We start from the raw sequence: 72,089 nt of genomic DNA, 5'->3' as shown, positions 1-72,089 counted from the left end.
CGGTGGGTTTGGCAGTTTTGATGTACTGTGAATTTTTCAATTGCTTTTCTCCAGTTCCTAAATCCTGCACTAATGAAGGCAGCATCTGCTCTTTGGCCAAAAGATGGCTGGCTTGAAAACCCGTGGCTACAGTGAAAACACAACACTCCTTTTATTGACGGATTATAATGTAGCCAGAGGAAATCCCGAAACCATCTCTCTTGAAACATCAACACTCTGTTGGCAAGAGTTTGCGGTTCTATAAATTGTGGGTGTGACTGAAATGGTTTTGTGCCATCACTGAGGTAACTGGACAATGCTGTGCCACTGTCCCCTATACTGGTGCTGCTGGCAACAAGGTTGACACCTGGTCCTGCCGTGTCTGTGACACTGTCCTCTGAAATCTCTCTCCCTGGCTCTTTCCCTTTCACCACCCTCACTGACTCACAGTCTGTCTCCTACAAAAAAAAGCTCCTAACTACCGGCACCCAAAACCACACAATTAATCACAACAGCAATACCATTGCCTTAACTTCTCTAGGATAGGGGGCAGCATTTTCACGTTTGGATGAAAAGCATACCCAAATTCAACTGCTAGCTACTCATCCCCAGAAGATAAGATAGAAGACGTTTATTTCCCCTTTGTCGCACCTGCAGTGAAAACAACAACCAGGAAAACCCTTGTGATCACTCAGACCAAGAAAGAGCCCTGACAGGTGTATTCTCTCAGGCTCTAGAGATGGGGTATCGTGTGGCCAAAATCTTTGAAGTGTGGAACTTTTGCAGGAAATCAGACACTCTTTTTAAAGAGTACATCAAGACCTTCTTGAGATGCAAGCAAATGGCTTCAGGCTATTCTGCATCGGTCACAGATCAAGAGAGCAAAGACAAGTACATTCAAGACTATCACGACAGAGAAGGCATACTTCTTGACCCTGACAGAATAGAGGTCAACAAAACCAAAAGAAATGTGTTGAAATCGCAGAGATGCAATATGCTAACAACATCGATCATTAAAGACCCCGTTGAATGTTTGGAATTTGTTTTTTTGGACCAATACGAAATTTCACATTTTCATTCTTGAGTAAAGACATTGCCCTGGTGCAATGGAGGCGTAACAAGAAGTGGGTTCTACCCCCGGGTAATGTAAATGTGTTTCTTGCAGCATTTACCACGGCCTGTGGCCGACTTGAACTGTATACCCTCATGGAACAGCTTCAGAGGCGGGTTCTTTACCACGACACAGACTCTGTGGTCTATGTAAGCAAACAGGGTGATTGGAGCCCCCCACTTAGCAACTATCTGTGTGGTTTAACGAGTGAACTCGGAGAGGGTGACCATATCACAGAATGGTCCTCCTGTGGTCCCAAAAGCTATGCTTTTAGGACTAAAGACAATCACGTGGTGTTGAACGCCAAAGGCGTGACTCAAAACTATGAAAATGCCCCGCGTGTAAACTTGGAATCAATCACACGCTTGGTCGAGGGGTTCATAAACGACCGGAATAGTGACTTGGAGATTTTGAGCTCCTACAAAAAAATTGTTAGGGATAAAAAGGGCTTCCATCTAAGGAATGCCCCACTTACTAAAAGATTCAGGGTAGTCTATGACAAGAGACTGCTATTGCCTGACGGGACCACATTGCTCTTTGGCTACTGACTTATGCTACAAGCCCCAGTGTGTCTTAAAGCTTAAGATATAATGACTGCTGTAGAAGATTTTGACCCCCGGATGCAACTACCATTTTCGGCCTTAAAACCTGTTGGGGATGGGGGCGCTGTTTAGACTATTTATGCTAATTGGGTAATTTTTGAAACGGCTTCCCACAAAATCCTTGATCGTACAATATGCAAATTATTATTATTATTGGATAGAAAACAGTCTATAGTTTCTATAGGAGTTGAAATTTTGTCTCTAAGTGGAACAGAGCCCATTCTACAGCAATTTCCCTGACATGGAGTCAGATTTGAGAAATGTTGGCCACTGTTCTGAAGTCAGTTAAAAGGGCACTGTCATTGCTATGACTATACGGACACTTCTTACGTCTTCCCCTGGATGCCTTTACGTGATGACGATTCCAATGGGGTCGATTGCGCGTTCACAGGCCCTATAAATTAAAAAACCCTGTAGCTAGCAAGTCTTTCCTTGCTGCGTAACGCGCGTGCTGGACACCGACCCGCTCCTGTTCCAAGCGTTAGTTTAGCCTGTTATATTTCTCCGGTCATCTTTTCACTCGTTATAGGAGTTAAAAACATCATAAGGTAGTTAATTTAAAGCGTTTTATAGCAATTTATATCCGTTTAGTGCGATTTTGGGACATTTATTTTTGAAACGATGTGAATAGCTGGGCACGCTTTTCAGTTCATCCCGAACGCAGTTGGCATTTCCACATGGCAAGAGGACAGCTTTCCACCAAAAGACGATTACTCCCAAGAAAGGATCCTTTGCCCAAGATACTGATGGAAGAACAGCTCAAGGTAGGACATTTTTATTATGATAAATCGTGTTTCTGTCGAAACATTTTAGTGGCTTAGGACGCCATGTTTTTTGACGTAGCTTCGCTTGGCGCAAACTGTATTGAAAAGTAAGGATAAATTAAAAAATGTAATTCCGCAATTGTATTAAGAATTAAATTGTCTATCAATCCCTGTCCACCCTATATTTTTTTGTCACGTTTATGAGTATTTATGTATAAGAGTAGATCACTGTCTAAGTGGCGCAAGGACATTTTCTGACCAGCTTGTCTACATTTCACATTGTCTAACCATGATTTTGGTGGCTAAATATAAACATTTGCGATCAAACTCTATATGGATTGTGTAATATGATGTTACAGGAGTGTCATCGGAAGAATTCTGAGAAGGTTAGTGAAAAAATTAATATCTTTTGGCGATGTTGACTTTTATCGCTCACTTTGGCTAGAATCAATGCTGGGCTGCTATGTGCTATGTGCTATGCTAATATAACGATTTATTGTGTTTTCGCTGTAAGACACTTAGAAAATCTGAAATATTGTCTGTATTCACAGGATCTGTGTCTTTCGATTCGTGTATGCTGTGTATTTTTACGAAATGTTTGATGATTAGTAAGCAGGTAAACACGTTGCTCTAAGTAGTTTTTCTATTCCATTTGTGACGGTGGGTGCAATTGTAACCTATGCCATCTACCTGAAATATGCACTTTTTTCTAACAAAACCTATCCCATACCATAAATATGTTATCAGACTGTCATCTAATGAGTTTTTTTGTTGGTTAGGGGCTATAAATATCTTAGTTTAGCCGAATTGGTGATGGCTACTGGTGTTGGTGGACAAATAAAAGATGGTGGATTATGCTAATGTGTTTTTAGGTAATAGATGTACATCTTTACATATTGTGTCTTCCCTGTAAAACATTTTAAAAATCGGACATGTTGACTGGATTCACAAGATCTGTGTCTTTCCTTAGCTGTATTGGACTTTAATGTGTGAAAGTTAAATATTAAAAAAAAAATTTTTTTTTGAATTTCGCGGCACTGGTTTTTCAGTGGGGGGGGGGGGGGGTGTGCCGCTAGCGCCACGCTGATCCTAGACAGGTTAATTTATGGCTGCAATCCCGTTAACGGGATGATATGACAACAGCCAGTGAAAGTGCAAGGCGCCAAATTCAAAAAACAGAAATCTCAGAATTAAAATTCCTCAGACATACATGTGTATTATACCATTTTAAAAGGCATCGTGTTGTTAATGCCACCAAAGTGTCCGATTTCAAATATGCTTTTCAGCGAAAGCACTACAAACGATTATGTTAGGTCACACCAAACCACAATAAGCACAGCCATTTTTTCACCGAAAGATAGCAGTCACAAAAAGCAGAAATAGAGATAAAATGGATCACTAACCTTTGATGATCTTCATCAGATGACACTCATAGGACTTCATGTTACACAATACATGTATGTTTTGTTTGATAAAGTTCATATTTATATAAAAAAATCTGAGTTTACATTGGTGCGTTACATTCACTAGTTCCAAAAACATCAAGTGATTTTGCATAGCAACATCGTTTCAACAGAAATACTCATCATATATGTAGATGATAATATATATACACATGGAATTATAGATATACCTCTCCTTAATGCAACCACTGTGTCAGATTTAAAAAAAACTCTTTACGGAAAAAGCAAACCATGCAATAATCTGAGACAGAGCTCAGAACAATAGCCAAATTAGCCGCCATGTTGGAATCAACAGAAACCATAAATTACATGATAAATATTCCCTTACCTTTGATGATCTTCATCAGAATGCACTCCCAGGAATCCTAGTTCCACAATAAATTGTGGTTTTGTTCGATAATGTCCATTACTTATGTCCAAGTAGCTACTTTTACTAGCATGTATAGTACACGTGTCCAAACTCTCGCGCAGATGCAGGCAAACGTCGGACGAAAACTTAAAAAAGTTATATTACAAGTTGAATAAACTGGTCAAACTAAGTAGAGAATCAATCTTCAGGATGTTGTTATCATATATATCCAATAACGTTCCAACCGGAGCATTCCTTCGTGTCTGTAGAAGTTATGGAATGCAAGGCAATATCATGAGGAATGCGCGTGACCAGGAACTGGCAATCTGCCAGACCACTGACTCATTCCCCTCTCATCCGGCCCCACAACACAGTATAAACTTCATTCAACGTTCTACCGACTGTTGACATCTAGTGGAAGGCGTAGGAAGTGCAAACAGATCCATATATTACAGGGAATTGAATAGGCAATGAGTTTAACATCGACCAGCCTCAGAATTTCCACTTCCTGTTTGGATTTTTTATCAGGTTTTTGCCTGCCATATGAGTTCTGTTATACTCACAGACATAATTCAAACAGTTTTAGAAACTTCAGAGTGTTTTCTATCCAATACTAATAATAATATGCATATATTAGTAACTGGGACTGAGGAGAAGGTCGTTTACTCTGGGCACCTTTCATCCAAGCTACTCAATACTGCCCTTGCAGCCATAAGTACATCTGATTATTCAACATAAAATGTAACTGCGTTCTCCTGATCAACACGTAGGATGTGCTATCCAACCAGGACTCATTCATCCAACCGTGGCTGTTTTATCCAGCCAGGGCTCATTCATCCAACCGTGGCTGTTTTATCCAACCTTCGACCATTCATCCAACCATGACTGTTTTATCCAGCCAGGGCTCATTCATCCAACCGTGGCGGGTTTATCCAACCTTCGACCATTCATCCAACCGTGGCTGTTTTATCCAACCAGGGCTAATTTATCCAACCATGACTGTTTTATCCAGCCAGGGCTCATTCATCCAACCGTGGCTGGTTTATCCAACCTTCGACCATTCATCCAACCGTGGCTGTTTTATCCAACCAGGGCTAATTTATCCAACCATGACTGTTTTATCCAGCCAGGGCTCATTCATCCAACCGTGGCTGGTTTATCCAACCTTCGACCATTCATCCAACTGTGGCTGTTTTATCCAACCAGGGCTCATTCATCCAACCGTGGCTGGTTTATCCAACGTTGGACCATTCATCCAACCGTGGCTGGTGTATTCAACCTCGGACCATTCATCCAACCATGGCTGTTTTATCCAACCAGGGCTCATTCATCCAACCAGGGCTCATTCATCCAACCGTGGCTGTTTATCCAACCAGGGCTTATTCATCCAACCGAGTACTACAGGGAAGCAGTTTAATACCAAGGTCTGTTCTTACAACAGTTTGCATGTCTCAACACTGGGGAAGAGGTATCAACTATATTCGACATGGATCTGAGGCAAAATACGTATGGCAACTGGCCTCTATTGGACAGATCATGGCTTTCATTTGTAGAATGGCTGGGTGAGCGTGGTGGGGCTCCGTCTCTGAATAACAGATTATATCTTCCCTGAATAGACCTGAGGTTAATGTTGGAGCTATTGCCATCGCGGGATACTTTGGTGACATGCACGGAGGAGTGTGTTCAGGTATGGTGAAGACCGCTGAGAATACCATCGTCCCATTTGCTATTACAAATGCACCGACTTGGTAGAATAGGAATACAGTGATCCTGTTAGGATGACGGCAAATGTGATTGGAGCCGTCCCAGAAGGTTACTTGATGGCTAGACCCAGAGACATACCTGATGGTCCAAACGAGATTTCCTGCACACGTGTAGTGGAAGAAATGCGTGACATGATACAGTTACTAAAGGGTGCATGGTGGGGACTTTCAACTGGTAGGCCCCAGGGTCATGCGAGCACAGTGAAGTGATACAGGATCTACAACAGATGGATGCTGAATACAGCAATCCAGCTGCAGCAATCTGTCATATGGATGAAGACCGCCTTGGATACCTCTTCGAAATTGTAACAGCGAAAGGAAAGAGATAGAAGGTAAAGTTCGATAGGTCAGGGTTTCAGCTTGGGACCGGTGTACACTTCTCCACCATGGGAGGTTTGCTGCACTACATGAGCACTGTTAAGACCTTCCCTATAATGCAACAGTTATGCAGGAGAACGACTGACAAGGATGGAGCAGGATGGAGAAGGAGGGGGATACAAGTTGAGACAAGTGGAGTCTATTCCACCCCATCTCAAATGTTTCATACAGGCCAGCCCATATGCATGGAGGCGGAGGACATGAACATTGAACTCCTGCTCATCTCAATGAATATGTCAGGCAGTACAGGTGTAATTAGTGTACCGTATGTAACCCTGTTATGACTTCACATCAATAAATAAAGGTAATGACCAGTCGGTTCAGAGATGTGTTCTTTTTATTCACATACATTACAACTATCAGTAACATTGTCAGCGCGCTCATTTCACCCATAGTAGCAATCCAATCCTTTAACCTCTCTAGGGTATGTGGGACGGTAGCATCCCACCTCGTCAACAGCCAGTGAAACTGCAGGGCGCCAAATTCAAAACAACAGAAATCCCATAATTTAAATTCCTGAAATATACAAGTATTTTACACCATTTTAAAGCTACACTTGTTGTAAATCTAGCCAAAGTGTCTGATTTCAAAAAGGTTTTATGACGAAAGCACACCAAACGATTATGTTAGGTATGAGCCAAGTCACAGAAAAAGACAGCCATTTTCCAGCCAAAGAGAGGAGTAACAAAAAGCAGAAATAGAGATAAAATTTATCACTAACCTTTGATGATCTTCATCAGATGACACTCATAGGACTTCATGTTACACAATACATGTATGTTTTGTTCGGTAAAGTTCATTATTATATCCCAAAATCTGAGTTTAGGCGAGACGCTACTGTCTCACTTGGCAAAAAGCCAGAGAAAATGCAGAGCGCCAAATTCTAATTAATTACTATGAAAATTACTATAAAAATCTAACTTTCATTAAATCACACATGAAAGATACCAAATTAAAGCTACACTGGTTGTGAATCCAGCCAACATGTCAGAATTCAAATAGGCTTTTCGGTGAAAGCAAACGATGCTATTATCTGAGGATAGCACAATAGTAAACAAAGACAGAGAAGCACATTTCAACCCTGCAGGCGCGACACAAAACGCCGAAATAAAAATATAATTCATGCCTTACCTTTGACGGACTTCTGTTGTTGGCACTCCAATATGTCCCATAAACATCACAAATGGTCCTTTTGTTCGATTAATTCCATCGATATATATCCAAAATGTCCATTTATTTGGCGCGTTTGATCCAGAAAAATACCGGTTCCAACTTGCTCAAACGTGACTACAAAATATCTCAAAGGTTACCTGTAAACTTTGCCAAAAAAATTCAAAGTACTTATGTAATACAACTTTAGGTATTTTTTAATGTTAACAATCGATAAAATTGAAGATGGGATGATCTGTGTTCAATACAGGATTAAAACCAACTATAGCTAGCTTTCTGGTCACGCGCTTCTATCTAACAGGACACTTCATGTGACTCTCGTTCAAGATGGCCGTACTTCTTCATTACACAAAGGAATAACCTCAACCAATTTCTCAAGACTGTTGACATCCAGTGGAAACGGTAGGAACTGCAAGCATGTCTCTTAGAAATCTGGTTTCCCAATGAAACCTAATTGAAAAGAGTGACCTCGGGAAAAAAAAAATCTGAATGGTTTGACCTCGGGGTTTCGCCTGATAAATAAGTTATGTTATACTCACAGACATGATTCAAACCGTTTTAGAAACTTCAGAGTGTTTTCTATCCAAATCTACTAATAATATGCATATTTTATCTTCTGGGGATGAGTAGCTGGCAGTTTTTTTGGGCATGCTTTTCATCAAAAATTCCGAATGCTGCCCCTTACACTAGAGTAGTTAAGGACATATGATTATTCAACATAAAATTCAACTGCGTTCTCTTGATCAACACGTCAGTGCTCAACTGTGTGAAAGTGGCAATACTGTCGATTTGTTGTTCCTCACATCCCTCTGCATGCCGCAGGAGATGGGTGAGTTTGGTGTAAATGACAGAGAGGGTTGATCCATAGATTATGGTGAGGGACACATGCCCGGTGATTTCACCTATGTTCTCCGAGGGGCTCTCGATCAAGACTTTGATGTGAGGTGTATTTTTGTCTATGATGGCGATGTTGTCGGCGTACTCGCTCATGGTCTGGTACAGGTAGGTGATGTATTTCATAACATGGTATGGAATTACGATGCTCCCGCTGTACATGTGTCTAGGAGGGAAAGATGTGCAGTCGAGCACTTGAAAGGATAGGTTTGTGGCCATCTCCTGAATGACTCAGTTTAAAATTGGCAAGGTTGTCAAGGGAAGCCGATCGCAAAAGAGCTAGGAGATTTCTGAGAGCCTCATAGTCAGCGCAGGGTTGATGGGAAGGTATGCACACATAGCTTTCCGCACACTGAGGGAAAGAGAACAAGGGAAGTCCGCTGGGTCCTTTCATAACGCTGGCAAGGCCTATCTCCGAACACATGTCGCAGTGAATTCAAACTCCCCTCGGTTAGAGGTGACAAGGATGTCGAAAGCACCTCTCGCTCTGTCCGAGGCCCAGAGGCTGTTTGACTTCATGAACGCCAAGACATTGACGAGAGCCTGCCTGTTTTCTTCATCGTACACAGATAGGGTGCGATTAACCTGTCTAGGATCAGCGTGGCGCTAGCGGCACACCCCCCCCCCCCCCCCACTGAAAAACCAGTGCCGCGAAAATCAAAAAAAATATTTTTTTAAAATATTTAACTTTCACACATTAAAGTCCAATACAGCTAATGAAAGACACAGATCTTGTGAATCCAGTCAACATTTCCGATTTTTAAAATGTTTTACAGGGAAGACACAATATGTAAAGATGTACATCTATTACCTAAAAACACATTAGCATAATCCACCATCTTTTATTTGTCCACCAACACCAGTAGCCATCACCAATTCGGCTAAACTAAGATATTTATAGCCCCTAACCAACAAAAAAACTCATTAGATGACAGTCTGATAACATATTTATGGTATGGGATAGGTTTTGTTAGAAAAAAGTGCATATTTCAGGTATATGGCATAGTTTACAATTGCACCCACCATCACAAATGGACTAGAATAATTACAATGAGCAACGTGTTTACCTAACTACTAATCATCAAACATTTCGTAAAAATACACAGCATACACGAATCGAAAGACACAGATCCTGTGAATACAGACAATATTTCAGATTTTCTAAGTGTCTTACAGCGAAAACACAATAAATCGTTATATTAGCTTAGCACATAGCAATTAGCAGCCCAGCATTGATTCTAGCCAAAGTGAGCGATAAAAGTCAACATCGCCAAAAGATATTAATTTTTTCACTAACCTTCTCAGAATTCTTCCGATGACACTCCTGTAACATCACATTACAACATGCATATACAGTTTGATCGAAAATGTTTATATTTAGCCACCAAAATCATGGTTAGACAATGTGAAATGTAGCTCAGCTGGTCAGAAAATGTCCTTGCGCCACTTAGACAGTGATCTACTCTTATACATAAATACTCATAAACGTGACAAAAAAATATAGGGTGGACAGGGATTGATAGACAATTTAATTCTTAATACAATTGCGTTATTACATTTTTTAATTTATCCTTACTTTTCAATACAGTTTGCGCCAAGCGAAGCTACGTCAAAAAACATGGCGTCCTAAGCCACTAAAATGTTTCGACAGAAACACGATTTATCATAATAAAAATGTCCTACCTTGAGCTGTTCTTCCATCAGTATCTTGGGCAAAGGATCCTTTCTTGGGAGAAATCGTCTTTTGGTGGAAAGCTGTCCTCTTGCCATGTGGAAATGTCAACTGCGTTCGGGATGAACTGAAAAGCGTGCCCAACTTTTCACATCGTTGCAAAAATAAATGTCCCAAAATCGCACTAAACGGATATAAATTGCTATAAAACGCTTTAAATTAACTACTTTATGATGTTTGTAACTCCTATAACGAGTGAAAAGATGACCGGAGAAATATAACAGGCTAAACTAACGCTTGGAACAGGAGAGGGTCGGTGTCTTCCACGCGCGTTACGCAGCAAGAAAAGACTTGCTAGCTAAAGGTTTTTTTCATTTGTAGGGCCTGTGAACGCGCAATCGACCCCGTTGGAATCGTCATCACGTAAAGGCATCCAGGGGAAGACGTAAGAAGTGTCCGTATAGTCATAGCAACGACAGTGCCCTTTTAACTGACTTCAGAAAAGTGGCCAACATTTCTCAAATCTGACTCCATGTCAGGGAAATTGCTGTAGAATGGGCTCTGTTCCACTTAGAGACAAAATTTCAACTCCTATAGAAACTATAGACTGTTTTCTATCCAATAATAATAATAATATGCATATTGTACGATCAAGGATTTTGTGGGAAGCCGTTTAAAAAATTAGCCACATTAGCATAAATAGTCTAAACAGCGCCCCCATCCCCAACAGGTTAACTCCCATAACGAGTAGAAACATGACCAGAGTAATATTACTCCCTCCACTAATGCTTGGAACAAGTGTGGGTCGATGTCCTCCACGCGCATTACGCAGCAAGAAAAGACTTGCTAGCTACAGGTTTTTTTAATTTATAGTGCCTGTGAACGCGCAATCGACCCCATTCAAATCGTCATCACGTAAAGGCATCCAGGGGAAGACGTAAGCAGTGTCCGTATAGTCATAGCAATAATAGTGCCCTTTTAACTGACTCCAGAACAGTGGCCAAAATTTCTGAAATCTGACTCCATGTCAGGGAAATTGCTGTAGAATGGGCTCTGTTCCACTTAGAGACAAAATTTCAACTCCTATAGAAACTATAGACTGTTTTCTATCCAATAATAATAATAATATGCATATTGTACGATCAAGAACTTTGTGGGAAGCCGTTTCAAAAATTACACGATTAGCATAAATAGTCACAACAGCGCCCCCATCCTCAACAGGTTAAGAACTAGTGTATCTTTCATTTGCTGTCCAACATGTATTTTTTAGTAAAGTTTATGACGAGTTCTTTGGTCAGATTAGGTGAGTGTCCAAAATAGCTCCGGACAATTTGGTGAATCGATGCTACATATTCACAATGTATTACCACGGTTTGCAGCTCTAAATATGCACATTTTCGAACAAAACATAAGTGTATTGTATAACCTGATGTTATAAGACTGTCATCTGATGAAGTTGGTCAAGGTTAGTGATTCATTTTATATCTTTTGCTGGTTTTTGCGATCGCTACCTTTTGCTGCTAATAAATGCATTTGTGTGTTTGGCTATTGTGGTAAGCTAATATAATGCTATATTGTGTTTTCGCTGTAAAACACTTAAAAAATGGGAAATATTGGCTGGATTCACAAGATGTTTATCTTTCATTTGCTGTACACCATGTATTTTTCATAAATGTTTTATGATGAGTATTTAGGTATTTCACGTTGCTCTCTGTAATTATTGTGGCTGCTTTGGTGATATTTTTGATGGTAGCTGCAATGTAAAACTATGATTTATATCTCAAATATGCACATTTTCGAACAAAACATAAATTTATTGTATAACATGTTATAAGACTGTCATCTGATGAAGTTGTTTCTTGGTTATTGACTAATTATATCTCTATTTGGTCGGTTTTGTGATAGCTACCTATGCGTTAGAAAAATAGTGAAAATATGCGGTTGAGTCTTTTGCTATTGTGGTTAGCTAATAGAAATACATATTGTGTTTTCACTGTAAAACATTTAAAACATCGGAAATGATGGCTGGATTCATAAGATGTTTATCTTTCATTTGCTGTATTGGACTTGTGATTTCATTAAAATTATATTATATGATATCCCTGTCGCGTTAGGCTAGGCTATGCTAGTCAGCTTTTTTGATGAGGATGCTCCCGGATCCGGAATGGGTAGCAATGAAAGGTTTTGAACTAGGTTTAACCTATCTATTAACCTCAGCTATCATAGTTGTTGCATCGACTTCAAGTCTGAATGGCATTAATGAAGCCTATGGATTGACTAGAATATAATAACTTTATTCTGCCTAGGATGTAAGTCCTATATACATATATTGTAGTTATTACCACGCATGCGATCCCCACATTGTAGCCTGTACATTGAATATATTCACTGATCATGTACTCTTCCTTGGCAAATAAAGGTGCGGTTCAGGTATGAATCTCTGTGAGACATTCTTTTTCTGTCATATCCAATACCAGGTGTATCAAACTCCATTATTTGAATGATGCTGTGTCTGCATGTATATATTACAATTATACACTTCAACAGTGTTTACCACTCCTGCTCCTGGACCATCAATGATTACACATTGTAACTATGCAATAGAAACATGATTTAAATAAAAGGGTTGTTTGTAATTCATATATCCAGAAAAAAATCAGGACACTACACCTATGCATATCTAACTTTCTTCGTCTGCATTTATCTAGGCAAATTAATGGGACCTGACTGCCCTTAACCAACAGAAAAACATCCTATGGCGTTCTGCATTAGCATCGAACAGCCCCCGTGATATGCAACTTTTCAGGGAAGCTAGAAACCAATTTACACAGGCAGTTAGAAAAGCCAAGGCTAGCTTTTTCAAGCAGAAATTTGCTTCCTGCAACACAAATTCAAAAAAGTTCTGGGACACTGTAAAGTCCATGGAGAATAAGAACACCTCCTCCCAGCTTCCAACTGCACTGAAGATAGGAAACACTGTCACCACCGACAAATCCACTATAATTGAGAATTTCAATAAGCATTTTTCTACGGCTGGCCATGCTTTCCACCTGGCTACCCCTACCCCGGTCAACAGCACTGCCCTCCCCTCTGCTACTCGCCCAAGCCTTCCCCATTTCTCTTTCTCCCAAATACAGTCAGCTGATGTTCTGAAAGAGCTGCAAAATCTGGACCCTTACAAATCAGCCGGGCTAGATAATCTGGACCCTTTCTTTCTAAAACTATCTGCTGAAATTGTTGCCACCCCTATTACTAGCCTTTTCAACCTCTCTTTCGTGTCATCTGAGATTCCCAAAGATTGGAAAGCAGCTGCGGTTATCCCCCTCTTCAAAGGGGGGGACACTCTTGACCCTAACAGCTACAGACCTATATATATCCTACCCTGCCTTTCTAAGGTCTTCGAAAGCCAAGTCAACAAACAGATTACCGACCATTTCGAATCCCACCATACCTTCTCCGCTATGCAATCTGGTTTCAGAGCTGGTCATGGGTGCACCTCAGCCACGCTCAAGGTCATAAACGATATCTTAACCGCCATCGATAGGAAACAATACTGTGCAGCCGTATTCATTGACCTGGCCAAGGCTTTTGACTCTGTCAATCGCCACATCCTCATCGGCAGACTCGACAGCCTTGGTTTCTCTAATGATTGCCTCGCCTGGTTCACCAACTACTTCTCTGATCGAGTTCAGTGTGTCAAATCGGAGGGTCTGTTGTCCGGGCCTCTGGCAGTCTCTATGGGGGTGCCGCAGGGTTCAATTCTTGGACCGACTGTCTTCTCTGTATACATCAATGATGTCGCTCTTGCTGCTGGTGATTCTCTGATCCACCTCTACGCAGACGACACCATTCTGTATACTTCTGGCCCTTCTTTTGACACTGTGTTAACCTGTTGAGGCTGGGGGCGCTGTTGTCACTATTTATGCTAATCGTGTAATTTTTGAAACGGCTTCCCACAAAATTCTTGATCGTACAATATGCATATTATTATTATTATTGGATAGAAAACAGTCTATAGTTTCTATAGGAGTTGAAATTTTGTCTCTAAGTGGAACAGAACCCATTCTACAGCAATTTCCCTGACATGGAGTCAGATTTCAGAAATGTTGGCCCCTGATCTGGAGTCAGTTAAAAGGCCACAGTTATTGCTATGAGTATACGGACACTGCTTACGTCTTCCCCTGGATGCCTTTACGTGATGACGATTTGAATGGGGTCGATTGCGCGTTCACAGGCACTACAAATTAAAAAGCCCTGTAGCTAGTCACTCTTTTGGAGCTGCGTCATGCGCCTGGAGGACACCGACCCGCACCTGTTCCAAGCATTAGTGGAGGGAGTAATATTACTCTGGTCATGTTTCTACTCGTTATAGGAGTTAAAAACATCATAAGGTAGTTAATTTAAAGCGTTTTATAGCAATTTATATCCGTTTAGTGCGATTTTGGGACATTTATTTCTGAAACGCTGTGAATCGCTGGGCACGCTTCCAGTTCATGCTGAACGCAGTTGGCATTTCCACATGGCAAGAGGACAGCTTTCCACCAAAAGACGATTAGACCCAAGAAAGGATCCTTTGCCCAAGATACTGATGGAAGAACAGCTCAAAGTAGGACATTTTTATTATGATAAATCGTGTTTCTGTCGAAAAATGTTAGTGGCTTAGGACGCCATGTTTTTTGACGTAGCTTCGCTTGGCGCAAACTGTATTGAAAAGTAAGGATAATTTAAAAAATGTAATTCCGCGATTGTATTAAGAATTAAATTGTCTATCAATCCCTGTCCACCCTATATTTTTTAGTCACGTTTATGAGTATTTATGTATAAGAGTAGATCACTGTCTAATATGGCGCACGGACATTTTCTCACCAGCTGGGCTACATTTCACATTGTCTAACCATGATTTTGGTGGCTAAATATGCACATTTTCGAACAAACTGTATATGTTCGTTGTAATGTGATGTTACAGGGGTGTCATCTGAAGAATTCTGAGAAGGTTAGTGAAAAAAATAATATATTTTGGCGATGTTGACGTTATCGCTCACTTTGGCTAGAATCAATGCTGGGCTGCTATGTGCTATGTGCTATGCTAATATAACGATTTATTGTGTTTTCGCTGTAAGACACTTAGAAAATCTGAAATATTGTCTGTATTCACAGGATCTGTGTCTTTCGATTAGTGTGTGTCTTTCGATTAGTGTATTTTTACGAAATGTTTGATGATTAGTAAGTAGGTAAACACGTTGCTCTATGTAGTTATTCTAGTCCATTTGTGACGGTGGGTGCAATTGTAACCTATGCCATCTACCTGAAATATGCACATTTTTGTAACAAAACCTATCCCATACCATAAATATGTTATCAGGCTGTCATCTGATGAGTTTTTTTCTTGGTTAGGGGCTATAAATATCTTAGTTTAGCCGAATTGGTGATAGCTACTGGTGTTGGTGGACAAATAAAAGATGGTGAATTATGCTAATGTGTTTTTAGGTAATAGATGTACATCTTTACATATTGTGTCTTCCCTGTAAAACATTTTAAAAATCGGACATGTTGGCTGGATTCACAAGATCTGTGTCTTTCATTAGCTGTATTGGACTTTAATGTGTGAAAGTTAAATATTTAAAAAAAAAAATTTTTTTGAATTTCGCGGCTCTGCCTTTTCAGTGGGGGTGGGGGGGGAGTGCCGCTAGCGGCACCCTCATCCTAGACAGGTTAACAACCCTCCAGGCGAGCTTCAATGCTATACAACTCTCCTTCCGTGGCCTCCAATTGTTCTTAAATACAAGTAAAACTAAATGCATGCTCTTCAACCGATCGCTGCCTGCACCTGCCCGCCTGTCCAACATCACTACTCTGGACGGCTCTGACTTAGAATATGTGGACAACTACAAATACCTAGGTGTCTGGTTAGACTGTAAACTCTCCTTCCAGACTCACATCAAACATATCCAATCCAAAGTTAAATCTAGAATTGGCTTCCTATTCCGCAACAAAGCATCCTTCACTCATGCTGCCAAACATACCCTTGTAAAACTGACCATCCTACCAATCCTCGACTTCGGTGATGTCATTTACAAAATAGCCTCCAAAACCCTACTCAATAAATTGGATGCAGTCTATCACAGTGCCATCCGTTTTGTCACCAAAGCCCCATTTCCTACCCACCACTGCGACCTGTACACTCGTTGGCTGGCCCTCGCTTCATACTCGTCGCCAAACCCACTGGCTCCAGGTCATCTACAAGACCCTGCTAGGTAAAGTCCCCCCTTATCTCAGCTCGCTGGTCACCATAGCAGCACCTACCTGTAGCACGCGCTCCAGCAGGTATATCTCTCTGGTCACCCCCAAAACCAATTCTTCCTTTGGCCGCCTCTCCTTCAAGTTCTCTGCTGCCAATGACTGGAACGAACTACACAAATCTCTGAAACTGGAAACACTTATCTCCCTCACTAGCTTTAAGCACCAGCTGTCAGAGCAGCTCATAGATTACTGCACCTGTACATAGCCCATCTATAATTTAGCCCAAACAACTACCTCTTTACCTACTGTATTTATTTATTTAGCTCCTTTGCACCCCATTATTTCTATCTCTACTTTACACTTTCTTCCACTGCAAACCAACCATTCCAGTGGTTTTTTTTTACTTGCAATATTGTATTTACTTCGCCACCATGGCCTTTTTATATTTTTATTTATTTATATATTTTGTTTGCCTTCACCTCCCTTATCTCATCTCACTTGCTCACATTGTATATAGACTTATTTTTCACTGTATTATTGACTGTATGTTTGTTTTACTCCATGTGTAACTATGTGTTGTTGTATGTGTCGAACTGCTTTGCTTTATCTTGGCCAGGTCGCAATTGTAAATGAGAACGTGTTCTCAATTTGCCTACCTGGTTAAATAAAGGTGAAATAAATAAAATAAATTGTAGGAGTGGCAATATCAGCCTCAGTAATTTTCCATCGAGATTGTCAGACCCCGGTGGCTTGTCATTGTTGATACACAACAATAATTTTTTCACCTCTTCCACGCTCACTTTACGGAATTCAAAAGAACAATTCTTGTCTTTCATAATTTGGTCAGATATACTGTGATGTGTAGCATCAGCATTTGTTGCTGGCATGTCATGCATAAGTTTGCAAATCTTGCCTGTGAAAAAAATCTTTAAAGTAGTTGCCAATATCAGTGGGTTTCGTTATGAATGAGCCATCTGATACAATGAATGATGGAGCAAAGTTCACCTTTTTGCCCAAAATTTCATTTAAGGTGCTCCAAAGCTTTTTACTATCATTCTTTATGTCATTTATTTTTGTTTCATAGTAGTGTCTTCTTTTATTTTGTTTAGTCACATGATTTCTCAATTTGCAGTACATATGCCAATCGGTTGTACAGTCAGAACTATTTGCCATTTATTTTGCCCATCGATCTCAACCATACTTTTTTCCAATTCCTCATCAAACCACAGGGATTTAACAGTTTGTACAGTTATTTTCTTAATGGGTGCATGCTTATTTGCAACTGAGATAAGGAATTTCATAAATGTGTCACATGCAGCGTCTGGTTGCTCCTCATTACACACCACAGACCAACAAACATTTTTAACATCAACAACATAGGAATCAACAGCAGAAAATGTTTAACGCTTGATGGCTATGCGCCAGCCATCGATTGCACTTTGGATCACCACAACATGTACCGAGGTGAACAGTGAGCTTGTTAACATTAAGTTACCTGAGGTGAGCCTACAAGGTTAACGCGGCCTGGTCTCATAGCCAACAATAGCGAAGATGGAATTGTGATGCAGAACAATGGGCTGAGAATAAAATGTTCGGAAGTTGATTTGGTGCCACGGTGCTCAATATAACTAATAGTAGCTGGCAGGCCTGTTTTTTCACTATTACTTCAAACCTACAGCAAGCAGCTGGGACATACAGTTGAAGTCGGAAGTTTACATACACTTAGGTTGGAGTCATTAAAACCCATTTTTCAACCACTCCACAAATTTATTGTTAACTTCTTGCCGTAAACAACCGCTGAATCTCAGAGCGCCAAATTAAAAAAAAATACAAAAAAGATTTATAATCGTGAAATCACAAGTGAAGTATACCAAAACACAGCTTAGCTTGTTGCTAAATCATATAATAAAATGTTCATGAAATCACAAGTCCAAGACACCAAATGAAAGATACAGATCTTGTGAATCCAGCCATCATTTCTGATTTTTTAAATGTTTTACAGGGAAGACAAAATATGTATTTCTATTAGCTAACCACCATAGCAAAAGACACAACTTTTTTTTGTCCACCATTTTTCCCTGCATAGGTAGCCATCACTAATTCGACCAAATAAAGATATAAATAGCCACTAACCAAGAAAAAACTTCATCAGATGACAGTCTGATAACATATTTATTGTATAGCATATGTTTTGTTAGAAAAATGTGCATATTTCAGGTATAAATCATAGTTTACCATTGCAGCCACTATCACAAAACTCACCAAAGCGACTAGAATACCTACAGAGAGCAACGTGTATTACCTAATTACTAATCATAAAACATTTCTTAAAAATACACAGCGTACAGTAATTGAAAGACACAGATCCTGTGAATCCAGACAATATTTCAGATTTTCTAAGTGTTTTACAGCGAAAACACAATAAATCGTTATATTAGCATACCACATGTGCAAACATTATCCCAGCATTGATTCAAGGCAAAAAGAGCGATAGCGTTATCACCACCAAAATATATTAATTTTTTCACTAACCTTCTCAGAATTCTTCTGATGACACTCCTGTAACATCATATTACAACATACATATAGAGTTTGTTCGAAAATGTGCATATTTAGCCACAAAAATCGTGGTTATACAATGAGAAAAGTAGCCAAACTGGACAGAAAATGTCGGGCGCCATCTTGGAGAGTGACTTAGTCTAATCAATAAATAATCATAAACTTGACTAAAAAATACAGCATGGACAGCAATTGAAAGACAAATTAGTTCTTAATGCAATCGCTGAATTACATTTTTTAAATTAACCTTACTGCGCAATTCAGGGTGCGCCAAAGCGAAGCTACCCCAAAAAAAATGGCGGCTTATGCGTTTAACATTTTTCAACAGAACAACGATTTATCAGCATAAATAGTTCTTACTATTAGCTGAGCTTCCATCAGAATCTTGGGCAATGTGTCCTTTCTCCGGTCTAATCGTCTTTTGGTCGAAAGATGTCCTCTTGTCCTGTCGAAATGGCCACTAACGTTCGGCATGTACCGGAAAAGTGTCCAACTCTTGAAAGTGTGTCACAAAGAAATGCCAGAAAATCGCACTAAACTGATATAAACTGAAATAATTCGGTTCAAAATAACAAGATTATGATGTCTTTAAAGCCTATATCGAATAAAAACATGACCGGAATTATCTAAGGAGCTAAAACCAGAGCTTCTACAACGATATGCCAAGCTCCTCTTTGCGCCCGAGCGAAGATCCAAAAGAACGGCCACCGTGATTCCAATCAATTTATAACCTTTGGGAACTACGCAGAGACTCTATTTCAAGTCTCCCTATTCGCTGACACCCAGGGGAAGGCGTATGCAGTGCATCTCAACCAATAGAGGACAGGCAAATGAATACACAGGTCTCAGAACAGCCAGTAAAATTCAGCATTCTGACATACACATAGGAAAAGTCGAGTTCTGTTTCACCCACAGATATAATTCAAACGGTTTTAGAAACTAGAGAGTGTTTTCTATCCAATAGTAATAATAATATGCATATTGTACGAGCAAGAATTGAGTACGAGGCAGTTTAATTTGGAAACGAATTTGGACTATGTCGAAATGGCACCCCCCTAGTGGCAAGAAGTTAATCCACCTATCGTGTCAGATTTTGAAAATATGCTTTACAGCGAAAGCAATCCAAGCGTTAATGAGTTTATCAATAACTAGACAAAACAGTAAGAACAGCTAGCCTCAAATTTACTTGGTCACGAAAGTCAGAAAAGCAATCAAATTAATCGCTTACCATTGATAATCTTCGGATGTTTGCACTCACGAGACTCCCAGTTACACAATAAATGTTATTTTTGTACGATAAAGATTTGTTTTATAAACAAAAACCGCCATTTGGTTTGCGCGTTATGTTCAGAAAACCACAGTCTCGTTCCGGTCCTGAAAGGCAGACGAAAATTCCAAAAAGTATCCGTAATGTTCGTAGAAACATGTCAAACGTTTTTTATAATCAATCCTCAGGTTGTTTTTAACATACATAATCGATAATATTTAAACCGGGCGGTAACCTATTCAATACAGCAGAGAAAGAAAATGTCGAGCTACATCTCTCGCGCGCAGGAACTAATCAAAGGACACCTGACGCGTTTTGAAAAATCTCGCTCATTTTTCAAAATAAAAGCTTGAAACTATGTCTAAAGCCTGGTCACAGCCTGGGGAAGCAATTGGAAAGGGAAACTGGTTGATAACGGAACAGGGATTTTTCCAAATAAAAGTCACTTCCGGGTTGGATTTCCTCAGGTTTTCGCCTGCAAAATCAGTTCTGTTATACTCACAGACAATATTTTGACCGTTTTGGAAACTTTAGAGTGTTTTCTATCCTAATCTGTCAATTATATGCATATTGTAGCATCTGGCCCTGAGAAATAGTCTGTTTACCTTGGGAACGTTATTTTTCCAAACATAAAAATTCTGCCCCCTAGCTGAAAGAAGTTAACAAACTATAGTTTTGGCAAGTCGGTTAGGACATCTACTTTGGTGAAAAATGTATTTGTCATGCACAATTGTTTCCAGACAGATTATTTCACTAATAATTCACTGTATCACAATTCCAGTGGGTCAGACGTTTAACCTGTCTAGGATGAGAGTGCCGCTAGCGGCACTCCCCCCCCCCCCACTGAAAAGGCAGAGCCGCGAAATTCAAATTTTTTTTTTTTTTTAAATATTTAACTTTCACACATTAAAGTCCAATACAGCTAATGAAAGACACAGATCTTGTGAATCCAGCCAACATGTCCGATTTTTAAAATGTTTTACAGGGAAGACACAATATGTAAAGATGTACATCTATTACCTAAAAACACATTAGCATAATCCACCATCTTTTATTTGTCCACCAACACCAGTAGCTATCACCAATTCGGCTAAACTAAGATATTTATAGCCCCTAACCAAGAAAAAAACTCATCAGATGACAGTCTGATAACATATTTATGGTATGGGATAGGTTTTGTTAGAAAAAAGTGCATATTTCAGGTAGATGGCATAGGTTACAATTGCACCCACCGTCACAAATGGAATAGAAAAACTACTTAGAGCAACGTGTTTACCTACTTACTAATCATCAAACATTTCGTAAAAATACACAGCATACACGAATCGAAAGACACAGATCCTGTGAATACAGACAATATTTCAGATTTTCTAAGTGTCTTACAGCGAAAACACAATAAATCGTTATATTAGCATAGCACATAGCACATAGCAGCCCAGCATTGATTCTAGCCAAAGTGAGCGATAAAAGTCAACATCGCCAAAATATATTAATTTTTTCACTAACCTTCTCAGAATTCTTCAGATGACACTCCTGTAACATCATATTACACAATCCATATAGAGTTTGATCGAAAATGTTTATATTTAGCCACCAAAATCATGGTTAGACAATGTGAAATGTAGACAAGCTGGTAAAGAAAAAGTCCTTGCGCCACTTAGACAGTGATCTACTCTTATACATAAATACTCATAAACGTGACTAAAAAATATAGGGTGGACAGGGATTGATAGACAATTTAATTCTTAATACAATCGCGGAATTACATTTTTTAATTTATCCTTACTTTTCAATACAGTTTGCGCCAAGCGAAGCTACGTCAAAAAACATGGCGTCCTAAGCCACTAAAAATTTTCGACAGAAACACGATTTATCATAATAAATTGTTCCTACTTTGAGCTGTTCTTCCATCAGTATCTTGGGCAAAGGATCCTTTCTTGGGTCTAATCGTCTTTTGGTGGAAAGCTGTCCTCTTGCCATGTGGAAATGCCAACTGCGTTCGGGATGAACTGGAAGCGTGCCCAGCTATTCACAGCGTTTCAGAAATAAATGTCCCAAAATCGCACTAAACGGATATAAATTGCTATACAACGCTTTAAATTAACTACCCTATGATGTTTTTAACTCCCATAACGAGTAGAAACATGACCCGAGTAATATTACTCCCTCCACTAATGCTTGGAACAGGTGCGGGCCGGTGTCCTCTAGGCGCATGACGCAGCTCCAAAAGAGTGACTAGCCTCAGGGTTTTTTCATTTGTAGTGCCTGTGAACGCGCAATCGACCCCATTCAAATCGTCATCACGTAAAGGCATCCAGGGGAAGACGTAAGCAGTGTCCCTATACTCATAGCAATAACTGTGGCCTTTTAACTGACTCCAGATCAGGGGCCAAAATTTCTGAAATCTGACTCCATGTCAGGGAAATTGCTGTAGAATGGGCTCTGTTCCACTTAGAGACAAAATTTCAACTCCTATAGAAACTATAGACTGTTTTCTATCCAATAATAATAATAATATGCATATTGTACGATCAAGGATTTTGTGGGAAGCCGTTTCAAAAATTACACGATTAGCATAAATAGTCACAACAGCGCCCCCATCCTCAACAGGTTAACATACACTAAGTTGACTGTGCCTTTAAACAACTTGGACAATTCCAGAAAATGATGTCATGGCTTTAGAAGCTTCTGATAGGCTAATTGACATCATTTGAGTCAATTGAAGGTGTACCTGTGAATGTATTTCAAGGCCTACCTTCAAACTCAGTGCCTCTTTGCTTGACATCATTGGAAAATCAAAAGAAATCAGCCAAGATCTCAGCAAAAGAATTGTAGACCTCCACAAGTCTGGTTCATCCTTGGGAGCAATTTCCAAACGCCTGACGGTACCACATTCATCTGTACAAACAATAGTGCGCAAGTATAAACACCATGGGACCATGCAGCCATCATACCACTCAGGAAGGAGACGTGTTCTGTCTCCTAGAGATGAACGTACTTTGGTGCGAAAAGTGCAAATCTATCCCAGAACAACAGCAAAGGACCTTGTGAAGATGCTGGAGGAAACAGGTACAAAAGTATCTATATCCACAGTAAAACGAGTTCTATATGGACATAACCTGAAAGGCCGCTTAGCAAGGAAGAAGCCACTGCTCCAAAACCGCCATAAAAAAGCCAGACTGCGGTTTGCAACTAACTGCACATGGGGAGAAAGATTGTACTTTTTGGAGAAATGTCCTCTGGTCTGATGAAACAAAAATAGAACTGTTTGGCCATAACGACCATCGTTATGTTTGGAGAAAAAAGGAGGAGGCTTGCAAGCCGAAAAACACAATCCCAAATGTGAAACATAGGGGTGGCAGCATCATGTTGTGGGGGTGCTTTGCTGCAGGAGGGACTGGTGCACTTCACAAAATAGATGGCATCATGAGGCTGGAAAATTATGGGGATATATTGAAGCAACATCTCAAGACATCAGTCAGGAAGTTAAAGCTTGGTCGCAAATGGGTCATGACCCCAAGCATACTTCCAAAGTTGTGGCAAAATGGCTTAAGAACAACAAAGTCAAGGTATTGGAATGGCCATTACAAAGCCCTGACCTCAATCCTATAGAAAATGTGTGGGCAAAATTGAAAAAACATGTGCGAGCAAGAAGGCCTACAAAACTGACTTGTGGGAAGCTTGTGGAAGGCTACCTGGAACGTTTGACCCAAGTTAATCTATTTAAAGGCAATGCTACCAAATACTAATTGAGTGTATGTAAACTTCTGACCCACTGGGAATGTGATGGAAGAAATAAAAGCTGAAATAAATCACTACTATTATGACATTTGACATTCTTAAAATAAAGTGGTGATCCTAACTGACCTAAAACAGGGAATTTTTACTAGGATTAAATATCAGGAATTGAAAAAAAAAAAAAAAAAAAACTGAGTTTAGATGTATTTGGTTAAGGTGTATGTAAACTTCAGACTTCAACTGTACCTTAGCTACATAAGTATTCAGACCCTTTGCTACAAGACTCGAAATTGAGCTCAGGTGTATCCTGTTTCGATTGATCATCCTTGAGATGTTTCTACAACTTGATTGGAGTCCACCTGTGGGAAATTAAATTGATTGGACATGATTTGGAAAGGCTCACACCTTTCTATATAAAGTCCCACAGTTGACAGTGCATGTCAGAGCAAAAACCAAGCCAGGAGGTCGAAGCAAGTGTTCGTACAGCACCGAGAGAGGATTATGTCAAGGAACAGATCTGGGGAAGGGTACCAAAACATTTCTGCAGCATTGAAGGTCCCCAAGAACACAGCGGCCTCCATCATTCTTCAATGGAAGAAGTTTGTAACCACCAAGACTCTTCCTAGCGCTGGCCACCCGGCCAAACTGAGCAATCGAGGGAGAAGGGCATTGGTCAGGGAGGTGAACCGGATGGGCACTCTGACAGAGCTCTAGAGTTCCTCTGTGGTGATTGGAGAACCTTTCGGAAGAACAACCTCGGCACCACACCACAAATTAGGCCTTTATGGGAGAGTGGCCAGACAAAAGCCAGTTCTCAGTAAAAGGCACATGACAGGAGTTTGCCAAAAGGCACCTAAAGAACTCTGACCATGAAAAACAAGAGATTCTCTGGTCTGATGAAATCAAGATTTAACTCTTTGGCCTGAATGCCAAGCGTCACATATGGAGAAAACTTGGCACCATCCCTACGGTGAAGCATGGTGGTGGCAGCATCATGCTGTGGTGATGTTTATCAGCGGCAGGGACTGGGACACTAGTCAGGATCGAGGCAAAGATGAGCAGAGCAAAGTACAGAGAGATCCTTGATGAAAACGTGCTCCAGAGCGCTCAGGATCTCAGACTGGGACAAAGGTTCACCTTCCAACAGGACAACAACCCTAAGCACACAGCCAAGACAACAAAGGAGTGGCTTCGGGACAAGTCTCTGAATGTCCTTGAGTGGCCCCGCCAGAGCCCAGACTTGAAACAGATCGAACATCTCTGGGAGAGACCTGAAAAGAGCTGTGAAGTAACGCTCCCCATCCAACCTGACATAGCTTGAGAGGATCTGCAGAGAAGAATGGGAGAAACTACCAAAATACAGGTGTGCCAAGCTTGTAGCGTCATACCCAAGAAGACTTGAGGCTGTAATCGCTGCCAAAGGTGCTTCAACAAAGTACTGAGTAAAGGGTCTGAATACTTATGTAGATGTCAGTTTATATATATATATATAAATATATACAGTGGGGAGAACAAGTATTTGATACACTGCCGATTTTGCAGGTTTTCCAACTTACAAAGCATGTGGAGGTCTCTAATTTTTATCATAGGTACACTTCAACTGTGAGAGACGGAATCTAAAACAAAAATCCAGAAAATCACATTGTATGATTTTTAAGTAATTAATTTGCATTTTATTGCATGACATAAGTATTTGATCACCTACCAACCAGTAAGAATTCACCTGTTTGAACTCGTTACCTGTATAAAAAACACCTGTCCACCCACTCAATCAAACAGACTCCACAATGGCCAAGACCAGAGAAGGACATCAGGGGTAAAATTGTAGACCTGCACAAGGATGGGATGGGCTACAGGACAATAGGCAAGCAGCTTGGTGAGAAGGAAACAACTGTTGGCGCAATTATTAGAAAATGGAAGAACTTCAAGATGACGGTCAATCACCCTCGGTCTGGGGCTCCATGCAAGATCTCACCTCGTGGAGCATCAATGATCATGAGGAAGGTGAGGGATCAGCCCAGAACTACACGGCAGGACCTGGTCAATGACCTGAAGAGAGCTGGGACCACAGTCTCAAAGAAAACCATCAGTAACACACTACGCCGTCATGGATTAAAATCCTGCAGCGCACGCAGGTTCCCCTGCTCAAGCCAGCGCATGTCCAGGCCCCTCTGAAGTTTGCCAATGACCATCTGGATGATCCAGAGGAGGAATGGGAGAAGGTCATGTGGTCTGATGAGACAAAAATAGAGCTTTTTGGTCTAAACTCCACTCGCCGTGTTTGGAGGAAGAAGAAGGATGAGTACAACCCCAAGAACACCATCCCAACCGTGAAGCATGGAGGTGGAAACATCATTCTTTGGGGATGCTTTTCTGCAAAGGGGACAGGACGACTGCACCGTATTGAGGGGAGGATGGATGGGGCCATGTATTGCGAGATCTTGGCCAACAACCTCCTTCCCTCAGTAAGAGCATTGAAGATGGGTCGTGGCTGGGTCTTCCAGCATGACAACGACCCGAAACACACAGCCAGGGCAACTAAGGAGTGGCTCCGTAAGAAGCAACGCAAGGTCCTGGAGTGGCCTAGCCAGTCTCCAGACCTGAACCCAATAGAAAATCTTTGGAGGGAGCTGAAAGTCCGTATTGCCCAGCGACAGCCCCGAAACCTGAAGGATCTGGAGAAGATCTGTATGGAGGAGTGGGCCAAAATCCCTGCTGCAGTGTGTGCAAACCTGGTCAAGAACCATAGGAAACGTATGATCTCTGTAATTGCAAACAAAGGTTTCTGCACCAAATATTAAGTTCTGCTTTTCTGATATATCAAATACTTATGTCATGCAATAAAATGCAAATTAATTACTTAAAAATCATACAATGTGATTTTCTGGATTTTTGTTTTAGATTTCGTCTCTCGCAGTTGAAGTGTACCTATGATAAAAATGACAGACCTCTACATGCTTTGTAAGTAGGAAAACCTGCAACATCTGCAGTGTGTCAAATACTTGTTCTCCCCACTGTATATATATATATATAAGCAACAATTACACAAAACAGTTTTTGCTTCGTCATTATCGAGTACTGTATGTAGATTGATGAGGGAAAAACACTAATCTATTTTAGAATAAGGCTGTAACCTAACAAAATGTGGATAAAGTCCAGGGTTCTGAATACTTTCCAAAGGCACTGTAGTAAGATATCTAGGCCTACAACTCTAGAGCGCAGTAAAAAACGGATTATCATTAATAACGTTAAATTCTATAATAAATACATAGAATAAGCCATAAGAGTGAACAATAGTTACTGTATTGTAATTGTTTAGTTTTAATTACTCAACATGTAGTGCCCCAAGGTGGGACTGAACCGTGTCTCAAAAGCAGCAGAAAAGGTCAAATAAGGTCACAAAAATGTCCATTATGGCTAGACACGTCTGACCCCCGCATAGTAGTTGTAGGTTTTTATACAGTACCCAAGACAAATTTGTGAGTTCATTTGAGCAAAAAAAGTACTGCGTAAATACTGTAAATGCGGGATGGATTGAATTGAACCCCTAATCTTCATTTTCAAGGTGGTAATTTTCTTCCCAAAACAATACCACAATAAATGAGTCCACATATCAAATATATTTTTTTTATGCCACATGATGGATTCACACTTAAACATCAAGTGACAATAGATGTCAGGAACTCATAGTTTTACCACAGTGAGCAAATTGTCCAGGGCATGGATTTCCAAAGGCATTTTAAGGCCAAAGTCATTGTTAGAACCATAGGATTGAAACCCAATGTGACGCGGAGGGGAGGGGCACTTTTTGGCAAGGGGAAACTATTTGGCATGACAGGCCGAGATTCACATAATTTTATCATCAGAGCGTGCCAGTGGACTACTGTTAACAGAAATGACTGAAACAAACATTGTAGATTAGGAATTACGGGTAAATGTACAACCGGTGACGTCTACATTGGCCATGCAACATTTACGGTGTACGGCCCCAGCATTCATACTTCTTGCGCTTCGCTGAGCAGTGCTGTTGTCAAGGAAGTTAGTTTGTTTATACAAGATGTACCACCCCCACCTACTGTCAACCAATTATGTCAATGCGGAGAAGCTATACAGAGCCCTCAGCATTGGTACAAAATTTGGGATTTGGGATGCCAAACTTGTTTTGGCATCTGCATGCCTCTGGAGGCTCTGCAATTGCGTTACACCTTCCATGTGGGAACTTCTTCAAGACTGTTGGAAAAGCATTCCAGGTGACTACCTCATGGAAGCTGGTTGAGAAAATGCTAAGAGTGTGCAAAGCTGTCATCAAAGCAAAGGGTGGCTACTTTTAAGAATCTCAAATATGTGGATAAATATTTTGATTTGTTTAACACTTTTTTTGGTTACTACATGATTCCATTTGTTATTTCATACTTTTGATGTCTTCACTGTTATTTTACAGTTGTAGAAAATAGTAAAAATAAAGAAAAACCCTGGAATGAGTGTGTCAACTTTTGGCTAGTACTCTATATTTATAAATAAATTCCTTAAATTCAATAGCTCCTTGGCCATGTGCTCTAGTAGGGATGGGCATTTGACTTTGTTTTTTACTTTTCACGAACTTGCATGATTTTTTTACATTACTCAAATGAAAAAATATAGGTATTTTTTAGAACAAGGCTGTCATTTTTTTGTGCATTTATCTACACTTAACAAAAATATAAATGCAACATGTAAAGTCTTGGTAAAACAAGTAAGGCCTCAGAACTGCAGACAGGTGGGGTTATGGTACAGGCAGGCATGAGCTACGGACAATGAACGCAATTACATTTTATCAATTGCAATTTGAATGCAGAGATACCGTGACAAGATCTTGAGGTCCATTATCGTACCATTCATCCGTCGCCATCACCTCATGTTCCAGCATGATAATCCACGGCCCCATGTCACAAGGAACTGTACACAATTCCTGGAAGCTCAAAATGTCCCAGTTTTGCATATCTGCATAAGTATACTTTAGTGTGAAAGTGTTGGGATCTGGGACAATGTTTACCCAAACCCAAAATGAATATTTATGAGCAATTCCCCACACCCACAACTACCCACCTGAATGCTTTTATTTATTTAAATATGAAAGGAGGGGAAGGGGTTGGGCAAAGGCAGAAATTGTGTTTGACGGTTACCCTTTAAAGCAGTACGTAACGGTGACCATTTTCTTCAAATGGTAACCCGCCAGAGTAAGACATCTTCGTTGATTCACCATCTTTGGTGAACAAGTGCACACTGTGAGGATGGAGAGAATGACAATTGGGAAAGTATACTGTGTGTGGTGCGCATGTGAAAGTGTGATCAAAGAGGATCCAGGTCGCCTTGTTTTCAACATTGATAGTTTACTTCAGCTTTCTTTTTATTTACGGCACATTGGAAATGTATGCAAATTCTATAAAAAATCAAACCAAACATGAACAGATAGGGCGAAGAGAAACAGAATACACTCACAGTCAATGTTTAGAGAAACATTAGCTGTGAAAGACAATTTTACAGCGTTCCAATAAAATGAATTGTCGCTTTGTGTCCAGTCTGATACAGAGATTTAGTCATACATACAGATGTGTACATTTACAAAACACTGTCTCTGAAGAGTCAAACCCATTTTGTCTGCTCTCTGGAGCCAGTTAAAATACCCTTTCTGTTAAAACCAGGGAGCACAACAGGAACAAGGCTCAGCTTGGTTGCTCAAATCTATTTTTTAGTTGGTGGTGTTAATTCAGATAGCAGGATGTAGTCATGGGTTCTCGAAGTCTTACGATGTTCCGTCGAAGACAGAGAAGCGCTTCCGGAACTAGTCGTGACGGGGGCAGCCCAGGCACTCTGGTACCCCGGTGGAACAGTCTTTTGTAGGGGCCTCAGGCGGCCTGGAGCTGTGGTACTGGAGCCCCCAAACCCCCCTCTGCCAAGCCATTAGGCCGGCTGCTGCCTGGGCAAGGCACCTCTTTCCTGGGGAGGGATGCGGCGAATAGAGTATCCAACATCCCCAGAACTTCCAGGAGTTCCTGCTGGTAGTCAATCTCTCTCTCCACTATCTCCTGGAGACGCACAAGCTGTCTGTCCACTACTGAAGACTGACCCACCACTGCCTGGTAGATGTCTGAGGAAACCGAGGGCAGGAGAATGACACACACACACACACACACACACACACCTAACAAACTTAAAGAATTTTTAAGAGTACAACTTCAGTGCGGCAGCAGTACCCCTGGCCCTGCAGACCCCACAACGGCATGCATGCGACACCAACACTGCTCAAATCTTAGGCAATTTTTATTTTTTTTGCCTAATAATGATTTGGCAAATGACTGCCTCATTAGAAATGGTAGGTTACAGACTGTTATGGATACTTGGTCATTGGCTGCTCTTCAGTAGCCAACTCGAAATACATTTAAATGTACAAATCAGAGCTCTCCCTAGGATTTTCTGACAAGGTGGTGCTGATGTAGGCCTAAGGTTGGGAAGGGAAAGTCAGTCAACTTCCCCCCCAGGAAGTTGGAGCTTTTTGTATTTTTGAAAAACCTGTAACTGTCATTTCTTCAAACCTAGTCTTAAATTATATCAAATAATGTAGCTAACACAGACATCTGGTTTGATCCTAAATTAAATTGAGGGTCTTAATGACACATTTTCTAGGTTAAATTTAGGGGTAATGATTACTTTTAATAGTATTTTATACTTTGTGCATAGTCTAGTGAAAATGTAAACTGGCTTAATTTTGTTTGGGGAGAAAATTCAGAATAATTAAATTACTTGATGCAATGTAGTAGCTTAGCTTACTGTAGGCCATTTGGAATACGAAACAACTGTCTTTGTGAAGGACAGTATTAGAGGAACATCTGAGATGTCTATTTCCATTCACGTAGGGACGCGCACTAAACTACTGCAACACCTCACATTTCCTTGCTCGTCAATGCACTTGCACCTACTACCGTTGCAGAGATCAAAGCATGTGCAAGCAAAAAAGTGTCCTTGCTTAGTTGACTAAACGCTGTAGCTAACTACCTTTGAGGTCAAAGTAGCTAAGGCATCATAACAACAAACTGCGTGCATGGTACCACATTTTGTGCAGGTTGGCAGGTTTGTATACATACTCAGAATTAAGATTTGTGTCACAAACTCACCTAGAATCATCTCAGTGGCGGTGACCAGGACAGGTGTAAACCTGGGATCAACTACATTCCTGTGAAGGAGAAGATAAAACTATGTCAAGATGCATGAACAGGTGTGCCGCAGTCTGGTGTAGTGGTTGTGCTGCAGACTCCTGACCACACATTGCCCCCTCTAGCCTGTGTCTTCAAATCTGTATCCCTCTTACCTGTCTACCCGTCACTTTATCTCAAAGAGAAAATACCAATAAAAAAAATACACATTTTAAAAAACAAACACTAGGGAGTAGGTAGGCGCTGATTTGGAACTGGGTATTTGAGTGAGTGTTACCCAATCAGGAAATTGAGGAGTTGAGAGAGGTTCTGCTCGTCTCGTCCTGCCAGAGCGTTCTTCAAAGTTCCTCGGCGATCCAACTCCTTCATCACCGCCACCGTGATCTCAGGCTTTCTTTTCTTCTGCCACGACTGCAAGCACACACACACACACACTTAAAAAACGATCAAGATTGTACAAGAGAGATGTCTGAGTTGCAGAGATCAACAGGAAAGTAATTGTACCTCCAGGGCGGTATCCAAGGCCTTGGAGATGTTGAATCTCTTCAGCTGTTTGTCGTATTTGGCCAGATTGCTCTTCACTGGTTTGCTGACAAGAAAGTCATCCTAAGGAGGGAGGAGGTTCGATTTCAGGTCACTAGCTAGGTATCCATCCAATTGGTGACAGAGTTTCAGGCGAATATTCTAAAATCTGCATAAAGAAAATGTGCATTTTCCCGCCGGTGGTGTTTCCACCAAAGGGAATTGTTGCAGATAAAAAACAGTGAGTGGTGATGTACTTTTTCGCTTAAGTTCTTATGTACAGAATAAAAATATAAATGTTGAGTTTGAGTTGAGTTTATGTTTACAAGGACAGTGCACATTAATCAACATTTCAGTAAAAGTGCCGGTTTTAGCCAGCCGGCTAATTTTCAATGTGTTTCCATCACGTTTTCAATTCTACTGATAGATTTGTCACAAAAACTGTTGCGTTATTTAGCAAGTGTGCCTACTCTGATCATGGCATGTGCGCACTAGCCAACAGCTCGCAGATACAGTGTGGGTAGGCTGTGCGAGTAAGCTAGTCTATATGATGATAATATTATGAAAAAGAGCAAGAAAATTTGTCAAACAGCAGTCAAGCGTCGATCATTTCACCAGAATCAGACGATAGTTATTGGAAAGCAGCAGCAAGATCACCCTGTGAAGTTCATAAGTTATTTAATCTGTATGTAGGCTAACTGTATGCTTTCCCGAGTCGTAGTGGGAGGACCACACACCATATGTGGTCCTCCCACTTTTGACTCCAAGTTTACGGCAATAGGATGGATACAATATCAATACAGGCTATCTGCAGGTTCCATGAAGTTGAATTTAAGACCCAAGACCTTTTAATACCACTTGGAATGCAAATGAATACCAATTTTGAGATCTGGGCGCACCACACACCTGCAAATATACCTCTCCAGAAATGAGCCCGTGTTGGCAAAAAGTAGTATTTGGAACGCCGACTGCGAGCCAGTCAGCGGTTTATTTACCTCAACTTGCTCAATTTCCACATGATTCATTACGAGAGTAGTTGAGGTTTAGTGAATGATTTGCCCCAAATACAATGCTTTTAGTTTTGGAAATATTTAGGATTAACTTATTCCTTGCTACCCATTCTGAAACTAACTGCAGCTCTTCGTTAACTTCTCTAGGATAGGGGGCAGCATTTTCACGTTTGGATGAAAAGCATACCCATATTCAACTGCCAACTACTCATCCCCAGAAGATAAGATATGCATATTGTTAGTAGATTTGGATAGAAAACACTCTGAAGTTTCTAAAACTGTTTGAATCATGTCTGTATAACAGAACTTATTTAGCAGGCGAAACCCCGAGGACAAACCATTCAGATTTTTTTTTTTTTGAGGTCACTCTCTTTTCAATGAATTTTCATTGGGAAACCAGATTTCTAAGGGACCTGCGTGCAGTTCCTACCGCTTCCACTGGAAGTCAACAGTCTTGAGAAATTGGTTGAGGTTATTCCTTTGTGTAATGAAGAAGTGCGGCCATCTTGAATGAGAGTCACATGAAGTGTCCTGTTAGATAGAAGCGCGTGACCAGAAAGCTAGCTATAGTTGGTTTTAATCCTGTATTGAACACAGATCATCCCGTCTTCAATTTTATCGATTATTAACGTTAAAAAATACCTAAAGTTGTATTACAAAAGTAGTTTGACATTTTTTTGGCAAAGTTTACAGGTAACCTTTGAGATATTTTGTAGTCACGTTTGAGCAAGTTGGAACCGGTGTTTCTCTGGATCAAACGCGCCAAATAAATGGAATTAATCGAACAACAGGACCATTTGTGATGTTTATGGGACATATTGGAGTGCCAACAACAGAAGCTCGTCAAAGGTAAGGCATGAATTATATTTTTTATTTCTGTGTTTTGTGTCGCGCCTGCAGGGTTGAAATATGCTTCTCTGTCTTTGTTTACCATTGTGCTATCCTCAGATAATAGCATCGTTTGCTTTCGCCAAAAAGCCTATTTGAATTCTGACATGTTGGCTGGATTCACAACCAGTGTAGCTTTAATTCGGTATCTTTCATGTGTGATTTAATGAAAGTTTGATTTATATAGTAATTTTCATAGTAATTTATTTGAATTTGGCGCTCTGCATTTTCTCTGGCTTTTTGCCAAGTGAGACAGTAGCGTCCCGCCTAAACTCAGATTTTTGGATATAAATATGAACTTTACCTTACAAAACATACATGTATTGTGTAACATGAAGTCCTATGAGTGTCATCTGATGAAGATCATCAAAGGTTAGTGATTAATTTTATCTCTATTTCTGCTTTTTGTTACTCCTCTCTTTGGCTGGAAAAATGTCTGTGTTTTTCTGTGGCTATGTACTGACCTAACAATCGTTGTGTGCTTTCGCCGTAAATCCTTTTTGAAATCAGACATGTTGGCTGGATTCACAACAAGTGTAGCTTTAATTTGGTGCCTTTCATGTGTGATTTCATGGAAGTTTGATTTTTATAGTTATATATTTGAATTTGGCGCTCTGCATTTTTACTGGCTTTTGGCCAAGTGGGACGTTAACTTCTCTAGGATATGTGGGACGCTAAGTGTCGCAGTCATTTCAGTCGCTGTAGTAGCTGACGTGTATAGTGTTGAGTCATCCGCATACACAGACACACTGGCCTTACTCAAAGCCAACGACATGTTGTTAGTAAAGTTTGAAAAAAGCAAGGGGCCTAAACAGCTACCCTGGGACATTCCTGCTTCTACCTGCATTGTGTTTGAGATGCTTCCATTAAGAACACCTTCTGTGTTCTGTTAGACAAGTAACTCTAGATCCACATTATAGCAGGGTGTAAAGCCATAAGATCCGTCTTTCCAGCAGCAGACTATGATTGATAATGTCAAAAGCTGCACTGAAGTCTAACAAGACAGTCCCTCACAATCATTTTATCATCAATTTCTCTCAGCCAATCAGTCATTTGTGTTTAAAGTGCTTGTTGAGTGAATTAATTTTAAAGACACAAAAAGATCCCACTATGTTGAACAAACATTATCTGTTGGCATTTCTAAAACTGTACCAAAATGTCCTGTTTCCATCATAGCTGTCGTGATTTTTTTTATTTATCCCATTTTCTCCCCAATTTTTCGTGGTATCCAATCGCTAGTAATTACTATCTTGTCTCATCGCTACAACTCCCGTACGGGCTCGGGAGAGACGAAGGTCGAAAGCCATGCGTCCTCCGAAGCACAACCCAACCAAGCCGCACTGCTTCTTTAACACAGCGCGCCTCCAACCCGGAAGCCAGCCGCACCTATGTGTCGGAGGAAACACCGTGCACCTGGCCCCCTTGGTTAGCGCGCACTGCGCCCGGCCCGCCACAGGAGTCGCTGGAGCGCGATGAGACAAGGATATCCCTACCGGCCAAACCCTCCCTAACCCGGACGACGCTATGCCAATTGTGCGTCGCCCCACGGACCTCCCGGTCGCGGCCGGCTGCGACAGAGCCTGGGCGCGAACCCAGAGACTCTGGTGGCGCAGTTAGCACTGCGATGCAGTGCCCTAGACCACTGCGCCACCCGGGAGGCTCTGTCGTGATTTTTTGTTTACTTTACTCGCATATAAACTGTGGATGGAAATGTGAATGGAAACTGTGGATGGAATGGAAACTGTGGATGGAAATATAAAAACCACTACTGAATTCAGCCGGCCGTTCTACGGACTTATTTGAATTCTAAACAGTAAACTAAAAATAAGTCCTTGGACAATCCTTAATTGAAAATACATGCCATTAAACATGATCTTGTTGACTAACATATTTGTCAGAGGTTGTGATCATCATTTGTAGTTCAGTCGATGGATCACTCAAGGTATCCCTCAACATGCCTGTTGTTCATAGCATTTAGGATCCCAGCACTGAACGACTTCAAGGCTACCATCTCTGGTATCGTTAGTAGGGTCACAGTATGTATACTGACCATTAGGCTTGGGCTGAACACCATATACTGGAGTATTTGGAAAAAGCCACGGGATGGTTTTTCAATAAGTATGAATATTTGTAGCTATTTTTTAAGTTAATACATGCGGTAAACTTGTGCAATACGCCAGGAGATAAAGCAGACTGCGTTCTTCATTTCACCTGTCACATTAAAAACCTGAGAAAAAATCCAAACAGGAAGTGGGAAATCTGAGGTTTGTAGTTTTTGAACTCACCCCTATCGAATACACAGTGGGATATGGGTTATTTTTCACTTCCTAAGGCTTCCACTAGATGTCAACCGTCTTTAGAACGTGGTTTCAGGCTGCTCATGTGAAGCGGGGCCGGATGGGAGATGTTATACAAAGGGGTCTGCCAACAGCCTCGTTTTCAGTCACGCGCTTTCACTTGAGAGGTTGCTCTCGTTCCAGTGCAATTCTACAGACAATGGAATTCTCCGGTTGGAACAGTATTGAACTTTTATGATAAAAACATCCTAAAGATTGATTCTATACTTAGTTTGACAAGTTTCTTCAACCTGTAATATAACTTTTTGAACGTTTAGTCCGAATGGACCAGATCGCGCTTTTGGATTGTTTACTAAACGCCCTACCAAAAGAAGCTATTGGACATAAATGGACATAAATAATGGACATTATCGAACAAAACAAGCATTTATTGTGGAACTGCGATTCCTGGGAGGGCATTCTGATGAAGATCATCAAAGGTAAGTGAATATTTCTAATGCTATTTATTAATAATGTTGACTACCCAACATGGCGGATATGTCTCTGGCTGGTTTGGGCTCTGAGCGCCGTTCTCAGATTATGCTTTTTCGAAATCTGACACAGCGGTTGCATTAAGGAGAAGTGTATCTAAGGTTTCATGTATAATAGCTGTATTTTCATCAACATTTATTATGAATATTTCTGTGAATTCATGTGGCTCTCTGCAATATCACTGCATGTTTTGGAACTACTGAATCTAAATCGCCAATGTGAAATAAGATTTTTGGATATAAATATGAACTTTACCGAACAAAACATACATGTATTGTGTAACATGAAGTCCTATGAGTGTCATCTGATGAAGATCAGAGGTTAGTGATTAATTTTCTCTATTTGTGCTTTTTGTGACTCCTCTCTTTGGTGGGAAAAATGGCAGGGTTTTTCTGTGACTTGGTGGTGACCTAACATAATCGTTTGGTGTGCTTTCGCTGTAAAGCATTTTTGAAATCAGACACTGTGGCTGGATTAACGAGAATTGTATCTTTAAAATGGTGCCTAATACTTGTATGTTTGAGAAATTTGATTTATGAGATTTCTGTTGATTTGTATTTGGCGCCCTGCAATTTTATTGGCTGTTGGCGAGGGGTTCCGCTAGCGGAACGGGGTTCAAGATTAAGACAGGTTAAAGATGAACTACTTGTTAATCCAACCGCGGTGTCAGATTTCAAAAAGGCTTTATGGCGAAAGCATACCATGCGATTATCTGAGGACAGCGGCCAGCACACAAAACAATACAAACAGTTACCAGCCAAGTAGAGGAGTCACAAAAGTCAGAAAATAGCGATAAAATTAATCACTTACCTTTGATCTTCATATGGTTGCACTCCCAAGACTCCATGTTACACAATAAATGTTTGTTTGTTCGATAAAGTCCCTCTTTATATTCAAAAACCTCTGTTTTGTTGGCGTGTTTTGTTCAGTAATCCATTGGCTCAAAGGCAGTCACAACAGGCAGACGAAAAATTCAAATAGTATCAGTAAAGTTCATAGAAACATGTCAAACGATGTTTATAATCAATCACCAGGCTGTTTTTAGTCATAATAATCAATAATATTTCAACTGGACAATAGCTTTGTCAATATAAAAGAAAAACAAGAAAGGCGCGCTCTAGGTCGCGTGCGCCAAACAGGTCTGGGGACTTTCCACTATCCAATCACTCAGACTGGTCTTACTCCCTAATTTTTCAGAATACAAGCCTGAAACAATTTCTAAAGACTGTTGACATCTAGTGGAAGCCATAGGAAGTGCAATTTGAGTCCTAAGTCAATGGATACTGTATTGGCATTCAATAGACTACAAACATAAACAAATCCCACTTCCTGGATGGATTTTTCTCAGGTTTTCGCCTGCCATATCAGTTCTGTTATACTCACAGACATTATTTTAATAGTTGTAGAAACTTCAAAGTGTTTTCTATCCAAATCTACCAATTATATGCATATCCTAGCTTCTTTGGGCACGCTTTTCATCCGGATGTCAAAATACTGCCCCCTACCCAAGAGAGGTTAATATACTGTCAAGTTTGATGTATAAGTAGCCAACTAACGTTAGGAAGCTAGCTAACATACCGGTACATACTGCTGTAATGATATGCTATGTGGTTCATAAGGACAGCATAGCTAACAAATTGCCAGCCAACATATCATGTACGGTAACTATTTGAAAATTCATTACACTGCTCAACATTTTCTTAACATTTGTCATGATCAGTTAAAGCAATTCATTTGTATGCACTCTCATGAAGCCACGCCCATTCCCTGAAGATTTGCATTATGGGCCCTAGAGTACGAAAATACTGTCCTCTGCGTGTATACTTCATGTTTTGACGAATTTAATACAAAATCAGGGAACTTTTGGCATACTAACTAGATCATACTATGACCAATAAGCATACTATATACTCAATTCACATCACAAATTGTACAGTTAGTGTGGTTAGTATGAGTATTCGAACACAGCTCTACACACTGCAGCTTTCCAAAAACCAGGTTAAAAACCTCTGCAAACATTTATACAGTAGTGAGAATTGTTCTTTGTAGTAGAATAAAACAGTTGGGGGAATCGGCACTTACATTTTTTGGGACGTAGTTTCTTCCTTTGACAAAGACGCGGTACACTGGCCGCCTTCTCTGTTTGCCAGCAACTTCCTGTTTCCCCTCAGGGCTCTTCCTATGTTTGATGCTCAGGACGCCATTGGTCATCCCCACGACAATGGACTCGTCATCAGGCTAAACATACACAGACAGAAACCATTAGCCTTGTGACTTTATTAATATCTGAAAAGCCTTCATACACAATCCACATATCAAACAGCATCATAATAGTGGATTGCTCAGTCTCAGTTTGGCAGTACTTGTGAACTTACAGCCAGGGCCAGACTGAGAATGGAGGCGACGTAGTCAAAGTTATGAACCACCTTGTAGTTGGTTGTGTTGTAGATTTTCACGTGCCTGCAGGGTAAAAAAAATATATATATATATATATTAAACACGCATATTCATCTAATCAAGAGATCCATCAAAACATCCCAATGGTGCGGATAAAAATAATCTCGTTAATAAAATATGATATGTTTGTCAGAGGCTGTTTCAGAGTTGAAGAGCTCATTTGTAGTTCAGTCGATGGATCACTCAAGGAACCTTCACTCAACATGCCTGCTGCAATACACACACAAACCTGTCCAGGCATGCAGATAGCCGTCTGTCTAGAGCTGCTCACACACACCTGTCGAGGGAGGCAGAGAGCAGTCTCTGTCCGTTGCTGCTGAGACTGAGGCAGGTGACGGTCTTGTGGTGGTTCTTCAGTGACACCAGAGGCTGACCTCCCTTCAGCAGGTCCCACACCTTCACATAGCGCCCTCCTGTAGGGGGGAGGGGAGACAACTTGGTCTTAAATGGTTATTTCCTCCATCAGCACAGATGTGACGAGCACAACAAATAATGGAGGGTGTCATGACTGTCCTGTGAGGATCTGAATTGGTCAGATCAGCTTGGCAATAAATAACTTCAGCCAGACCCCCTCTCACCCCCAAAGGGGGGAGAAAGGAGCTGGTGGAGGGGTTGACAGATCACACCCTGTTGTAAATCAAGGAGAGAACATCCCTCTCCAATGTTCACACAGGAATGTGCCTTTGTCTCAACAGACATTTCCACGCCGAAACTTTAACATGTTCTAAACTGAATACTGGAACAATATTTCTAACAAAGAAAGTGGGGAATGGGCAGAGGTGACCTAAAAGAACACTAATGTCATATGGGTTGTTATTTTCTGATGTCATTAACTTCTTAAGGACAGGGGGTGCTATTTTCACTTTGGGGGAAAATCGTATAAAATTAAACGGCCTCGTACTCAATTCTTGCTCGTACAATATGCATATTATTATTACTATTGGATAGAAAACACTCTCTAGTTTCTAAAACAGTTTGAATTATTTCTCTAAGTGAAACAGAACTCTTTTTACAGCCCATTTCCTACCCGGAAGTGAGATTTCCAAAATCGATGTCTCTCTTCAAGAGCTTGTCCATAAAAGGGCATGGCACTTATGACTGTAGAAACACGTCTTACGCCTTCCCCTGGGTGTCATGCGGAAGTGAGAGCAGAAATGACTTGAATATCTCGTTCAGGGGTTGAATACAACCTTTTTGACTGAGAGGAGCGCCATAACATTTTTTTTGAGGGCGCGAATTTGGACCAGGACTCGCATCCTGGAAAACTGTCGTTATAGGTGAATATGACCTCCGGCTTCGATTTGATTTGATACATGTCACAATATCATCCTAAAGTATGTTTTTTCAATATAATTTAATTATATTATTGAAATTTATTCTGGACTTTAGACGTGATTCGTTGCAAGAATTTGTACAAGATGGAGAGGTTAGCACCGCACGGCCAGTGTGCTTGCTAATTCAAGAGGGAAATAGTTTGTTCTGGATCCAAATGAACACGGTTCTGAACAAAGGACCCCTTGGAGAACATTCTGATGGAAGATCAGCAAAGATAAGGACCCAATTTGGGATGCTTTTTCATATATCTGTCGAACTGTGCTATCGCTACCGTTTGACTAGAATCAATGCTGCTGTGTATTAGCTATTGTAGTAAGCTAATATAACGACATATTGTGTTTTCGCTGTAAAACACTTATAAAATCGGAAATATTGGCTGTATTCACAAGATCTTTGTCTTTCATTAGCTATCCACCATATATTTTTCTGAAATGTTTTATGATGAGTAATTAGGTTGTTGACGTTGGTGTCTGTATTTTCTCTGGCTACTCCCGTGCAATTTCTGACTGTAGCTATTATGGTGGCTATGATGGTAGCAGTAATGTAAAACTGATTTATAGCTAAAATATGCACATTTTTTTAACAAAACATAGATTTATTGTGTAACATGTTATAGGACTGTCATCTAAGGGAGTTTTTTCTAGGTTATTTAGGTTGGTTCTAGGTTAGTTAGGTTAGCTTTGTGCATGCTACTTGCATGCTACCGTTGCTGTGAAAAATGTCTGTCTGTCTCCTGGTAGCGCCTCCATGCTCTGGACACTATGCTGACAGACACAGCAAACCTTCTTGCCACAGTTCGCATTGATGTGCCATCCTGGATGAGCTGCACTACCTGAGCCACTTGTGTGGGTTGTAGACTCCGTCTCATGCTACCACTAGAGTGAGAGCACCGCCAGCATTCAAAAGTAACCAAAACATCAGCCAGGAAGCATAGGAACTGAGAAGTGGTCTGTGGTCACCACCTGCAGAATCACTCCTTTATTGGGGGTGTCTTGCTAATTGCCTATAATTTCCACCTTTTGTCTATTCCATTTGCACAACAGCATGTGAAATTTATTGTCAATCAGTGTTGCTTCCTAAGTGGACAGTTTGATTTCACAGAAGTGTGATTGACTTGGAGTTACATTGTGTTGTTTAAGTGTTCCCTTTATTTTTTTGAGCAGTGTATTTCTAAAAAAATATTTTTTGAATTTGCCGCTCTGCCTTTTCAGTGGAATGTGGGAGGAGTTCCGCTAGCGGAACGCCAGGCCTGTAAAGGTTAAACATGTTATAAAGGAAATACTGTAACTTGAAAAGTATACACACTGTGTGACGTGTCCATCTTCTACGCTGTGTATGAAATATGAAAATTATGTGTTTTTTTGTTAAAGAGAGGGATGTGATCTTAGAAACAATAAGAGGAAAATGTTTCTATAACTTTGTACGAGTAGTCACCGCCCCCTTGAGTGAGGTCAGAGAGCTTGTCACAGCCTCACGAACCGCCCCTTTTGAATGAACTGTATAAAACGGTGGGTTAAGAATTAACATATCAGACCAGAGAGGCGTGTAGCTGCAGCTCACATCCAACGTGGTTCGAACTCTGAAATCTCAACACGAGGTAGAGACGATAGTCACCTACCGGACAATCACTGGTATAGCTGATTAGCTGTCCTATGTAAACTATCTAGAAAAGTAAACTTAAGTGGGACCATTCTACTGCTCTTCTCAAATCACCCTAGAATGCTACTCTCATCCCCCAATGGGAACAATCGACATGGCTGGCTAGCCTATCTTCAAAGAGGCAGCTTCAGGAGCGAATGGAAAGTAGAATAAACTCAGGACTACACGACAAGTCAACAGATACCGGACGACGGCAGAGGAGGACAACAGTAGAAGATAGGTGGGGACCCCTTTAAGACAATAAGAGCATTACAAGCGTGCCGTGGAAAGGCCCAACCAAACCCCTTTCCAAGAAGGCTTGGTTCCGACAGAGATACGCGGCGAACCAAGGCATTCACACGTATACATTCATGATTTCTTACTCCAAACGGGCGGCAGTTCGTGTGCAAAGTATATGATTACTGTGAGAGTAGTTTCTAAAAGTATTATGTCTCTGTTCCTCTCTCTCTCGCCCTCTCCATGTCTTTTTGTAACAAGCCACCATATTGCGTCAGTCCGCTAGGGACCTGCTTTTAATGTATTAAGTGTGCAGGTTTATCCTGTGTTATCATTTACTCACCTAGAAAATAAATTAAACCAATTTGTGTAGTACTGAATCATAAGTAAGGCTGGGGTTTAAAAAAGTAAAGTCATGATAAGGGGCACAGGTATGAAGTTAATTATATTATCCTGTAAGGGGGATGGCTTAATATTGACAAACGCATCCTTATTGAACAAGTTATCCTTTATTTAACCCGGGAAGTCAAGTTGAGATTGACTCATTGATCTCTTTTTCAAGTGAGTTCTGTATGATTGTTCAAGATGGCTGGTGGAGGCTGTTGTCAGAAATGTTGAGCTCACCATTTGTAATGTTCAGTTGATGGATCGCTAAAGAAATCATCATTCAACATGCCTTTGTGAGAGTAACTGTGCTTCATTAATAACAGTAATACAGTAACTTCAGAAAGTATTCACACCCCTTGACTTTTTCCCCATTTTGTTGCGTTACAGCCTTTATTTAAAATGGTTTAAATTGAGATGTTTTCTCACTGGCCTACACACAAAACAGCATAATGGCAAAGGGGAATTATGTTTAAAAAAAATATGACAAATTCATTTAAAATGAAAAGCTAAAATGTCTTGAGTCAATAAGCATTCAACCCCTTTGTTATGGCAAGGCTAAATAAGTTCAGGAGTAAAATTCTTCTTAAGTCACATGGATTCACTGTGTGCAATAAGTGTTTAACATTTTTTTTATGACTACCTCATCTCTGTACCCCACATATAAAATTATCTTTAAGGTCCCTTAGTCGAGCAGTGAATTTCAAACATATTCAACCAGTGGCGCAGCCGTCTAAGGCACTGTTTCTCATTGCTAGAGGTGTCACTACAGACCCTGGTTCGATTCCAGGCTGTGATTGGGAGTCCCATAGGGCGGTGCACAATTGGCCCAGCGTTGTCCGGGTTAGGGTTTGGCCAGGGTAAGCTGTCATTGTAAATAAGAATTTGTTCTTAACTGACTTACCTAGCTAAATAAAGGTTCAATTAAAAAAAAAAAAAATTAAAGGCCAGGGAGTTTTTCCAATGCCTTTCAAAGAAGGGCACCTACTGGTAGATGGGTAAAAAAAAAAAAAGTGACATTGAATATCCCCTTAAGCATGGTGAAGTTATTAATGAGACTTTGGATGGTGTTTCAATACACCCAGTTAATACAAAGATACAGGCGTCCTTCCTAACTCAGTTGCCGGAGAGGAAGGAAACCGCTCAGGGATTTCACCATGAGCCCAATGGGGACTTTAAAACAGTTAGAGTTTAACTTCACTAGGGTAGGAAGCAGCATTCAGAATTATGGATGAAAAGCGTGCCTAAAGTAAACTGCCTGCTACTTAGGCCCAGAAGCTAGGAAATGCATATAATTGATAGATTTGGATAGAAAACTCTAAAGTTCCCAAAACTGTTAAAATAATGTCTGTGAGTATAACAGAACTGATATGGCAGGCGAAAACCTGAGGAAAATCCATCCAGGAAGAGCTATTATTATGAAATGGCTGTTTTCTATTGAAAGCCTATCCACCATACAAAGACTTATGACCCAGTTCACGATCCCTGTGGCTTCCACTACATGTGGCCAGTCTTTAGGCATTGTTTCAGGCTTTTAAAATGAGGGTGAAACACCACTTTCAATGAGAGGACAATGGAAATTTCCAGACATGAGTCCTGCGCATGACCGGGAGTGTGCCTTTCTTGTTTTTCCTTTTCTATTGATGAAGCTATTGTCCGGTTGAAATATGATCGAAATATTTATGACAAAAACAACCTGAGGATTGATTATAAACATAGTTTGACATGTTTCTATGAACTTTTATAGTACTTTTTAGATTTTGTTTGTCTGTTGTGACCGCGCATTGTTCCAATGGATTACTGAACAAAACTCACCAACAAAACTGAGGTTTTTGAATATAAAGAGGGACTTTATCAAACAAACAAACATTTATTGTGTAACATGGAGTCTTGGGAGTGCAACCATATGAAGATCAAAGGTAAGTGATTAATTTTATCGCTACTTCTGACTTTTGTTACTCTTCTACTTGGCTGGTTACTGTTTGTAATGTTTTGTGTGCTGGGCGCTGTCCTCAGATAATCTCATGGTATGCTTTCGTCGTAAAGCCTTTTTGAAATCTGACACCGCGGTTGGGTTAACAAGAAGTTCATCTTTAAGCTGATGTGTAACACTTGTATGTTTTATGAATTTATAGAATGAGTATTTCTGTTTTTGAATTTGGCGCTCTGCAATTTCACTGGACACCCCCTGGAGAGGTTAATGGCTGTAACAGGAGAAAACTGGGTGGGTGAACAGCATTGAACAGCATTGTATTTGATCCACAATACTAACCTATTTGAGAGTGAAAAGGAAGCCTGAACAGAATAAACATATTCCAAAAGTAATACTGCAATAAAATGCGGCAAAGCAATAAACTTTCTCCTAAATACAATGTGTTTGGGGCAAATCCTATAATTACTGAGTACCACTCTCCATATTTTCAAGGATAGTGGTGGCTGCATCATGTTATGGGTATGCTTGTAACTAGGGATGCACAATATATATTTGTGAGCATATCGGAATTGGACGATATTATCTAAAAATGCCAACATCGGCCCGATGTCTAGTTTAACGCCGATGTGCAAAACCAATGTCAAAGCTGACCAATGTCAAAGCTGACTTGTGACGTAAAGACGCCACGAAAAATACAGTGCTACACAGAACAAAAGCTGAAAAATACTAAGCGCACACTACCAACAACTAAACATGTTCCAAGTTGAGCAGTCATTTGAAAGTGTAAGAATTTTAGCGAGACAACTCAAAAGGCGAAATCCATTAACGCCAAGATAATGGAATTCATTATGCTACTTGCTATGGGTGTCACGACTAACATTTGGACAAGCGATGTCAGCCCCATGAGCATGCCGAGTCTGACAGCACAGTGAATCGACGAAAATTTCGTACCCAGGAAAGCTGTATTGCATGCTCAAGAATGTGCTGGTTCTCACATCGCTGCTACCATGTCAATGGCATTTGAGAACATGAACACAATCCTAGTGCCATTCGAACAACTGATAAGATAATCAACTGCGTTTGCAGCAGACGTGATACCCTCTGTCATGGCATTGAAACGCCTGCTCAACAAAACTACACAGACCTTGGGGTTAAAACTTACAAAAGTACTCGAGGCTGTGAACAACTGATTCTGTGGTATTCTCTCTGATTTTCACAATTCCTGACATTTAATCCTAGTAAAAATTCCCTGTCTTTGGTCAGTTAGGATCACCACTATTTTAAGAATGTGAAATGTAGAGCGAATGATATCAGCTTTTATTTCGTTCATCACATTCATAGTGGGTCAGAAGTTTACATACACTCAATTAGTATTTGATAGCATTGCCTTTAAATTGTCTAACTTGGGTCAAACGTTTTGGGTAGCCTTCCACAAGCTTCCCACAATAGGTTGGGTGAATTTTGGCCCATTCCTCCTGACAGAGCTGGTGTAACTGAGTCAGGTTTGTAGGCCTCCTTGCTCGCACAGGCTTTTTCAGTTCTGCCCACAAATTCTCTCTTGGATTGAGGTCAGGGCTTTGTGATAGCTACTCCAATACCTCAACTTTGTTGTCCTTAAGCCATTTTGCCACAACTTTGGAAGTATGCATGGGGTCATTGACCATTTGGAAGACCCATTTGCGACCAAGCTTTAACTTCCTGACTGATGTCTTGAGATGTTGCTTCAATATATCCCCATCATTTTCCTGATGCCATCTATTTTGTGAAGTGCACCAGTCCCTCCTGCAGCAAAGCACCCTCACAACATGATGCTGCAACCCCCGTGCTTTACGGTTGGGATGGTGTTCTTCGGCTTGCAAGCATCCCCCCTTTTCCTCCAAACATAACGATGGTCATTATGGCCAAACAGTTCTATTTTTGTTTCATCAGACCAGAGGACATTTCTCCAAAAAGTACGATCTTTGCCCCCATGTGCAGTTGCAAACCGTAGTCTGTCTTTTTTTTATGGCAGTTTTGGAGCAGTGGCTTCTTCCTTGCTAAGCGGCCTTTCAGGTTATGTCCATATAGAACTCGTTTTACTGTGGATATAGATACTTTTGTACCTGTTTCCTCCAGCATCTTCACAAGGTCCTTTGCTGTTGTTCTGGGATAGATTTGCACTTTTCGCACCAAAGTACGTTCATCTCTAGGAGACAGAACACGTCTCCTTCCTGAGTGGTATGATGGCTGCATGGTCCCATGGTGTTTATACTTGCGTACTGTTGTTTGTACAGATGAACGTGGTACCTTCAGGCGTTTGGAAATTGCTCCCAAGGATGAACAAGACTTGTGGAGGTCTACAATCTTGGCTGATTTCTTTAGATTTTTCCATGTCAAGCAAAGAGGCACGGAGTTTGAAGGTAGGCCTTGAAATACATCCACAGGTACACCTCCAATTGAATCAAATGATGTCAATTAGCCTATCAGAATTTTCCAAGTAGTTTAAAGGCACAGTCAACTTAGTGTATGTAAACGTCTGACCCACTGGAATTGTAATACAGTGAATTATAAGTGAAATAATCTGTCTGTAAATAATTGTTGGAAAAATGTCTTGTGCCATGCACAAAGCAGATGTCCTAGCCGACTTGCCAAAACTATAGTTTGTTAACAAGAAATGTGTGGAGTGGTTGAAAAACGAGTTTTAATGACTCCAACCTAAGTGTATGTAAACTTCCGACTTCAACTGTACGTAAACGCCAACAAAATAACTTTTTGGTCAATGTGGTGTGGTGTAACCTTTATTTAACTAGCAAGTCAGTTAAGAACAAATTCTTATTTACCATGACAGCCTACCCCAGCCAAACCCAGAAGATGCTGGGTCAATTGTGTGCCGCCCTATGGGACTCCCAATCACGGCCGGATTTGATACAGCCTGGATTTGAACCATGAACTGTAGTGACGCACTGAGATGCAGTGCAATGCTGCGTCCATGTGTGTGTGTGTGTGTGTGTGTTAACTATTTAACTGTACTGGAATGCTTAAAAGGCTGCTAAAATGTAAAAACATTGGTTATCGGTATGGTTTTCTTGGCAAGGAAAATATCGGATATCAGCCAAAAATGTCATATCGGTGCATCCCTACTTGTAACCGTTAAGGAATGGGGAGGGGAGTCTTTTAGGATAAAAAAAATTTACGGAATGGAGCTAAGTACAGGCAAAATCCTAGAGGAAAACCTGGTTCAGTCTGCTTTCTACCAGACACTGGGCGATGAATTCACCTTTCAGCAGGACAATAACGTAAAACACAAGGCCCAATCTACACTGGAGTTGCTTACCAAGTGGCCAAGTTACAGTTTTGAATTAAATCTGCTTGAAAATCTATAGCAAGATCTGAAAATGGTTGTGTAGCAATGGAAAGCTATTATAGACTTATAACTGTAATCACTGCCAAAGGTGCTTCTACATTTTCCTGGACGCGTCAATTCCTGTCACTAACTCAGATGCCTCGGGCGCCACGAACTGTTGTTTCCGAAGTTTTATTTTGTTCATAAGTGTTTGTGTCAACACCTGCTACCAACAAGCTAGCTAGGTTGCAATGGAGCCCACTTCGCATGGAATAGCTAACGAACTTTTCCAGCGCTGTAGAAGCTGTGTTTATTACGCTCTTGTAAGGGACAACAGTGACAATCCGGAGTTCCAATGCAGCAATTGTTTGCTAGCGGAGGATTACAGAAATGAGGTGGCTATGCTTAGCAAGTAAATCTCAATTCTACGCAAGCTTATGGGGAAAAGATAATTGGAACTTTCTCATTTTCAACTCCTGTGGCTGGACGCTGCTCAGGCCTGATGGATGTTTCCCCGCCTTGTCATCTGTCCCTTTTCTAATAGCCTGTGCTACCTGAAACATCCCTGACAAGGAAGTCGTCTCCATCTGCTTCTCCACCTCCATTTTGTAGTGGAGTAGACGGAGAACTGCTCCCGAGTGGCGCAGCAGTCTAAGGCACTGCATCTCAGTGCTAGATGCGTCTCTACAGACACCCTGGTTCGAATCCAGGCTGTATCACAACTGGCCGTGATTGGAAGTCCTATAGGGCAGCACACAATTGGCCCAGCGTCGTCTCGGTTTGGCCGGTGTAGGCCATCACTGTATATAAGAATTTGTTCTTAACCGACTTGCCTAGTTAAAAAAAGGTTAAATAAATAAAACATGTAAAAACTGCAAGAGGATTGTTCCAATCAGCACTGGTCCAATGTCACAAATTGTGGAAATCGAAGGCAGCTGCATACTGTTAAGCGGATGGGAGTGACTGCGAGAGGTTCAGAGCAGATTGACATAAGGAATAGCTTCACTGCACTGGTGCCTGATCTACCTGCACCTTCATCGCTGGGATTGCAATTTGATAGTAACAGATGACATTCATATTCTGACAATCTCTGAAACTCATTTAGATAATACCTTTCTTTGAGAATACAGTGGTAGCAATACATGGTTATAACATCTACAGAAAAGACAGAAATGACAAAGGTGTTGCCGTTTATATTCAGAACCACATTCCTGTAAAGCTTTGAGAGGATCTCATGTTATATATTGTTGAAGTATTATGGCTGCAGGTTCATCTGCCTCACCTAAAGCCCATTCTGGTTGGAAGCTGCTGTAGACCGCCAAGTGCTAACAGTCAGAATCTGGATAACGTGTGAAATGCTTGATAATGTATGTGATAACAACAGAGGTGGTATATTTTCTGGGTGATTTAAATATTGACTGGCTTTCATCAAGCTGCCAACTCAAGAAAAAGCTTTGAACTGTAACCAGTGTCTGCAACCTGGCTCAGGTTATCAGTCAACCTACCAGGGTAGTTACAAACAGCACAGGAATGAAATCAACATGTATTGATCACATCTTTACTAATGCTGCAGAAATTAGCTTTAAAGCCATCGGATGTATTGATCACAATATATTAGCCATATCTAGGAAAACCAAGTTCCAAAGGCTGGGCCTAATGTAGTGTATAAGAGGTCATACTAAGTTTTGTAGTGATTCCTATGTTGTGGATGTAAAGAATATTTGTTGTTCTGTGGTGTGTAATGAGAAGCAACCAGACGCTGCACTTGACACATTTATGAATTTGCGTATTCCAGTTACTAATAAGCATGCACCCATTAAGAAAATGACTAAAAACTGTTAAATCCCTGTGGATTGATGAGGAATTTAAAACATGGTATGGTGGAGAGGGATGAGGCAAAAGGAATGGCAAATGGTCCCGTGTGGCTCAGTTGGTATAGCATGGCGCTTGCAATGCCAGGGTTGTGGGTTCAATTCCCACGGGGGGACCAGGGTTCAATTCCCATGGGGGGACCAGGATGAATATGTATGAACTTTCCAATTTGTAAGTCGCTCTGGATAAGAGCGTCTGCTAAATGACTTAAATGTAAATGTAAATAAGTCTGGCTGCCTAACCGATTGGCAAACTTAACGCAAATTGAGAAAAAATGTGACTAATCTGAATAAAAAGAAGACACCACACTATGAACCAAAAATAAATGACAAAGAATGTTAGTAGAAAGCTTTGGAGCACCTTCAATGGAATGTTTTGAAAAAAGGCAAACTCAGCTTCATCATTCATTGAATCAGATGGCTCATTCATCACAAAACCCACTGATATTGGCAATTACTTTAATGTTTTTTTCATTGGCAAGTTTAAATTTAAATTGTCAAATTTAGGGATGACATGCCAGCAACAAAAGCTGTCACTGTACATCCAAGTATAACTGACTAAATTATGAAAGACAAGCACTGTACTTTATTTTTATTTTTAAAATTTTTATCCCCTTTTCTCCCCAATTTTCGTGGTATCCAATCGCTAGTAATTACTATCTTGACTCATCGCTACAACTCCCGTACGGGCTCGGGAGAGACGAAGGTCGAAAGCCATGCGTCCTCCGAGGCACAACCCAACCAAGCCGCACTGCTTCTTTAACACAGCGCGCCTCCAACCCGGAAGCCAGCCGCACCAATGTGTCGGAGGAAACACCGTGCACCTGGCCCCCTTGGTTAGCGCGCACTGCGCCCAGCCCGCCACAGGAGTCACTGGAGCGCGATGAGACAAGGAAATCCCTACCGGCCAAACCCTCCCTAACCCGGACGACGCTAGCCCAATTGTGCGTTGCCCCACGGACCTCCCGGTCGCGGCTGGCTGCGACAGAGCCTGGGGGCGAACCCAGAGACTCTGGTGGCGCAGTTAGCACTGCGATGCAGTGCCCTAGACCACTGCGCCACCCGGGAGGCCCAGCACTGTACTTTTGAATTACGTAAAATAAGTGTGGAAGAAGGAGGTGAAAAAATGGTTGTCTATCAACAACGACAAGCCACCGGAGTCTGACACCGTCGATGGAAAATTACTGAGGAAAATAGCGGAAGATTTGCAACTCCTATTTGCCATATCTTCAATCTAAGCCTACTAGAAAATGTGTGCACTCCGGCCTGGTGGGAAGCAAGTCATACAACAGCACCAAGAAAAGTATTGTCCCCTTTACTGGCTCAAATAGCCGACGAATCAGTTTGTTACCTACCCGTAGTAAACTTTTGGAAAATAAATTTGACCAGATGCAATTTTACTGTAAACAAATTGACAACAGACTTTCAGCACACTTATAGGGAAGGACATTCAAGCACAGCACGTACACAAATTACTGATGATTGGCTGAGAGAAATGTATGATAAAAAGATTGTGGGAGCTGTTTTGTTAGACTTCAGTGCGGCTTTTGACATTATCGATCATAGTCTGCTGCTGGAAAAACGTATGTGTTATGGCTTTACACCCCATCCTATATTGTGGATAAAATGTTACCTGTCTAACAAAACACAGAGGGCGTTCATTAATGAAAGCCTCTCCAACATAAACCAGGTAGAATCAGGAATTCCCCAGGGCACCTGTCTAGCCCTCTTACTTTTTCATTTACTAACGACATGCCACTGGCCTTGAGTAAAGCCAGTGTGGCTATGTATGCAGGTGGCTCAACACTATACACGTCAGCTACTACAGCGACTGAAATGACTGAACTAACTAGCTGCAGTTAGTTTCAGAATGGGTGGCAAGGAAGAAGTTCGTCCTAAATGTTTCCAAAACTAAAAGCATTGTATTTGGGGCAAATCATTCACTAAACCTCAACTACATCTTATAAAAAATAATGTGGAAATTGAGGTGACTAAAGTGCTTGGAGTAACTGTCATGTTCAAAACATATTGATACAACAGGAGCTAGGATGTGGAGAAGTCAGTCGATAATAAAGTGCTGTTCTGAATTCTAAACAGCATTATCAACAACTAGGGTTCTACAGGCCCTAGTTTTGTCAAACCTGGACTACTGTTCAGTCGTGTGTTCAGGTGCCACAGAGGGACCTCAGAAAATTACAATTGGCTCAGAACAGGGCAGCAGGGCTGGTCCTTACATGTACACGGAGAGCTAACATTAATACATCTCTCATGGCTCAAAGTGGAGGAGGGATGGACTTCATCACTACTTGTTTTTGTAAGAAGTGTTAACATGCTGAATGTACCGAGGTGTCTGTTTAAACTACTAGCACACAGTTCGGACATCCATGCACACCCCACAAGACATGCCACTCCACAAGACATGCCACCCACCAGAGGTCTCTTCACAATCTCAAGAACAGACTATGGGAGGCGCACAATACTACATAGAACCATGGTTACATGGAACCCACATCAGGTAACTGATGCAAGGGAACACACTAAATGTATTGGGTAAAGTGTTATGAAATGTAATGTGTAATTCTTTTAACTGTATATAACTGTCTAAATGGTGCTGGACACCAGGAAGAGAATGGGGATCCTTAATAAATTCAAAAACTACAAATAATTGACTCAGGGGTGTGAATACTTTTGTAAATGAGATAATTCTGAATTAAAACATTTTTTTTTTTAAATAGTTTTCACTTTGTCATTATGGGTAGTGTGTAGATGGGCAAATTTGATTTTTATTGTCCATTTTGAATTCAGGCTGTAACAACAAAATATGGAATAAGTCAAGGGGTATGAATACTTTCTGAAGGCACTGTACGTATAGGTAGCCTGGTCTCAGACTAGACATATTTGTATGATATGTTAAATTTGGTATGACAGATGGTTACTTAAGGCAAAAACAAATGTAGGGTGGTTGGTTGGGCGTATAACGCAAACGTCTAGCAACTAAAAGGTTGCAAGTTAGAATCTCATCACAAACAACTTTAGCATTCTAGCTAATTATTTACTACTTTTTGCAACCATTTTGCGTGTCAGCTAACCCTTCCCATTTAACCCTAACCCCTAGCCTAGCTAACGTTAGCCAGCTAGCATATCAAACATTTTGTAAATTCGCAACAAATTGTACGCTTTGCAAATTTGTAATATATCATATGAATTGTAATTCATAAATCATACGAAGTGGGTGATGGACATGCACAAATTAATACATATCCTACGAAACCTAACATACCATACTAAATGTGTGGTGTCTGGTCTTCATCTTGAGGACCACAAATGGTTATGGAACTCAAAATCACAGTACAATATTATGGTTATGCAGCTATGCTGTTACAGCTTACCTGCTGAAACCAGTAGTCCTTCAGAGGGGTAGAGCAGAACGCTCTCCACAGGCTGGCTGTGGTCCATGGTCATCACACTCTTTTCCACTCTGGCATCAAACACCCTTAGTGTGTGGTCATAGGAGCCTGAGGGTAGGGGACAGAGACAGTACAGTGACACACAAACAACACACTTTCAGCGTGTGTGTAGATAGCAAACCAACACTATCAAGAATGTATGGGTGTTTAAAGGGATAATTCTGGATTTTGGCAATGAAGCCCTTTACCGACTACCTCAGAGTCAAAAGAACTTGTGGATACCATTTTAATGTCTCTGCGTCCAGTATAAAGGAACTAAGAGGTAGCTTCACAAGCCAATGCTAACTAGCATTAGCGCAATGACTGGAAGTTTACAGAAACAGCTAGCATGCTAGCTCTTCCCATAGACTTCCAGTCATTACACCAACGCTAGTTAGCAATTGCGCTAATGCTATTTGGCAACTTTCTTAAAACAGAACGCAGACATAAAAATGGCATCCACGAGTTCATCCGGCTGTGGGGAAGTAGATAAAGGGCTTCATTGCCAAAATCCCAAATGATCCCTTTACAATGGCTGGTAGAGGCAGTTGTGTGAAATTATGATTTCTGAAAACATGGCGCTGTATTAGTAAATGCGTTTCATTTCACCAGTTATGAAGATATCTCTGTTGAGTTTGCTGGTGGTGCCACAGCGGATATAGTCCGTGTGTTCCTTGTACGAGGTCAGTTCAGTGGAATTGGGGATGTCCCACAGGCGACAAGTGTAGTCGTCTGAGCCCGTCAGGATGTGATAACAGTCTGAGGTAAAATCTGTTACATGCACCCCCCTTGAGCAGAGACAAACAGTTCAGTTAATTGTAGTAAAGAACACCAGAAAAAGGAATGAAAAATAGGATCCAAAACATCCACACAAGACACTCATCAGAGGCTGTTGTCAGAGTTGTTGAGACCATCATTTTTAGTTCAGTTGATGGATCACTCAAGGAATCGTCACTCAACCTCAGCCTGCTGCTGAGAATAGCAATTTTATTTTTGCCCGCTGATAGGGAAGGATTAGGGGACATTTTCCAACCAGACATTGAGAACCCGGTGACGTTGAATTGAGGACCTACTTTGTATGCCCTTTGAACATCCTGAGCGCCACCTTGCCGCTGACATCAAAGAGCCGCACCACGGAGTCCTCGCATCCTGCCAACAAGAGCTGACCATCTGACCGGAACTTTCCGCTGTACGCCGTGTCCTTGAAGCGAGTAAAAGTCTTGACTGGCTCCTGAGAAAACGGTCCGTAGATGTGGATCTGAAACAGGCAGCGGGTTTAGAGTGAGTGAGGGACACACACTTTCAGTTTGTGTAGATGGCAAACCAACACTATCAAGACTATGATTGTTTATGATGGCTCGTAGAGGCTATGGTCAGAAATGTTTAGATCATCATTTGTAGTTCAGTCGATGGATCACAGAAGGAATCACTTTATATGCCATTGTCATCATGGATTTAATGAGCGGATATAGGTCAGAACCTAAACAAACCACCATTGTTTTCCTAGTCTACTAAGTCTACTAACGTGTATGTGAATGGCAGTGAGACCAACCTACCCGTGTAGAAGCCGTCACTGCATAGTTGTGTGGTGCCAGGGGGGAGAAGTCAATGCTTGTGACTGCTCCAAATTCCTTTATCTGGACTGGGGCCTGAAAAACACTCAGCAACAGAGAATAGTTGAGAGATCACAATCAAAAGACAAGTCAATTTCATCAGTTCAATAGTAGGCTATTATTGTCTTGTTACTGCAATATGGAAACGTAATAGCTAGTATGCTCATGCTGCCACCAACAACACTTGCATCGACAGTGTGACAGGCTTACCTTGTAGTTTTTCCAATACAATGTGTCCGGAGTAACTTTCTCTCCAAGTTTGGGATATATTGGGATTTTTGTGGATTTGAATGAAGCCATTTCTGTATGTTGATAAGGCTCCTCTTAATCTTCGGATAGTTTGCGCCCACCTAATTTGTGACGAACAAATAAAATATGAACACTCAAATAAACCAAATCTAAAACTGAGCAGGCAGAACCACTACCTACAGCGTTGTTGTATGCAGAGCAGCATGTGCTAGCTAACTAGCTAGCTAACTAGCTAGCTAGCTACCAAGTATTAACAATTTAAGTCTGCAACATCAGACAGCTTGGAGTTGATTATGCTTAAATTAGCTACCCACTAGCGTCTACACATACTTAACGTATGGAAGTAACCTTTTTCTTCGATCACTTTATTGAAATGGAAAAACAGGAGTATAGCATTGAAAATGGCTAGCTAACTAGCATACACAACGTGGTCCAATAGCGGTCCGCATGCCAACAAGATTTAACATAAATACTTTTTCAAATAAGGTTTCTCACCTTTGGGTGGTATTCCTTGACTAAACTCAGTAGATCGTAATCCACTTGATTCAATTCTGAAATAGGTTTGCGTTAGATAAACCAAGATGCATTCATGTTAAAAAAGTTATCACCTTGTTCTGTGCCCACAGGCTCCAGTCAAAGACAGTACAGTAAAGAGAGGCAGAAACTGCTTCTCCAATAAAAATCCCTGATCACACATGTAGGCGATGTCATGGCGACGTTGGCTGGCTAGGCTGATGCACAGAAACACCTCGTTGGGTCTATCAGTCGAACTGCGCATGTGCAAGCCGTCAACTCAAAGGTACTATTTCGAAATCAAGCTGTTTTTGACGAAAATGATAACTTGTCAGTTTGTCACTTTCACGCGGTTGGAGTAGTAACATGTTAAACTACTACTTTTCATTTCTCTCTGACTTCTCAAACCCGGCCTGGTCTGCTTGGTCTGTTTCACAAGCGTTCCCGGAAGTCATGCGATGTTGCGCCTCTGGGTTTAGAAACTCTGTGATGCAGCCGTGTTTAAGATCTCCACTTCCGTAAAAAAAATTACGTTATTGTTTACTGTTTCATTGGCCAAACAACCATCTCCTCCCTGGGTAGCTGTCCACCGTGCATGTCCAATTGATACATTCTGGTCAATTCCAATCAGTTCATACGCTTATTTAACTCGATGACTTATTTGAATAACTAATTCAAATGTGATTCAGTTGATTCATTCATTGGCTTTAATTTGATTCTCTCATCTCCCTGTCAAATTGAATGTCAAAGTGCGTCAGTTCTTCACAAAAGCAGTCAAACCATCCAAATAAAAATAATTTAAATTGAAATATATTTTAAGACAAAATAAATACTCTACCAACAAAAAAGTTAAAATGTTAACCTTTATTTGGCTAGGCAAGTCAGTTAAGAACAAATTCTTATTTACAATGAAGGCCTACCCCGGCCAAACCCAGACGATGCTGGGCCAATTGGGCACCGCCCTAAGGGACTCCCAATCACGGCCAGATGTGATTCAGCCTGGATTCAAACCAGGGACTGTAGTGGCACCTGGCACTGAGATAGACCGCTGCACCACTCGGGAGCCCCATTATACATGTGTGTATGTCCCTTAAGGTCCTTGAGATGAGCAAGATGGTGTTGACAGAAAAGGAAGCTCTGCTTCTAGCTCCTAAGCAACTTTGCAGTATTTTGTTTTCTTGTGATATGGCTCTCTCGGGATATACTGTCTTTGTCCATACAGCCAGCTGGGTTCTCAGTGTATCGCGCATGGTGTGATTGTGATAACATACAGAAACTCAAGTCCCTTTGTTCACCCGACCTAGAATACCTCACAGTAAAATGCAGACCATATTACATCCCAAGAAAATGATCTTCGGTTATAGTCACAGCCGTGTAGATTCCCCCTCAAGCCGATACCACGACGGCCCTCAAAGAACTTCACTGGACTTCATGCGAACTGGAAACCACATATCCTGAGGCCGCATTTATTGTAGCTGGGGATTTTAACAAAGCAAATTTGAGGAAAACGCTACCGAAGTTCTACCAACACGTTGACTGTAGCACTCATTCTCAGAAAACATTAGACCACTGCTACTCAGCTTTTCAAAATGCCTACAAGGCCCTCCCCCGCCCTCCCTTCGGCAAATCTGATCACGACTCCATTTAGCTCCTCCCTTCCAATAGGCAGAAACTCAAACAGGAAGTATCCATGCTAAGGACTATTCGATCTTGGTCTGACCAATTGGAATCCACATTTCAAGATTGTTTTGATCACGAGGACTGGGATATGTTCTGGGTAGCCTCTGAGAATAACATCAACGAATACACAGATACGGTGACTGAGTTTATCAGGAAGTGTATAGGAGATGTTGTACCCACTGACTCTTAAAACCTACTCTAACCAGAAACCATGGCAGCATTCGTGCAAAACTGAAAGCGCGAACCACCGCATTTAACCATGGCAAGGTGACTGGGAATATGGCCAAGTAAGACAGGCAAAACGTCAGTATAGAGACAAACTGGAGTCGCAATTCAACGGCTCAGACACGAGACCTATGTTGCAGGGTCTACAGACAATCACGGACTACAAAGGGAAAACCAGCCACGTTGCGGACACAGACGTCTTGCTTCCGGACAAGCTAAACATCTTCTTTGCCCGCTTTGAAGATAACACAGTGCCACCGACCAACCTACCAAGGACTGTGGGCTCTCCTTCTCCATGGCCGACGTGAGAAAGACATTTAAGCGTGTTAACCCTCGCAAGGCTGCCGGCCCAGACGGCATCCCTAGCCACGTCCTCAGAGCATGTGCAGACCACCTGGCTGGAGTATTTACGGACATATTCAATCTCTCTCTATCCCAGTCTGCTGTCCCCACTTGCTTCAAGATGTCCACCACTGTTCCTGTACCCAAGAAAGCAAAGGTAACTGAACTAAATTACTATCGCCCTGTAGCACTCACTTCTGTCATCATGACGTGCTTTGAAAGGCTAGTTAATAAGGATCATATCACCTTTACCTTACCTGACACCCTAGACCCACTTCAGTTTGCTTACCGCCCCAATAGATTCACAGACGATGCAATCACCATCAGACTGCACATTGCCCCATCCCATCTGGACAAGAGGAATACCTATGTAAGAATGCTGTTCATTGACCATAGCTCAGCCTTCAACACCATAGTACCCTCCAATCACATCATTAAGCTCGGGACCCTGTGCTACTGTGTCCTGGACTTCCTGACGGGCTGTCCCCAGGGGGTGAAGGTAGGAAACAACACCTCCACTCCGCTGATCCTCAAGAAAGGGGCCCCACCAGGGTAAGTGCTCAACCCCCTCCTGTACTCCCTGTTTACCCATGACTGCGTGGCCATGACCTCCAACTCAATCATCAAGTTTGCAGACAACACAACAGTAGTAGGCCTGATTACCAACATTGACTAGACAGCCTACAGAGAGGAGGAAAGGGCCCTAGGAGTATGGTGGAGAAAATAGGAGAAATAGGAGAAAATAACCTCTCACTCAATGTCGACAAAACAACGGAGCTGATCGTGGACTTCAGGAAACAGCAGAGGGCGCACGCCCCTATCCACATTGACGGGACCGCAGTGGAGCAGGTGAAAAGCTTAAAGTTCCTCGGCGTACACATCACTGACAATCTAAAATGGTCCACCCACACAGACAGTGTGGTGAAGAATGCTCAACAGCAACTCTTCAACCTCTGGAGACTGAAGAAATTTGTCTTGGCACCTAAAACCCTCACAAACTGTTACAGATGCACAATTGAGAGCATTCTGTTGACTGTATCATCTCCTGGTAGGCAACTGCTCCGCCCTCAACCGCAGGGCTCTCCAGAGGGTGGTGTGGTCTGCCCAACGTATCACCGGGAGGCAAACTACCTGCCCTCCAGGACACCAATGTCACATGAAGACCAAAAAGATCATCAAGGACAACAACCACCCAAGCCACTGCCTGTTCACCCAACTATCATCCAGAAGGCGAGGTCAGTACAGGTGCATCAAAGCTGGGACCGATAATAATGTTAACATATTTTTGCTTTGCTCATCTCATGTAGTATATACTGTATTCTATTATACTGTATTTTAGTCAATGCCTCTCCGACATTGCTCATCCTAATATTTATATATTCCTTAATTCCATTCTTTTACTTTTAAGTTGTGTGTATTGTTGTGAATTGTTAGATATTACTGCACAATTGGAGCTAGAAACACAAGCATTTCACTACACCTGCAATAATATCAGCTAAACATGTGTATATGTGATACTGTACCCACTCGCCCAATTGTCCTTTGTAATACTCTTTATATATACTTGTGTTCCCCCATGTACTTTTTGTATTGATTTGTTGTTAATAAAAAATAATTAATAAATAATAATAAATAAAAACAAGAACATTTAAATAGAAAATAACAAAAAAACATTATTTCCTTCCTGAATTAGGATGCGTAAATACACAACACCTTGCGGTAACACATGTTTTCTGGTAGGGAAAGCAAAGATTGTCTATTACATTGATAAGATAGTTAAGTGACCGCTCTAATGGCAAAACATATCCTCAAATATGGAAGGCAGGTGGGAGGATGCGAGATCAGGTGGGACCATTCTAAGCCAATGAGAGGGCAGATACGTGTGTGATCAACAGGCTATAGAGATAGACCAAGGACTCATCTTTGTATGTGTAACTAGCAACTATAGCATCTGTGACATCATGGGAATTGAGGCTATCTCCATTTTAAAGTAGTACATTTTTCTTCTTCTTCATTGAGTTCCACAGTATGAGTCATAATACCCATAAAACCTAGCAGTAAAACCCTGAAATGTTTCCAATAGTTTTTACACAATTCATTTTTGCGTAAGGGAGTGTTTCGTGTAGGCTTACCCTGGCGTGATGTTTTGATAACCGCGTAAATCTCTCTCGGATAAGGTAACTTTTATCAATATATTCTCCTGTAAATACCCCCCCCAAAATGAAATACTAATTAGCCGCTAATGTGACTATCATACAGAACTACACATCTTGTCGCAAGCTTTGACATTATCCCGCAAGACACATTTCTCAATGCAAGCTCATCGACAAGTAGCAAGTAACCTAGCAAGTAGATATTATAGCCTTTTCAGTTTATTGTGTAAATAATTGATATGGTGTATTTCTGTGTGTATTCTTGTTTCGCATTTTTCAAATTACCTACCCAGCAACCTTAGAATTGTTTTGTTACTTACATTTTTTAAATAGGCCTTTTGTAGCGAACTAGTTAACTTTAGGCTAAAAGTAAGGATTGTTCTGTGCTATGTACTGGATTGTAACCACTACTCCAATAAGCACACGTGCATTTTATAGATTTACGACCTCTGTAAGCGAGAGGCATCGCTGGAGACGTGTGATAAGTTAAGCCCTGTTTGCTAGCTACTAACAAGCAATTTTAGTAAGTCAAAGATATGTGGTTAGCTAGGTGCTTATGCAAATTAACTAGATAGCCACTGGCTGTAGTTACGTGTACAACGCATGTTACCTTCCTTACAAGTAAAAAGAAAACCAGCATAGGCTAGCTTAATGACTGTTTAATGACCTTTAATTGACAAGTCTTTAGTGAGCTAGCCAGCCAGTTAACGTTAGCTCACGGTTTGTGTAGACATACTTTTTCGCGTGCTGGCAGGCTAGCTATCGTTAGCCCACCAGGAAAGGGATATTTATCTAGCTAGTTAATATTAACTCACCTTTTGTGTAGTCAGACTTGCTAACTAACGTTAAATCGGCACCATGGCAAGCATAGTTGGTTAGCTAGCATGCCACCACTTAGAAAAGTCTCACTACATGAATGGTGAGCTAATGTTAACTAGCTAGATAAAAATTGCCATGCTGTGGGAGCTAGTTAGGCACCTTGGTTGGCTAGTTACCTACATTAATTGACATTTTGGGAAAAAAGGCTAACTCGGCTCCATCATTCATTGAATAAGATGGCTCGTTCATCACAAAACCCACTGATATTGTCAACTACTTTTATGATTTTTTCATTGGCAAGATTAGCAAACATGCCAGTAATGGCATGCCATTACTGGTATGACATGCCAGTAACAAACGCTGACACGACACATCACAGTATATCTGACCAAATCCTGAAAGACAAGAAAAAAGAGGTGAAAAAATGATTGTTTTCTATCAACAATGACAAGCCCCCAAGGTCTGACAATCTGGATGGAAAATTACTGAGGATAATAGTGGAGAATATTGTCACTCCTATTTGCCACATCTTTAATGTAAGCCTACTAGAAAGTGTGTGCCCTGAGGCCTGGAGGGAAGCAAAAGTCATTCCCCTACCCAAGTAAAGCCCTCTTTACTCTTTCAAATAGCCAACCAATCAGCCTTTTACCAACCCTTAGTAAACTTCTGGAAAAAAATGTGTTTGACCAGATACAATGTTACTTCACAGTAAAGAAATTGACAACAGACTTTCGGCACGATTAAAGGGAAGGACACTCAACAAGCACAGCACTTACACAAATTACTGATGATTGGCTGAGAGAAATTGATGATACAATTATTGTGGGGGCTGTCTTGTAGGCTTCAGTACAACTTTTGACATTATTGATCATAGTCTAATGCTGGAAAAAATGTGTTATGGCTTTGTGTTATGGCTTTATACCCCTGCTATATTGTGGATAAAGAGTTACCTTTCTAACAGAACACAGAGGGTGTTCTCTAAGGGAATTCTCTCAAACATAATCTAGGTAGAATCAGGAATTCCTCAGGATAGCTGTTTAGTCCCCTTACTTTTTTCAATCTTTACTAATGACATGCCACTGGCTTTGAGTAAAGATAAAACTATACTCAAAACTATACACGTCAACTACCACAGCAACTGAAATGACTGCAACACTTAACAAAGAGCTGCAATTAGTTTCGGAATAGGTAGCAAGGAATAAGTCAGTCCTTAAATATTTCCAAAACTAAAAGCATTGTATTTGGGACAAATCATTCACTAAACTCTTAACCTCAACTACATTTCGTAATGAATAATGTGGAAATTGAGCAAGTTGATGTGACTAAACTGCTTGGAGTAACCCTGTATTGTAAACTGTCATGGTCAAAACATATTGATACAACAGTACAGTGGTTCTTCCTGTAAAAGTTGCATCATACTGCAGCACTCCTTGTGGGCTGCCGCAGAATTCTGTGGCACGTTATTTAAGTGTCAGCCATTGTTGCCATTAATGCTAGTTAGTGCTAGTTTGACCACTAGAGGGCATCTTTGAGAAGCGTTTTACTTTTTGCAATATTGGCTGTACTAGAGATTTTATTTTTTTGTAAGAACAAAAATGGTATTGATTTTAAATGTAGCTTAATTAATTAGATTAATATTATGGTGTTTATATTCTAAGAAAAACAAAAAAACGAAACCTTCAGTGTTTCTGTTTGGAAAATATGGCGCTGTACAATGTGACTGTTTACAGACCCTGATTGTAGGCTACCCAATACACAAACGGAGATTCAGTGAAAATAAAAATCTCATTGATTTATTAAGACCAGTCTCAGAGCAGAGCTTGTCTCAGAGCAGCGCGAAATGGTGCTGAAATAGTTGACCACACCTGGATAGGCTATTGCTTCAAATCCTACTATAACAATTGGATGATGGAGGGCCAGAACATAACAAGTAGATAATATTAGCACAATTAATTGGCCTATACTACAAATGTAACATGTTTAACACATATGATTAATACATAATACATTCAGTGACAATAAGATAATAATCTGATTACGCTCATAAAATCACTATGCCTCTATTCAATTACTATTTTTGTCTATTTCTCTGTGTGTTGATTGGTGGGGAAAACAGGTCTACGTAACCTACTGTAGGCTACACGACTTTCTTTAACGTAAACATTTGTTCAGATCAATTTGCTTGTGTCACGCCCTGGCCTTAGTATTATTTGTTTTCTTTATTATTTTGGTTAGGTCAGGGTGTGACATGGGGAATGTTTGTGTTTTATCGGTTTTGGGTGGTTATATGGTAAAGGGGGTGTTGGGTGTAGTGTATGGGTTTGTGTTGAGTGCATGTGTCTAGCTGTGTCTATGTTGGTGTAGTTGTCTAGGAGAGTCTATGGTTACCTGAATGGGTTCCCAATTAGAGACAGCTGATTTCTGTTGTCTCTGATTGGGAGCCATATTTAGGGTAGCCATAGGCTTTTGTTTGATGTGGGTAATTGTCTATGTTATACGTTTGTAGCCTGTGTGTGCACTACGTTTGATTAGCTTCACGATCGTTTATTGTTTTGTTTAGTGTGTAAGTGTTTTTTGTTTCGTTTTGCCTTCGTCATCAATAAAAGAGATGGCGTATTTTCCAAATGCTGTGTTTTGGTCCGTCAATCCTCCACACGATCGTGACAGCTTGATAGCAAGACAAAATGTCGCTCTCAAAAAGTATCACGAAGAAAGGTGGATAATGAAAATCAAAGTTTCAGAGAAGAATGTACAGAGACATATGCGTTCATCTCTCCATATTTTTTCTATGCCATACCAGTGTGTCTTATTTGCAATTAAAATATCACTGTTTGCAAATAATTAAATCTCAGATGTAATTTTGAATCTAAGCATAGAACTTTCAGTGGCCTTTCCGCCCCATGTAGAGGCCCGACGCAGAAAGATTGATTTGTTAACTGCATGCTGCACACAGCTTTCTCTGTGGACATATTCTGTAACTTAAATGGGTTAAATCTGCAGTTACATGGAAGAGGGAAACAGTTGGAGAATTTTGAGGCCTTTACTAGGAAGCTTGAGTTGTTCGATTTGGACTTGTCATCTGGAAGACTACTGCACTTCAGCACACTGAAGAAACGACAGGCAGCATTGTCACAGAGGTGATGGAAGATTTCATCAAACAGCTGAGAGACAACTTATCCACCAGATTTGAAGACTACAGCATGCCCAAGGATATCATTGCGTTTGTACGCGATCCTCTCACAGTCCGCCCAGGTGGAGAATTATTCTCCCTTTCTAAGAAAACGATTTCCTCGCTGGATGAGACTGCAATTCAAATTGAGCTGAATGAATTCCAGACATCGAGCCAAATCAGGGAGGCGCTCAGGAGTGCCGAGTCCCTGTGTGCGTTGTGGGTGGCATGCTCAGAGGAATACAGCACAATGACAGTCCCCATGCAACCAAGGTGCCTGTCCCCAGTCCCCAATGCTGTCTTTTACCCTTTCACTTGCCTCTTCCATTAATTTTGAAAGAATACATATCACTGAATGACAGAAATATTGGAACAAAGTATGCTAATGAAGGTAAACTAATTGTTGTTTACTGGAAAATACTCTATATGGAAAATGACATGAGCAAGAGACGGTGGTAATATTTTTCCCTTTAGAGACTATAATACACTGCTCAAAAAAATAAAGGGAACACTTAAACAACATAATGTAACTCCAAGTCAATCACACTTCTGTGAAATCAAACTGTCCACTTAGGAAGCAACACTGATTGACAATAAATTTCACATGCTGTTGTGCAAATGGAATAGACAACAGGTGGAAATTATAGGCAATTAGCAAGACACCCCCAATAAAGGAGTGATTCTGCAGGTGGTGACCACAGACCACTTCTCAGTTCCTATGCTTCCTGGCTGATGTTTTGGTCACTTTTGAATGCTGGCGGTGCTTTCACTCTAGTGGTAGCATGAGACGGAGTCTACAACCCACACAAGTGGCTCAGGTAGTGCAGCTCATCCAGGATGGCACATCAAGGCGAGCTGTGGCAAGAAGGTTTGCTGTGTCTGTCAGCGTAGTGTCCAGAGCATGGAGGCGCTACCAGGAGACAGGCCAGTACATCAGGAGACGTGGAGGAGGCCGTAGGAGGGCAACAACCCAGCAGCAGGACCGCTACCTCCGCCTTTGTGCAAGGAGGAGCACTGCCAGAACTCTATTCCACATCAGGTAACTGATGCAAGCAGTAGAATCAGAATTAAAAAGCAGGAAGAAATACACCTTATGGAACAACGGGGACTGTGAAGAGACACACACAAAGGTACAGACACATGCGCATACGCATGCATTGTGATATTGTTTTATGGTGGTATCAAACATTTTGTATTGTAGATATGTAGTAGTGTAATAATGTTATATGATATACTGTTTTATCTTTTGTTTTATATGTTGGCTAGCTAGCTAGCTCACAAAGGACTTGTGTTTTCCCCATACAAAACACATAAACAGTTTTATTCCACAAATGCATCTGTTGTACATGACTAATCAAGTAACCTTTGAAGTCAGTTATACATGTCAGCAGGGATGTAAATTAAAACTTCTTAGGGATTGGTGTCCTTTCCACAGGACTGTTGAGCAAACGTAGGCTAATGCGATTAGCATGAGGTTGTAAGTAACAATAACATTTCCAAGGACGTAGACATATCTGATATTGGCAGAAAGCTTAAATTCGTGTTAATCTAACTGCACTGTCCAATTTACAGTAGCTATTAGAGTGAAAGAATACCATGCTATTGTTTGAGGAGAGTGCACAGTTTTGAACATGAAAAGTTATTAATAAACAACTTAGCCTAATTTGGGTAGTCTTGACACAACATTTTGAACACAAATGCAATGGTTCATTGGATCAGTCTAAAACTGTGCACATACACTGTTGCCATCTAGTGGCCGAAATCTAAATTACAGCTGGGCTGGAATAATACATTACGGCCTTTCTCTTGCATTTCAAAGATGATGGTGCAAAAAAAATTACAAAAGAACGGTTGGTTTTTTCTTTGTATTATCTTTTACCAGATCTATTGTGTTATATTATCCTACATTTCTTTCACATTTCCACAAACTTCAAAGTGTTTCCTTTCAAATGGAACCAAGAATATGCATATCCTTGCTTCAGGGCCTGTGTTACAGGCAGTTAGATTTGGGTATGTCATTTTAAACGAAAATTGAAAAAAGGGGCGGATCCTTATTAAGATAGCCCAAGGTTAGAACTTTTTAAACTGGGCTAGTAGACAATGTGCCAAACTAGCCTGACACAGCAGTGAAATTGTGCCTTTACAAACAGCACATGCCACAGATTTAGGACCTGAATGTAGAAATCGTGGTCTGCTGGCCAGTGCCCAAAATCCTTATGTTACATCCCTGTGTGTCAGTCCCTTTCAGGCGATCACCTTATCACTGTTGGTCAGTGACCTCATAGCTAAGGGTTTTAACTTTCCTCTTGAGAATTAGAATCAGAAGTACAATCCTATATACGTCACCTATTCGGGAAAACAGTACCCTAGACTGTCTTGATCATCTAGTTGAGCATTCCAGAAAATTCCTCCACCCCAACAGAAATTTCCCATCTATATAGTAGGATTTTAGATGTGCAGATTAGGGCTGTCCGCGACCAAAAAAAATCTTAGTCTGCTGAAAGTCCTCTCTTCTTTCGACCAATCAACTGCACAAAACTTTTAAACGTGTATTTTTCCATATATAGACACACCCTATGTGTTTTAATAAAATCAACTATATACATTGAGCTTGTCTAATGCTTTAATCTTACAGTTTGATGCCTCAAGAGGGCGCCAGAGACATAGATAACCAAAAGAAAGAAAACTTTACCTGACACAACTTTCTTCTCCCGCTCCTGCTGGCTTTTGCAGATTCTGCCATTACTCTCCTGAAGTTGCCATTAATAGGCTACACAAGGAGTCGGCAACCTTTCTCATGTGGAATGCCAATTTATCTTACCATTTCTACCAATCCGCATGCCAGTTATGGTTTTTATATGCACATTTTCGTGAAACAGTTCTACTTAATCTCACAGACTTAATTCAAACAGTTTTAGAAACTTTAGAGTGTTTTCTATCCAATACTAATAATAATATGCATATATTAGCAACTGAGACTGAGGAGCTGGCCGTTTACAATGGGCACCTTTCATCCAAGCTACTCAATACTGCCCCTTCAGCCATAAGAAGTTAATAGTTTATACAATGTTTCAAGTTAGTTGCAAACAGGCCAATGTGATTTATAGGATATTTCTTTTTATCAGGATATTTTCTACCTGCAGGCTGCAAGGTTTTTATTTGTTTGCTTTATGTAGGCTAGTTTTGTATTGTTGGCAATGGCAATAGAAGTTGCTTTTTAGGTTTGTATAATTTTCATCTAGATTTGGATAAAATTTTGATTAACCACATGACAATGATTTTGAGAAATGAAACTGTTATTAGAAATTAAGAACCAGTGTATCTTTCATTTGCCACACAACAATTATTTTTATGTAAAGTTTATGATGAGTTCTTTGGTCAGATTAGGTGTCCAAAATATCTTTGGAGATTCTGGTGAATCGATGCTACGTATTCACAATGTATAATCAGGATTTGTAGCTATAAATATGCACATTTTCGAACAAAACATAATTGTATTGTATAACATGATGTTATAAGACTGTCATCTGATGAATTTGTTCAAGGTTAGTGATTAGTTTTATCTCTATTTTGTCGGTTTTGTGCAAGCTATTTTTGCGGGGAGTAAATTGCGTTGTGTGTTTGGCTACTGTAGTGAGCTAATATAAATACATATTGTGTTTTCGCTGTAAAACATTTTAGAAATCGGAAATGATGGCTGGATTCACAAGATGTTTATCTTTCATTTGCTGTATTGGAGTTGTGATTTCATGAAATGATATTATATGATATCCCTGTCGCGTTAGGCTAGGCTATGCTAGTCAGCTTTTTTGATGAGGATGCTCCCGGATCCGGGATGGGTATGAAGTAAAGGTTTTAACTTGGGTCTGGCCCGAAACCAGCAACATTGCATAAAATATTCTGGGCCCTCAGAGTTTACTGAGCCAGTGAGCTGCACCTAAATATAAACAGTACCAGCACCCAAAATGAGTACCAGAACCTATTTCACTCCAAGTCAAGCACTGATAAGAAGCCTATTTTATGACGTTTCCACTGGATCAGAGCATAACATTTTCCCCTTTCACGCTGAGTGGTTATCGAAAGGATTTTTCAAATGCAGTACATTGAACTATTGGAATTCTCAATGGATGTAAATGTTTGAGGTAAAGAAAACATTACTTTGAGATGCTCCACAGGTCATTAGTGGTGGTGCTTTAAGCCAACCAGAAATACTATCAAATCCCCAAATGGGCACATTTATATGCCTACATTTGCATGTAGGCCAGGTAGCCTATAGGCCTACTACTATGTGTGCGCATCCTTACTCAACATTGACAGGGGTGCTCCAAACAAAAGACAATTACTAAATTGACAGAACTCTTAAATGGAATTAAATAAACCAAAACTTGTTTATCACAAATGTAGCATAGGTTGTGCGCTCTGCAAACAATGTGTCCACTCTGACAATGAGAACAGAAAGACTGGAATAATAATTTTGAATGCATTAAAATAAATTACCATAACCAAAGTAACAAACATTGTAGATTAGAAATTATAGGAATTAATGGTAAATGTACTACTGGTGATATATGTAATGGGAAATTGATAAACACTAACAATTAAAAAACAAAAACAATACACACAATGAAGTTATGAAACAATGAATGTGCACAAATTTGGCGGGAGAATGCGCATTCTGGAGAGAGAACTGCATTGTGAATCTGGGCGGATGGTCAATCTGACTTCTGCATTGGCCATGCAGCATTTACGGTGTACAGCCCCAGCAGAAGGCAGGGCATTCATACTTCTTGCGCTTCCCGGAGCAGCGCAGAGCTGTTGTCAAGGAAGTGAGTTTATACAGGATGTACCACCCCCACCTACCGTCAACTAATCATGGCAATGCAGAGCTATACAGAGCCCTCCGCATTGTTACAACATTTGGGAGGTGCATGGCGATGTGGTACAGAGCTCGATTTGGCCTCTGTATGCCTCTGGATGCTCAGCAATTGCGTCAGACCCTCCATATGGAGCCTCTGACCACATTTTAGAATCAATAATAAATTGGCTTTTAGTCTAGGCCTCTGTAATGGATTTGTTCACTGAGATGGGTGCATATATACATACAGTACCAGTCAAAAGTTTGGAGACATCTACTCATTTAAGGGGTTTTCTTTATTTTTACAATTTTCTACATTGTAGATTAACAGTGAAGACATCAAAACTATGAAATAACACATATGGAATCATGTAGTAACCAAAAAAAGTGTTAAACAAATTAAAATATATTTTTAAAGTTCTTCAAAGTAGCCACCCTTTGCCTTGATGAGAGCTTTGCACACTCTTGGCACTTTTTTGTTTGTTTTTAAATCAAATTTTACTGTTTGCATCAGTTACTTGATGTGGAATAGAGTTCCATGTAGTCATGGCTCTATGAAATACTGTGCACCTCCCATAGTCTGTTCTGGACTTGGGGACTGTGAAGAGACCTCTGGGCACATGTGTTGTGGGGTATGCATGGGTGTCCAAGCCGTGTACCAGTAGTTTAAACAGACAGCTCGGTGCATTTAACATGTCAATACCTCTCACAAATACAAGTAGTGATGAAGTCAATCTCTCCTCCACTTTGAGCCAGGAGAGACTGACATGCGTATTATTAACATTAGCTCTCTGTGTACATCCAAGGGCCAGCCGTGCTGCCCTGTTCTGAGCCAATTGCAAATCTCCTAATTGTGGCACCTGATCACACTACTGAACAGTAGTCCAAGTGCAACAAAACCAGCACCTGTAGGACCTGCCTTTTTGATAGTGCTGTTATGAATTCAGAACAGCGCTTTATTATGGACAGACTTCTCCCCATCCTAGCTACTGTTGAATCAATATGTTCTGACCATGACAGTTTAAAATCCAGGGTTAATCCAAGCAGTTTAGTCTCCTCAACATGCTCAATTACCACATTATGCATGACAAGATTTAGTTGAGGTTTAGGGTTTAGTGAATGATTTGTCCCAAATATGTAGGACTAACTTATTCATTGCCACCCATTCTGAAACTAAATGCAGCTCTTTGCTAAGTGTTGCAGTCATTTCAGTCGCTGTGGTAGCTAACATGTATAGTGTTGAGTCATCCGCATACATCCACACACTGGCTTGTGATGCCTAAGTTTGCTAATCTTGCCAATAAAAAATCATTAAAGCAGTTGGCATTATCAGTGGGTTTTGTGATGAATGATGGAGCGAAGTTTGCCTTTTTGCAGAAAATGTAGTTTAAGGTGCTCCAAAGCATTTACTATCATTCTTTATGTCATTTATCTTTGTTTCATAGTGTAGTTTCTTCTTCTTTTCATACAGTTTAGTGACACAAATTCTTAATTTGCGGTACGTTTGCCAATCAGTTGTACAGCCAGACCTATTTGCCATTTCTTTTTCCTCATCCCTCTCAAGCATACAGTTTTTCAATTCCTAATCAATCCATGGGGATTTAACAGTTTTAGTAATTTCCTAATGGGTGCATGCTTATTAGTAACTGGGATAAGCAATTTCATAAAAGTGCAGCGTCTGGTTGCTCCTCATTACACACCACGGACCAACATATTGTTTACATCAACAACACAAGAATTGCTACAGAACTTCTTGTATGACCTTTTATACGCTATATTAGGCCCAGCCTTTAGAACTTCGGTTTTCCTAGATATGGGTACTATATTGTGGTCACTACATCTGATGGATTTGGATACTGCTTCCAAACAAATTTATGGAGCATTAGTAAAGATGTGATCAAAACATGTTGATTATTTAATTCCTGTGCTTTTTGTAACTACCATGGTAGGTTGATTGATAACCTGAACCAGGTTGCAGGCACTAGTTACAGTTTGAAGCTTTCTTGAGCTTTCTTGAGTGGGCAGCCTGATGAAAGCCAGAAGGACAACCATCTCTGCAGCGCTCCACCAATCCGGCCTGGAGTGGTCAGACTGAAGACACATTTCTGTTTTTTCTGTAGATCTTATAACCACGTATTGCTACTACTGTATCATCAACATTATTATTTAAGTGAGTTTCAGAGATTGTCAGAATATGAATGTCATCTGTTACTAGCAAATTATTGATTTCATGAACCTTGTTTCTTAAGATACTGTACATATGTTAACGTGGGCAATTTGAACACTTTTCTGGGATTCTTGATTGTTTTTCTTGCTTTACTGGGAAGCTTAGCAGAGGCAGACATGCACAGGTTATTTGTGTTAGTGCAGGGTGAGCTGCACACAGTGGACTTCCTACTAGGGCACACAACCTCAGTGCTAACAGTATAACTCTGGTTCATAGGCATATGATTACTGCATAGAATAGCTGTAGGGTCAGCAGAGGCATTCCAGGACAGTAAGAGGGACATACATTAGGTTGCTTACATTGTGTTTTCCAATGCCCCTGGGATAATGTACATTTGCTGAAGCGTTATGACAACTCATCGACACAATGGTAGGGATTAAAGGAGCTGAGCTTGCATCATTGATAAGTCATTGTCTCAACGCAGACTTATAATACTGTGAAAGGATCCAGGGGTTCTCATTTATCAATGTTGTGTACGAACAGAAATATTCCTAAACCATGTGTGGGATTCATCAATTTGTATTTATACTTGAGAATGTGCGGACATTTAAGTACACCTCTGACCATGCGTGGGTGAAAAGTCAAACTCCTAATGAAATACCATCCCCCAAATGGAGAAAGGCTTGACATACTGGACAAAATCATAAACTATGAAGAAAAAAGGTTATACATTAATAGATTATTCATGTATTTCTTTTATAGACACTATAGCTACTAATAGTTTTCTCAGGGTGCTATCGAATTCATAAACATGAAACCATTTAAGCCAAATTGAATAATAAAGTCAATTAGAAAGAGAGTGGAATGTAACGTTGGAGGCAATTTAGTTAAACCAGTTAAATAGTATAAAAGGTAACACTGAGACATTGTGACTTGTCCAAAATGGCAAATCTTGCATTGTTGTCTGGCACAAGCTGCAATACGCAGGGAGCGTGTTTTTAATGAGCGTGCAGATTTTTTTGCTGAGAGCGACGCTTGGTTTATTAGTAGATATATTTTTCCAAGGCATATTTTATTGTATCTCTGCAGCCAACTCTCTCCAATATTAGAAAGGGAGACGAAACGCACCAATGCCATCCCAGTGCATACCCAAGTCTTCTCCAACCTGGGATTTTTGGCCACTGGAACATTCCAACGGGAGATTGCGGATCGGTCTGGCAGTCCTTCATGGCATTATTTTATTGACCCCACAATACATACAGTTTCCATACACTGCTGTGCAAAAGGCCAGAGT

The 72,089-nt window shown here is 40.7% G+C and overlaps 1 protein-coding gene across 2 annotated transcripts; it reads right to left on the bottom strand.

Moving 5' to 3' along the window:
* Window positions 1-29,298: 29,298 nt before the first annotated feature.
* On the bottom strand, window positions 29,299-55,561 carry utp15 (UTP15 small subunit processome component). Of its 2 annotated transcripts, none has more exons than XM_055920579.1 (13): window positions 55,481-55,561; window positions 54,834-54,973; window positions 54,567-54,659; window positions 54,084-54,268; window positions 53,620-53,798; window positions 52,954-53,079; window positions 39,122-39,257; window positions 38,763-38,847; window positions 38,470-38,625; window positions 31,644-31,745; window positions 31,417-31,550; window positions 31,101-31,159; window positions 29,299-30,076 (listed from the first exon to the last, which is right to left on the bottom strand). In XM_055920579.1, the coding sequence occupies exons 2-13, from the start codon at window positions 54,921-54,923 to the stop codon at window positions 29,835-29,837; spliced, it is 1,587 nt and encodes a 528-aa protein (XP_055776554.1). In that variant the 5' UTR covers window positions 54,924-54,973; window positions 55,481-55,561; the 3' UTR covers window positions 29,299-29,834. The 2 variants fall into 2 exon arrangements, with proteins under 2 accessions (XP_055776554.1, XP_055776553.1); XM_055920578.1 differs by having other exon boundaries at window positions 55,368-55,558.
* Window positions 55,562-72,089: the final 16,528 nt, after the last annotated feature.

This window comes from Salvelinus fontinalis, chromosome 4 (genome assembly GCF_029448725.1).
Source record: "Salvelinus fontinalis isolate EN_2023a chromosome 4, ASM2944872v1, whole genome shotgun sequence".
Classification (NCBI taxonomy): Eukaryota; Metazoa; Chordata; class Actinopteri; order Salmoniformes; family Salmonidae; genus Salvelinus; species Salvelinus fontinalis.
The sequence above is the reverse complement of the archived record's forward strand: the minus strand, read 5'-3'. Positions and strand labels throughout refer to the sequence as shown.

Bases quoted from the DNA above. Each gene is read 5' to 3' on its own strand.
- utp15 (XM_055920579.1), bottom strand. From the start codon at position 54,923: ATGGCTTCATTCAAATCCACAAAAATCCCAATATATCCCAAACTTGGA. The intron at 54,660-54,833 runs GTAAGCCTGTCA...AGTGTTTTTCAG, and splicing joins TGTATTGGAAAAACTACAAG to GCCCCAGTCCAGATAAAGGA. The intron at 38,626-38,762 runs GTAAGTTCACAA...GTGTATGTTTAG, and splicing joins TTCTCAGTCTGGCCCTGGCT to CCTGATGACGAGTCCATTGT.